The 72089-nt window shown below is 35.3% G+C and overlaps 1 pseudogene; it reads left to right on the top strand.

Annotated features, from left to right (window-relative positions):
- The first annotated feature begins 23440 nt into the window (after nt 1-23440).
- LOC125829134 (glutamate receptor 2.8-like) lies at nt 23441-57178 on the top strand (annotated as a pseudogene).
- Nucleotides 57179-72089: the final 14911 nt, after the last annotated feature.

Here is a 72089-nt window from a genome sequence, read left to right as displayed (position 1 = left end):
TTCTAGGGGTTAACTTCCGCAATAGTTGTGAGTTCTTTGTTGAACTGCGGGAGTTTATGGGGCTCCGTATTTCTTCAGTCATTTAACTCTGCTTCCGTATCTTTGAATGCTTAGTTTTCGTTAAAATTGCTTAGTCGGATTGTAGTAATGGTTCTCCCACCGGAGGGTGAGTGTGGGTATCAATCATGACTGTCCGGATCGTGACAATATATATATGTAAAGTATTTCATTTGTCTCTTTATTACAACACAGTGAAACTAAATGGTTCAAATCTAAATTGATTTTAGGTTGTACACCTAATTTTCCTGGGATTGGTTCAATCGGTCAGAGCACCACCCTGTCAAGGCGGAATGAATACTATTTCTCTTCGTCCCCATTTATATAATATAATCTACTTTCTTTTGATCAGTCAAAAAATAATATATATTTCTACATTTAGTAATAATTTAGCCTTAAAATGTCCATTTTGAAATGAATTATAACCACACAAATATCTATGATTTATTTTCGACATATAAATTGTGACGAAGAAAGTATTAATGAAGATTTTTATAATAGGAGAATTGAATATCATGATAGAGTGGTACCACAAATATTTGTTCTTAGTCCATTTGACTTGTTCAAACTTATAGTAACTTAAACAATAAGGAATTAACAGTAGTGATTAATATAGTTTATTACGTTGATATAACCTTTTATATATTAATATAATCGCAAACTAAAATAATTAATTATAGGTGCATGCTTGGGGAACATATGGCACTGACTCATCTGACTTGTATTCTAATCTTGATTTCTTCTTCAAAGATGTAAAAATATAAGATTAAGTAAGTTAAAAAATTTAAAACAAATTAACACGACTTAATAATTTTAAGTGTTAGGCTAATTGAGCCTATAGAATTATTAAAACAAAAAAAAAAGTATGAGATATGGTTTACAACTTTCTATTGTTATTTGTTAACTAACTTTTTCCTATAATTTACAATTAATAGTTAAAGTAATAGTACCATATTTTGTAACATTTTTTTGCTAGGTATAACTGATTGGTATATAAGTTACGAAAGATTGTATGCATTATTTTATATAGAATATATAGAAAGCAATAACTAATATGCAAATTATTAAATTTTACATAATTTATTCATGCATAAAATAATACATAAATTTTGTAATAACTAATTCATGTATTCTTAGGGGTAGTATGGTAGCAGATTAGAGTTATGTAAGCACTCGTAATCAGGGATTGGTTATATGAGAAAATTTATGTATTAATTATTTTATGCAGATATTAATTATGTAACATTTAATCATTTATGTATTAATTATTCCACCTTTTATCTTGCATAAAATAATTCATATATACCTTCCCTGATAATTTATACATGTACTAGTTATGTGAGTTTTTATATTGCAAATCATATACCATATTATTTTTATACATAAATAACTTTATCTCCTGACCGGCAATCAAACATGATATTACTTATGCAGAATTTACTATTTGCATAATTCACTTCCAAACTAGTTCCCACTACTCTTTAATACATTCATAACTCTAACTAACCAACTACCGTTTACCCCTACTCCACTTGAATCAAAGGATCAATAGTGTTTTGATTCACTCTCTAAGAGACTTAGAACCTCAACCTACCGAGTCCAGAATCATTTTCATCCATACTGGGAATAATTTATCCCGAAATTAATATAACTAAGATTAATATTAATTATCTCTTGTACCAAACCAACCCTAGTTTAAATGTTATCTCATGTATCTATGGTAATTTACTCATGCAGCACTTGACCTATTGAAGAATGTTGAAGTGAAAGCCATAATAGGTCCAATTTCATCAATGCAAGCTGATTTTCTCTTCAATTTAGGCCAAAAGTCACAAGTACCGATCATCTCCTTGTCTGCAACGAGTCCATCAACTTCATCATTCTGCAATTAATATTTTGTTTGTACTACTCATAACGATTCATCTCAAGTAAAACCAATCAGTTCAATTATCCAATCATTGGGATGGGGTCAAGTTGTACCAATTTACATCGACAATCATTTTGGAGAAGGAATAATCCTTTTTTTAGAAGATGCATTGGAAGAAATCAACACTCGTATACCTTATTGAAGTGTAATTTCTGAATTCGCCACTTTAGATCAGATCAAATCTGAGCTATTGAAATTGATGAATATGCAGACTAGGGTTTTTATTGTGCATATTCCGATTTCACTGGGTTCGAATCTTTTTGCAATGGCGAAAGAAATTGGTATTATGAGTGAAGGTTTTGTATGGATTGTTACAGATGCAATGGCGGATCAACTGAATTTGATGGAAGGTGTTATTGGGATGAAACCTTATGTACCAAAGAGTGAAAAAGTTAAGGATTTTATTCAGAGATGGAAGATGAAGTTTCTAGAAGAAAATTTGAGGATTGTTGATGTGGAATTGGATGTCTATGGATTATGGGGTATGATTCTGCTACTGCGTTAGCCATGGCTGTTAAGAAATCGAAAATCAGTGGGGCCTCTTTTCGAAAACCAAATGTTTTAGATAAGAGTGGCAAATAGATGGATTTGATTAAATTTGAATGTTAAAATGGGATCATATGATTCGATTTACGCTAAGTGTGATTTGGTCAGATTGAATTGGGTCAAAATATATCAAACAACCGGTTATAATTTAACATGACTCGTAGCATGTTTGACTATGTTTTTGCAAGACAAAAGTTATTTTCTCAAGAAAACGGTAGAATATATAAACAAGACCCTTAAAATGTGAGGTGTTTGATCAAGTTTATGGAGAAAGTAAGTGTTTATGGAAAATAACCGAAATTATTTTGCAGAAGCTAAATGTAACACCCCAAAAATCTTTTGAACTAAGACTCGAACCCTTCTTCATTGTGAGTAGGATTTTTCCAAGGAATTTAAAATTTCTTAAGTGTTAAGGTCAGGTCACTAGATATAGCACCTTGAGTTCCAAAAAGAATTAAAGAGAATTCATTCAAGTCATTCCTTAGTTATTTTAAGATTTGGGTCAACTTCAAACAACCATAACTTTCGGTACATGATGAGTTAGGAAACCCATAAGATAACAAATTAATGATCTCTGAGTCCTCTTTCTAACGCCACTGAGTTTGCTAATTTTCAAGCTCGTATAAGAGATATATGCTTTTTTAAAGTCAGGCTGTCCATTTAAGGAAAGTTACTCGAAAATATGAGGGTATTTTAGTCTTTTCGTTAATTACACTCAATTAAGGGTCTACACTGATTAGAATCAGTTTCATTCATCCCCAAAGCATTTAGGATTTTAGAGAGAAGATTCAAGAGGAGAAAAAGTTCAAAGTTTCAAGCGTTCATTCAAGAAATTCAAGATTTCGCCAAGAACCTAGTTCTTTGAGGTATGTACGCTTTTAAAGTGTTGGATTCGTTCACCCACACGCCAATTATGAGTTTCTTTTGCGAATCTACCCAGAAATATTGAGTAATTTAAGTTCTTGATGAGTTCTTGATAAGTGTTCTTTAAGTTTCATTCTAAATCTTGTTTTGTTGATGTTTTGAGGAATTCTTGAGATGAAATTAGTCATTTGAGGATTGGTTTGAGTATATTAGTGTATATTTAGGTTGTGTATTCAAACCTAAGTGAGTGGGGGAAGAAACCATCTGAATCTAGGCGAACTAGGGTGAGAAAATGAGCAAAGAAATTCGACGGGGTTTTTTGGGAATGGGTTGGTGCGCCGCCCCACCATTGTGCCATTAGAGAGTGTCTGCAGGTAGAGGGCTAGTGCCCTATACCACTCAGTGCGCCAAGGTCGCCTGTCCCCACCCCTTCTTCGTCGTTTTTCCCATCTGAGTTCTTTAAAAGGGTTCCTTCAATCCATATTGATTCCAAACACTCTAAACTACTTCTAATCATCTGGGAATCATTCATAACATGAATCATAACCTTGAATTAATAATTCAACAATCCATATTGATTCCAAACACTCTAAACTACTTCTAATCATCTAGGAATCATTCATAACATGAATCATAACCTTGAATTAATAATTCAAATTCAAGGTAGAGTTAAGAGTCAATTCTTCAGAGTTCGTTTGAGTCTTTTGAGAAAGTCCCTTTGAGTCTTTTTGAAGAGTCTTCTACAATTACTTATAAATTATTTCAAGACTCAAGAAAGTGATTATGACAATGAGGAGAATGTATTCATTAGTCTAGATTATCATTGAGATCCTTGAATTGACTCTTTCATGCCCATAAATTCCGCATGAACTCCATAAATTGAGTACTTTTGAGAGGAGTAGTATCTTCAAGTTCTAAGTCTTGAGTTCCTAATCCTTTTGAGATTATATTCCTAATCATGGGACTACTACATATTACCCATAAAGGTCGTTGAGTTGAGTAGTTCATGCCCATAATTCCGCATGAACCCTATTAGTCGAGCAGTCTAGAGATGAGAAGTATTATTGAGTCCTTGAGTTGAGTAGTTCATGTCCATAATTCTACATGAACCCTATTTTGAGAAGTCTTCTGCAAACCTTTTTAAAAACTTGTTTTAAGACTTGAGCATATGAGTTTGAGAAAGAGTAGAGCTGAGTTCATTTTCTTTAAAATGATATATGGGAACTAAGTATTCCCAAGAGTAAATATTTTAACATTTAATTGCAAAGAGGAAACACCGATTACCAAAAGAGTTTTCATGAGCAGTTCTGAGTACCATCTCTTTTAAGAGAAAGATTTTTTATTAATAATCTCAAACCACGGAAAGAGTTATGTTTTCTTAAAAACATACGAGCTAGTATATTTTGGGAGTAGTATTGAACACTGATATGAGGGAGAGTTCATACAACCCACAACCCCCATAAACCATGTAGCCAACGTGGGTAGAAAGTGTCATACTTTTTAGATGATTCCTTATTGCTTTTTAGCATAGACTAGTGGATCCACTTAGTAGTAGGTTCTATACCCTGGCAATTATAGGACAGTTCTGGCAGTGTGGGCTAGACGTTGTATCATCACATAGCTCATAGTGATGGTTATTGGTTAGAGAATCTCCCAAACTGAATTATTTTGTATATTTACATACAAATAAGAGTTAATATTGTATTTTCATACGATTGAGTTTTTATAGTATTTTTGCGTACAACTGAGTTATTATCTATTATTTTAAAAGCTTTCCATATATTGCATCTTTTATTGTTGCTTTATCCTTGAGTATCCAGAGTTGAACTGGTTTCACAGAGTTGAGTATCTTATTATTGAGTTGAGCCCTATTTCTCTGAGTTAACTATGCTTCACAGAGTTGAGTATCTTATTGTTGAGTTCAGTCCTATTTCTCTGAGTTGAGTTACCCTATTTCTCTGAGTTGAGTTGCACTATATTTCTCTGAGTTGAGTATCTTACTATTGAGTTGAGCCCTATTTTCTCTGAGTTGAGTTGAACTATGTTTCATTGAGTTGGGTTGAGGGAGATTAGAAGAGGTAAGTATGTTTCTTTTCCATCAGTTCAAGCTTATGTTTATGCTTTAGAATTCCCCTTACATGCTCGTACATTCCATGTACTGAGCCATTTGGCAATGATGCAGAAACAGGTATTTAGGATCATCAACAGACGTTTCGTTGAGGTCATGTGATATTCCAGCTTCAGCTTTGGTGAGCCATCTTGTATTATGGAGGACTTCACCTTTAACTTACAGTTAGTAGTTTTGAGATGTCGTGGGTCTTGTCATGATAACCTTCTGTAATAGTAAAGGCTTCATAGATAGACATAGTTGAGGAGTTTTTGTATTTACTTTTATTTTGATTACTATTGTACAGACTTTTAAAAAGGTTAAGTATTTCAGTTAATTAAATTTATTTCAGTTTTTAGCTTTTGTATGCTTGAGTAGTCTTCCGCTTGTTGCTAGCCAAGATGAGGGTTCTCTTGGGGAACAACAATGGTTCCTGAGTGCCGATCACGTCCAGCGTGTAGGCTTTGGTCGTGACAAACTTTGTATCAGAGCACAGAGTTCAAGTGTCCTAGGGTGTCTATGAAGCCTTGTCAAGTAGGATCTTATTTATTGTTTTGAGGGATCCACTTCTATAAATAAGTGACTACAAACATTTAGGAAAAGTTTGCCTTCTTTCATACTCTTAATCTTGCAATACAGATATGTCATATAGACTTATTCTAACTCGTGCGTTCTCAGATCCATTTGACTACTCTCCATACTAGTGGTGGTTGAAAAGAAAAGTTAGTCCTTTATTGATGAGTTACTCTTAGAAAAAATCTTGAGGAAGTCATTAAACTGCAGATGAGATTGAGAGAATCATGTGATTGAGTTATGTATTGAGTTTTAAAGGAATGCGCTCATGTTCATATGAATAGTGCATTCAAGTAAAAGCGAGTTGTACTCTCTTCTCTAGGCCCCGTTTCAGCTGAGATCCTTATGAGGAAGTATGTTTAGAGCTAGGGTAGTATTTTCATCCCAAAAAGGTAGCATGAGTTACGAAATTATGAGCAGTAGTAGTGAAAGTGCCCAGAGTTAGAGGAAGATATGCAGAGGTTTAGTAATCTAAGGAAAAAAGATAGTAATGGGGCAGATTATGTTATTGCAATCATGCACCCAGTCAGTTATAAGTGATGATTTCCTTTATGAGTGAAATAAGGAATAATAATGTTGTAGAGAGTTCTTGATAGAACGAAGTGGAATAATTACTAGTCCACATGAGATATAGTATACTTTTAACCAGAATAGAGTTGATACTGATATGTCATCGTGTTAGAGGAGGGTAAATAAATGTGTTGAATAGAAGCACAACATATTCATGAAGTGATAGATCTAAAACTAGGCTTATGATTTATTTAGAGAGGGTCATGATGTTCAGAAGGTTATATAACTAATTAACAAATGAGGCCTTAGTACTTGCTTATGGAGAGTTCGGTAGTCATGAGGTAAGATTTTCCCAAGCATTAGAGTAAAGGAGATATAGACCAGTTTAGAGATGAGGGAATAGGTCCATAGCTTTCAAGTGTCAGCTTTAGACCTAATGGGGAGATGATACGATGAGAAATCAAGTCAAGTGTTGAGAATAAGATAGTAATGAGTTCAAAAGAGTATGTGAGGTATATTTTCAGAAGTCCTTTTAGTAGGGGAGTGATGTTAGAAGGAGAATATTAATGTTCTCATCGTGATAATGATGGTGTGATAATTCCACCTAAGGTTATAAATGAGGAGGAAGAGGAGGATGAGGTTTTACTGTTAGAAACAGTTAAATGAGAACCCTTAGTTGGTTCCGAGTAGTCATGCAAGAAATTTTAGTTGGTATGGTAGAGATGATAAGAGAATGAGAACTTCTTAAGGAGTTGGTTAGTAGGAGTCCTTGGAATTTTTAGGTGTACTAAGCTTGAATGTGGTATAGTTAAACACGAGGTAGTTCTTAATATGGGCCCAATGTTGAGTAAATGAGGTGGTAAAAAGTAATGTTCTTGGGATGAGACTCCCTATAGAGAGGTATAGAACCCGAACCTTAGGATTTGGGTTAAGCCTGAATATAGTAAGAGTGTGTCGTTAGACTCGGGCCTGGGTAAGAAAAGTCATGTACCCTTGAGGGAACTATGAGTTGTAGCCAATGAGGTATGGTATAAGGAAAGAAGAGCATAGTTGAGGAGTGTTTCTAAGCTTAGATACTTAGTCGTCATATTACCCCAGGCATGGTATTCCTATTCTTACTGCATGCCCATATTTCTTTTGTTTCAGATAAGGTAACTTCAGAGAGAGTGTGACTATATACATAATAGTATCGTTCTTGACTTAGGTGCTATAGAAAGGTCCCAACTCTTGGTACGAATCAGTCCAGCCTGTGTTAGTAGGCAAGTTCATGAGTCAGAAGAAATAGTGAGAGTAACCCCATTCCATAACCAGTCTAGGCGTCATTCGCGGACGAATGATCCCAAGGGGAGATAATGTAACACCCCAAAAAAAATATTGAACTAAGACTCGAACCCTTCTTCGTTGTGTGTAGGATTTTACCAAGGAATTTAAAATTTCTTAAGTGTTAAGGTCAGGTCACTATATATAGCACCTTGAGTTCCAAAAAGAATTAAAGAGAATTCATTCAAGTCATTCCTTAGTTCTTTTATGTTTTGGGTAAACTTCAAACAACCATAACTTTCAGCACAAAATGAGTTAGGAGACCCATAAGATATCAAATGAAAGATCTTTGAGTCCTCTTTCCAATGCCATAAATTTTTCTAATTTTAAAGCTTGTATGAGGGAGATATGCCCTTTTGAAGTCAGTCTGTCCATTTAATAAAAGTTACCCGAAAATAGAAGGGGTATTTTCTTTTCCTTACCCCCACTTATTCTAAATGGAAATTACACCCAATTAAGGGTCTAAACCGATTAGAATCAAATTCATTCATCCCCAAAGCATTTAGGATTTTAGAGAGAAGATTCAAGAGGAGAAAAAGTTCAAAGTTTCAAGCGTTCGTTCAAAAATTTCAAGATATCATTAAGGACCTAGTTCTTTGAGGTATGTAAGCTTCCATAGTGTTGGGTTTGTTCACCCACATGTCAATCATGAGTTTCTTTTGCAAATCTATCCATAAATATTGAGCAATTTAGGTTCATGATGAGTTCTTGAAGTTTCATTCTAAATCTTGTTTTGTTGAAGTTTTGAGGAATTCTTGTTATGAAAGTAGTGATTTGAGGGTTGTTTTGAGTAGATTAGTGTATACTTAGGTTGGGTATCTGAATCTAAGTGAGTGGGGAAGAAACCATTCGAATCTATGCAAACTAGGGTGAGAAAACAAGCAAAGAAATTCATCGGGGTTTTTTGGGAATAGGATAGCACGTCACCCCACCACTGCGCCAACAGAGAGTGTCGATAGGTAGAGGGCTGGCTCCCTGCGCCACTCAGTGTGCCAGGGTCCCCTGCCCTCACCCCTTCTCCGTCGTTTTACCCATCTAAGTTCTTTAAAAGGGTTCCTTCAATCCCTATTGAATCTAAACACTCTGAACTACTTTTAAACATTTAGAAATCATTCATAACATGAATCATAACCTTGAATTCATAATTCAAATTCAAGGTAGAGCTAAGAGTCAAGTCTTGAGAGTTCCTTCGAGTCTTTTGAGAAAGTCCCTTTGAGTCTTTTTGAATAGTCTTCTACATTTACATATAAATTATTTCAAAACTCAAGTAAGTGAGTATGAGAATAAGGAGAATGTATTCATGAGTCTAAATTATCATTGAGAACCTTGAGTCGAGTCGTTCATGCCCATAAATTCCGCATAAACCCCATAAATTGAGTACTTTTGATAGGAGTAGTATCTTCAAGTACTAAGTCTTGAATATTGAGTTCCTAATGCTTTTTATATTATATTCCTAGTCATGGGACTACTACATGTTACCCATGAAGGTCGTTGAGTTGAGTAGTTCATGCCCATAATTCCGCATGAACCCTATGAGTCGAGCAGTCTTGAGATAAGAAGTATCATTAAGTCCTTGAGTTGAGTAGTTCATGTCCATAATTCTTCATGAACCCTATTTTTAGAAGTCTTCTGCAAACCTTTTTAAAAACTTGTTTTAAGACTTAAGCATATGAGTTTGAGGAAGAGTAGAGGTGAGTTCATTTTCTTTAAAATGATATATGGGAACTAAGTATTCCCAAGAGTAAATGTTTTTACATTTAAGCAGAAAGGAAACACCGATTTCCAAAAGAGTCTTCATGAGCAGTTCTGAGTACCATCTCCTTTTAAGAGAAAGATTTTTTAGTAATAATCTTAAACCATAGAAAGTGTTATGTTTTATTAAAAACATATGAGCTAGTATATTTGGGAGTAGTATTGAGCACCGATATGGGGGAGAGTTCATACAACTCACAGCCCCCATAAACCATATTGTAGCCAACGTGGGTAGAAGGGTCATACTTTTTAGATGATTCCTTATTTCTTTTTAGCATAGACCAGTGGATCCACTTAGTAATAGTTTCTATACCCTGGTAAAGTATAGGAAATTTCTGGCAGTGTGGGCTAGACGATGTATCATCACATAGCTCATAGTGATGGTTGTCTGTTAGGGAATCTCCCAAACATAATTATTTTGTATCTTTACATACAAATAAGAGTTATTATTGTATTTTCATACAATTGAGTTATTATTGTATTTTTGCATAAAACTGAGTTATTATCTATCATCTCATAACTCATAGTGATGGTTGTCGGTTAGAGAATCTCCCAAACAGAATTATTTTGTATCTTTACATAAAAATAAGAGTTATTATTGTATTTTTGCATAAAACTGAGTTATTATCTATTTTTTTAAAAGCTTTCCAGATATTGCATCTTTTATTGTTGCTTTATCCTTGAGTATCTAGAGCTGAACTATGTTTCACAGAGTTGAGTATCTTATTGTTGAGTTGAGCCCTATTTCTCTGAGTTGAGTTGAACTATGTTTAATAGAGTTGAGTATCTTATTGTTGAGTTGAGCCATATTTCTCTGAGTTGAGTTGAATTATATTTCTTTGAGTTGAATATCTTACTATTGAGTTAAGCCCTTTTTTCTCTGAGTTGAGTTGAACTATGCTCTTTTTCCATCGGGTCAAGCTTATGTTTATGCTTTGGAATTCCTCTTACATGCTCGTACACTCCATGTACTGATTCATTTGGCCTACATTGTTTCATGATGCAGATATATGTATTCAGGATCATCAACAGGCGTTTCGTTGAGATCATGTGATATTCCAGTCAGCTTTGGTGAGCCAGCTTATATTCCGGAGGACTTCACCTTTATCTTACAGTTAGTAGCTTTGAGATGTCATGGGTCTTGTCCCGATATCCTTATGTAATAGTAGAGGCTTCATAGATAGACATAGTTGAGGATTTTCTGTATTTATTTTTATTTTGAGTATTGTACAGACTTTTAATAAGGTTGAGTATTTGAGTTTATTGAGTTTCTTTCAGTTTTAAGCTTTTGTATGCTTGAGTTAGTCTTCCACTTGAAGCCAGCCAGGATAAAGGTTCGCTTGGGGACCAACAATGGTTCCCGAGTGCTGACTACGTCCAGGGTGTAGGCTCAGGTCGTGACACTAAAATAAATAACTTCTTCCTTGATATAATTTTTAATAAACTTTTGAAAAAATATACTTAGAAACTTTGTCAAATACTAATTACTATGTTTTAAAAATCTGGGATCTGTTGTTGGTGGGAGATTGTAGATATCTTGTTAATCGAGATGTGATAAATTTGATCCAGACACCACAGTCATGAAAAATAATTGGCCAAAAACTAATTATTGTTCTTTTTAAATTAGTAGATCAAACACAAACTAGTTCAGTACAACATTAGTTGACTTTAAAAGTTTGGCCAAACAAACTATCAACATCACCCTATTTTCTATTTTGCTTTTTTTTTATGAAATATGTTGGAAGTGTATTTCACTTTACTACCTAAATCTTTAAAATTGTTTTATGTATATATGGGTTTGGTTTGTATTTGACTCGTTTAGTTGCACTATTTGACCCGTTTTGACCCAATAGTTTGATAAACTTGATCAAGTCAACAAATAAGTTGGACATAATACATAAATATGACCCTTAACTTGACATCACCTAACAACTATGACCCTACAAGACAATTTTGTGTCCTACATGAAATTCTACGTGTATTATGCCATGTATGACAACATTTTTGGAGACTCTGAGCACCTCAGTAGTGAAATAAGTTTATTTTTGACACCTCTATAATTTTCAGGAAATGCAACAGATCTTGAAGCTTTTGGAGTTTCCAGGGATGGTCCAAAACGTCTTCAAGCTATACTAAACACTACTTTCAAAGGCCTTAGGGGAAACTTTCAATTTATTGATGGACAATTGCAATCTCCACCTTATCCGATCATCAATGTTATTGGTAATGATGCTAAAGAAATTGGATTTTGGACAAATGAAAATGGCATTGTTAGAAAACTGAATTCGAGACGTGGAGAATTTTGGATCTATTATATGGCCTAGTGACACTACTTCTGTTCCTAAAGGTTGGGTGATACCAACAAATGGAAAGAAACTGAGAATTGGAGTTCCGGTGAAGGATAATTTCACCAAGTTTGTGAAAGTTACAAGAGATCTTACAACTAACACAACGATAGCTACTGGATATTGCATCAATGTTTTTGATGCAGTGATGGAAGCATTACCATATTATTTTCCTTATGAATATGTTCCTTTTGCTGCTCCTAATGGAAAGAGTGCCGGTGATTATAATGAATTGATTTATCAGGTATTTCTTGGGGTAAATTTCTCTTACTCCTCTAATATCGACTCTTAAGTTATATATATTGACAATGTGAAGAGATGTTACCTTTAACAATGTCCTTTAAACATGTTGTAAAGGTAACTCACCTTATTTTCAGGTTATTGCTATTTAGGTGACTTGATAATGTAAATGTTTTACTAGAGAGCAACACGCCAATAGAAGGAAAAATGGTTGAGCTCCATATATTGAACTAACACAAATTGGACAAATCTTATAGGGAAATATATATTGCACTTGTATATTTCGATGATTCTTACATGCTACAAAGATTGACCAATGAACAGAACTTTGATGTTGTTGTAGGGGACACTACCATTGTCTTGAATAGGTCACAATTTGTTGACTTTACATTACCATACACGGAATATGGAGTTACGATGCCTTGGGAGCTCTGGTTAACAAGCTTATGTTCTATTGTTTTCATTGACTTCGTCGTTTGGCTACTCGAACATAGAGTAAATGAAGACTTTAGAGGACCTTTTTGGCATCAAGTTGGCATGATCTTTTGGTTCTCCTTCTCAACTATGGTCTTTGCACAGAGTAATTTTCCTTTCCCTCTCTTGAATTAGTATCAATATTATCAAAGGCGCGCTTAAGCCCTGAAGCGAGGCTCAAACTTAAAGCCCTACACACCTTAGAACTTTTTGCTTTTGGTAACACTAATTGATACTTCCCATATTGCCTTTAATGACAATGTTCTCATAGACATAAGAAAGGTCATGGAATGTTTAGAAGAGCATAAGTTATCACTTTTGGTATGTACTAGAAGTCTTTCCTCTTAAACTTTGTATCTAGTCAAGCCTAACCTTTTAAAATGAGACAGAGGGAGTATAAACATAAACTCACACACACATACACACACTCTTCAATTTGAATTACCTTTTGTTATAAATAACATATGTTTTGTTTTGATTCTTGATATCGGCAAAGGAGAGGATAATAGGCAATTTGGTGAGGTTTGTGTTGATCATATGGTTCCTAGTAGTACTCATATTGAATTCAAGCTATACAGCAAGTGTTACATCAATGTTAACAGTTGAAAAACTCCAACCAACTGTTAAAGATATATAGCACTCCACACACACACATATATATATGTCACGCCCCGAGCCTACACCTCGGACGTGGCTGGCACTCGAGAACCATTGTTGGCTCCAAGCGAAGCCTTGGTCTGGCATACTTACTCAGCGGAAGACTTAATTCAACAAAGACAAGTCTATGTAATAAACCGGAATGTTATAAAGGATCATTCAACTGGTCATTAAGGCAAACTCAAGTCTAAACATAAGATAATGACAATGAAAAGACTAAAGAACTAACATATGACTGTCTATGAAGCCTCTTAAACAATTGAGATAGATGTCAGGACAAACCCATCTATAAACCTTCTATAATAGCCAGCCAAACCCAAGAAACTCCTAATATCAGTTGCAGATGTGGGTCTAGGCCAATTCTGCACTGCCTCAATCTTTTGGGTATCAACTCTAATTCCATCATCAGAAATTATGTGGCCCAAGAACGCCACAGACTCAAGACAAAATACACATTTAGAGAACTTAGCATATAACTCCTTATCTTTCAAAGTCTAAAGAACTATTCTGAGATGGCTAGCATAATCTTCTTCATTCCTTGAATAGATTAGTATGTCATAAATGAAAATGATAACAAACATATCTAAATAAGGTTTCAAAACTCTATTCATAAGGTCCATGAACATTGCTGGTGCATTAGTTAAACCGAACGACATGACCAGAAACTCATAATGACCATAACAGGTCCTGGATGTTGTCTTAGGAATATCACATTCCCTTAATTTCAACTGATGGTAGCCAAATCTAAGGTCTATTTTCGAGAAATTCAAAGCACTTTGAAGCTGATCGAAAAGATCATCAATCCTCGGAAGAGGATACTTATTCTTGACGGTAACCTTGTTCAACTAACGGTAATCTATACACATCCTAAGGGAACCATCTTTCTTTCTCACAAATGGGATCGGAGCGCCCCAAGGTGAGATACTTGGTCTAATGAAACCTTTCTCTAAAAGATCTTTCAACTGCTCTTTAAGCTCTTTCAACTCTGCTCGTGCCATTCTATATTAAACGACCCTTAGGCACTGCTGAACTACTTTTCAACTCTAAGACTGGCTCATTTGGAAACTGAAGCTCGACAACTCGAGTTCTACAATCAACTGAGGCATAACAAGTATGAAGCCAGTCCATACCAAGAATGACATCAAAATCTACCATGTCTAACTAAATTAAATCAACCATGATACTCTTGTGATTGATGGAAACGGGACAATCACGATAGATTCTCTCTGCTATAATAGACTCACCAACAGGTGTAGAAACACTGAATGGTTCACTAAGTTGCTTAGGAATTACATAAAAATTCATAGCAACATATGGAATTACAAAAGATAAATTCGCTCGTGGATCTAGCAAAGCATAAACAGCAAAGTCAAAGAATTGGATCATACCAGTGACAACATCTAGCGAATCATCTTGCTCTTGGCGACTATTAATAGCATATAAGCGGTTTGCTCCTCCGCTAATACCGTAAGTAGGCCTTCTAGGTGCAGCTCTGTCTGGTGGAGCAAATGAAGAAGACTGGGCCCTATTGCCCCAATTACCATTACTCTGTTTGTTCTTAGGACACTCTCGCATAAATTGACCATTTTGGCCACACTTGAAGAAACCAGTGGAGCCATCACGACACATCTCTAAGTGGATCCTACCACACTTAGCACATGTAGGAGTCTTAGAATCCCCTTATGCCATACTACCTCGCGAATGTGCAGGTATAGCCCTGATGTTCTGAGAATTCTAACTATTGTACTCACTTTTGTTCTTTGGTGCAGGTGCACTACCATATGATGGAGCAGGTCCCTTCTGTTTCTGTTGGAAGGATGACTGGTTGGCATTACTCTTCTGCTCCCCGGACTCGTTCCTTGTCTTAGCTCTCTTGTTTTTAAACTCTTCTCAACTTGTTGCACATGGATCATCAGCCTTGCTATGTCTATGTCACCTATTAGTATGGTTGTCTTACCTTCCTTACTTGACAGACGAGACAACCCAGCAACAAACAGATTCATCCCACTCCTCATGTCGGCAACCATCTCTTTGTTTCTTTTAGCTCACGAGGAAAGAAACGCCTCATGAAGGCACTCTTGACCATAGGCCAGTTCAAAATAGGTTACGCGCAAGCATGAGTTAGAAAGAAACTTTTTAGAGATAAAACTCTAACGCACGAAATGAGTATGAAAGAAGTGAAGGAATTTCCAAGATGTTCCAGCCTCCTAATTATAGATGTGGCGTGCTTCACACCAATAATTAGGACTCTACATACACGGCTTCATAGACTCCCTAGGACTCTTGAACTCTTTGCTCTGATACCAAGTTTGTCACGCTCCGAACCTACACCCCAGACGTGGCTGGCACTTGAGAACCATTATTGGCCCCAAGCGAACCCTTGGCCTGGCTTACTTACTCAGCAGAAGACTTAATTCAACAAAGACAAGTCTATGTAATAAACTGGAATGTTATAAAGGAACATTCAAGTAGCCATTAAGGCAAACTCAAGTCTCAACATAAGATAATGACACTGAAAAGACTAAAGAACTAACATGTGATTGTCTATGAAGCCTCTAAAACAACTGAGATGGATGTCGAGACAAACCCCACGATTGTCAAGGAGTCCTCCAAAATGCAAGAAGGCTCACCAATTGGCTCTTGAGTGCTCACTGGATCAACGATGCGCTGGATGCCGATCCTAGTTATTTGTGTCTGCATCATAAGAAGATACAGGCCAACTGGCATCAGTACATTGAATGTACGAGTATGCGAGTTGGAATGCTAAACACAACATAGACTTGAAAGGAATCTGAAGAACTTACCTGGCTCAACTCAACTCAATATAACTGAACTCATTTCAATATAAAGTAGTTTAAAACAAGTGCAATATAAAGAAGAGTTGTTTAAAACATTATGTAAACTCTGTGTGTGTGCAAAGATACGTATAACTTTGAGATGTATGTAAAAATACAATAAACTATTTATATAAGAATACAATTACTTGTGTGGGAGTTTCTCTAACCGACAACCATCACGTAAGAGCTATTGTGATGATACAGCATCTTGCCTCACGCTGCCAGGGCCATCCTATACCTTGCTGGGGTTATAGAACATGAACTACTAAGTGGATCCACTAGTCTATGCTAAAAAGAACTAAAGGAATCATCTAAAAAGTATGACCCTTTTCTACCCATGATGGCTACATGGTTTATGGGGGCTGTGAGTTGTCTGAACTCTCCCCCATATCGGTGCTCAATACGACTCCCAAAAATATTATATTAGCTCTTATGTTTAAAAACATACTTCTTTCTGTGATTTGAGATTAGTGCTAAAAAATTTAGCTCAAAGGCTATCTTGGAAATCAAAGTTTTCTCTCTTGCTTTATTTAGAAAGCGATTACTCTTTTCTTAAAACTAGCCCGAAGGCTCTTTGGAAATCGAGGTTTCCTTTCTTGTTTAAATGTGAAAACATTTTAAACCCTTTGGGAATACATAGTCCCCATATACTTTTGAAGAAATGAACTTCAAACTTTACTCTTTAATCTTTACTTAATTTGAACTTTCAGTCTTAAAACAAAGTTAAAACATTTGGAAAAGACTTTTGGAAAACTCTAAGAAATTCTCTTGACTTGACTCTTACTTCTCTTGACTTTGATCTTAACTTTCCTTGAATTGGATTATGGATTCAAGGTTCATGATCTCATGTTTATGGATGATTTCATGATGTTTAGATGTACGTTAGAGTGTTGTAATCAACTAGAAAACATAGGTACATTGCTAAGGAACAAGTACTAAAAGGTGGGAAACGAATGGGGAGAACTGGCATCCCTGGCGCTCTGAGAGGCGCTGGGCGCCAACCCTCAAACTTCAGGGAACATGTTGGGGGGCGCTGGCTTGCGCGTCGCCCCAAGGGGTAAACTTCAGAGACCCTTTTGGGGGGCGCTGGCTGGCGCGACGCCCCACCCCCTTCCCCAAGTGTTTGGCGACTTTTCTTGCTCGTTTTTCACCTCTAAACCGTTTAAACTTCAATGGTTCTTTCCACCAAGCACTTAGAATCATTTATACCCTCAATATATGATAGATTCAACCTAAAATTACACCTGGAAACACGAATCAAATCGTAAGAACCATCAACAACACAACCCACGAGAAATTCAAACGAAACTTCAACAATGTTCATCAAGAACTCAATTTCTAAACTTTCAAAGGCTTAAATCCACTGAATTGAATCATGGTTGGCGCGTGTGTGAACTTACCTAATGCTATGTGATCTCATATACCTTGTAGGGATCACCCCTGACGAAATCCACAAGCTAACCTCGACGAAATCGACGAATCTTGAATGTTCTTCTCCTTTCTCCTCTTTTCTCCTCTTCTCCAAGCCCTAGCGTAAAATTCAATTTTCTAAACTGACTAAAATCTGAATTTACCCCAATTAAACTCCTAAAAACAAATTAGATTAATTAGGTAATGAAAATACTAAATTACCCTTCCAAAATCTGGATTGGACTTTCCTTATTCCAACAGCCCAACTTCCAAAGGGCATAACTCACTCATACGAACTCGGAATTGCGCAAACTCAGCGGCGTTGGAAAGATCATTCCAAGAGATTTCCTATCATATCTGGAAGTTCCTTTAAATCATCCTGAGCTAAGAATTATGGCCGTTTGAACTTGGTCAAAACTCAACTTATAATAACTTAAAAAAAATTCCAGATTTTCATTATTTCCAAAAATGACTATTTCCAATTATTAGCTTCTTCCTAGTTATTTCAAATTGCGAGATGTTACAATATATATATATATGTATGATGTTGATAATGTTAGATTCAGTTGAACGTATTAGCTTTATACTCTATCACCTAACCTTTTTCGATCAAGAAAGTTCCTTCTGCTAACAGTAAAGTTATGAATTATATTCACCGTTCTTGTGATTTTCATCCAGGCCTTCCCGATAGGATCTCCTCTAGTACCTGATGTTTCGAGAGCAGTTTTGAATGTGACAGAAGGTGAAAAGATGGTACAAATAGAGAGAGCATGGTTTGGAGAATCTACTTGTTCCGATTCTAGTACATCACTCTCCTCCAACCGTCTTGGCCTAGATAGCTTCTGGGGATTCTTTGTCATGGCTGTAATTGCTGCAGTTTTGGCTCTCATCATCTTTCTAACGAAATTCGTACATGAGCATTTGCACATCATAAGACGATCTAATCTTTCATTGCGCAAAATAAGCAGAATCTTGGCCAGAAATTTCGACACAAAAGACTATAGTAGCAATACTTTCAAGAAAAGTGAACTAAGAGATGTACTAGCAGATTCAACACATCATTTAGATTGTTTGCGGAGTCCTCATGGTAACTACTGGACCACCAAGTCCAAGCAATTCTAGTCATACAGAGCAGATGTTACATTTTCCATGGGAGGAAGGGGATTCACCTTCGCGTGGCGAGGATGAAGCAGTTAATACTCAAGTAAAAATGGTTTAAGATGTTTTTAAGTATTAGTAGGCCTGTAACTTCACTCTTCCTTGGTATTGAATCATCCCATTACCTATAGGTAGCTCCACTCCTGTATTTATGTATATATGTGCTATCCTTTACTTTGTATAAACGACGTAAGTGTTTTATTTTAAAATGTATAGAATGTATGTATGATTGTTCGTATTACATGAGTGTTTAGAGTATATTTTTACTGTGCGGACGAAGCTAGAAGCCAAGGTACTGGTTTGGCTGAACTCCAGAGTTTTAGTTCAAATTAAGTATTTGCGTTAAGAAGCTTACATAAATTAAATTCACAACCAAGTCACTAACATTTTATATCACTATCCTATAATTAAGAATCTATAAAGTTCAAATTTTGGCTCCTTTCTTGTTGTGAAATGTTCATGAACTTCAATATTATTGTCATTGTCAAGCTAACATTGGATGTTGTTTCGATCATATATAGGTGAAAATAATTAGTACATAATAAACTCACCAAAGATTTTAGTCACGTTGAAATAAATCATTGTGTATAATCAACTCTCTTTATGGTTTTTGCGCGCGCTTACTTTAATGTTCGATGAAAATAGTTTAATTGTTACGTTTTTTAGTTGTTGGAGAGATTATTTCACCTAATTAATGATTTTAATAATTGCAAGAACTTGAATTTTGTTTGAGATGAGGTGTCTAGTTCATAATACACGTTAAAAGGCTAGCATATATAAAATAGCGCATCGATTTATGTATAAAATTTTACTTACCGAGCATAAATAAAAATTGATAATATAATAAAATGAGCGATTCAAAAATAAAGAAAGTTGGTACTCATTTTTTACTTTAGTAAACAGATAGTTTTGAAGATACTTAGCACCTTCGATTAATGGCAATATCTTTACGCATGTGCGACAGATGAATAGATAGGCAAAGATGAATGTAGAGAGGCCGAACTGGTTGCCAAAGAATTGGAACTTCAAAATGAAACTTCGCACCTCTGGTGCCACAATAGGAAATATTGATAAATATTATTATGAACCGTTCTTCGAGGAAAAATTTTCCTTCAAAGAATGAGGTGCTTTATCGATAATTCCGACAGTGGCTCTAGAAGTATGACTTTTCGTTTCAAAGTTTCAATTCTCTAAAAAGCAGCTCAGCCTCTCTACATTCACCCTACCAATCTATTCACCTATCACTTCCTTCATTTGGGTGTACCCTATTTACTTAGAAGGTCCTATTTATAGCTAGCCAAGTATATTCTGAATTAAAGAAATCTAGTCAATGCATTTAATTTTCTTTCATCATTAACTATGTGTGTATATATATATGATCTAGAAAATACAATGAATCTCGTCAATTTCTTACTAAAAATTCTTTTTTTATAATTTTCCTTTTCTTTCTTCTAGAAACAATAGATTATTTTTCTAAAAAAATCTGGTCAATGCAATTTATTTTATTTCTCTTATATATATATTCTACTTAATTTAGTCTTATTTTTTAGAAAATACAATTAATCTGGTCACTTTGAATAGAATTTCTTACTAATTTTATTTTAGTTTATAATTTTTCTTTTCTCTTCTCCAAAAATCATAAATTATTTTTTTAAAAGTAAATAAATGAAAAACAATCTAAAAAAGTCTTTCAGAGATCATTTTGCCCTAGTCAAAGATTTGTAGACGCTTGATGAATTAGCATAACAATATTGCTAAATTATTAAATTATTTTCCTAAAAAGTTAATCTACAAACTGTATTTGAAATTTTAAATTCTAACCAAAAATATAAAACAAGATTTGTAAACAAATTTGAACAGAAATGTCAAGTTGTAAACTATAGCGTAATTATAGATAGATGGAAAGAATATTATTGAATATATAATTTATTTCCTCTTAACAAGGTGAGTAAATAAATTGTATTATCTGCCTCTTATAAGCATGGATTTCGAACTAGCTAGGCACCTCAACCTGGATATATAAAAAGTATTAGGTGAAAACATTATAAATTACGGTTCAAAAATAAAATGAATAAATAACTATTTCAATTAAGGCGTGTATATCTCATTTTCACTAAAGAAATCAAGTCCATTGAATTATAATCTTCACTAATATTTCAGCAAGTAAATACTCCAAGATAAATATTATGTAACTAAACAAACTCTAGAAAAATGTTGAGTCGAAAGTTCCCCCAAAAGAACATTTTCTTTCAACATAAAATTATACCATGTCATTTTATAGTTTCTTATTGGTTTGAAGGAAACTTTTTTGCCAAAGATTAAAATAATTTGTAAGTAACTAATTGAGCTTGAATAAATATTTTTGACCCGTATTTACGCCAAATCATGAAATAGAGATTTCGGAAAGAAATCATCCAGAAATCGTATAACCAAACAAAAATCATTATCTAACACACGAAAAACTGAAAAAATCATTTAATTCCTGCGAAATCACCCCTAAATTTCCCAAATAGACTCTAAAAATGGTTATAATTTACGTACTACTCCCCCAACTCCTTATCGAGGGTTCTATAAAGGTTTCACAAAGAAATCGTGTGGAAGTTGTATCACCACAATATTTATGGGCTAACACACATGAAAAACTTAGAAAATCACCTAATTCTTGTAAATTATCCACAAAATGCCCAAAATAGACTCTGAAAATGATAAGATTGTATATCCTACTCCCCCAACTCCCTACGGAGGGTTCCATAAATGTTTCGCAAAGAAATCATCCGGATGTCGTATAGCCAAAATACTCATGGGCTAACACACACGAAAAAAATAAAAAAAATGCCTAATTAATGTAAATTGGCCGCTAAATGCCCAAAATGGACTATGAAAATGGTGAGGCTAAACTTACTGCTCATCCAACTCCTTACGGAGAGTCCTGTAAAGGTTTCACAAGGAAACCGTCCAGAAGCCGTATCACCAAAATATTCATGTGCCAACACACACAAATAACTAAGAAAATTGCCTAGTTCTTGTAAATTGACCCTTAAATGTCCAAAATGAACTCTGAAACTGGTAAGATTATGCGTATTTCTTCCCCAACTCTCAATGAAGGGTTCTGTAAAGGTTTCACAAAGAATTCATCTAAAGGTCGTATCACCAAAAAATTCATGGGGAACACACTAAAAGAATAAATAAAATAGCTTAATTCCTTTAAATTGGACCATAAATGTCCAAAATGGACTCTAAAGATGGTAAGACTATAGGTACTGCTCCCCCTACCTGGGTGCCAAGCAGTTGCACGGGATTATAGCTCCGATCTTGGTTTCCGGACCTCCAGACGGTGGATTTGACCGAGAATCCTCAAGTTATCGTCACCCTTGTGCAAGAAATCTCTTACTCCTTCTTTCTCAAGCCTAGACCAGTCTTTTGAGGGTTTCTGGGGTGATCCTTGCCTCTTTTTGGTGTTCTGGAAAAAAGTAGAAAATAAGGCTTCACGTCATTTAAGTTCTGTCTCCGAACTTCCCACTCTGGCGCTCCCTAGCCCGTTGGAGACCCACCGCCCTAGCGGCACCTGTCCCGCTCTGGCGAGATGATGGGTCCAGTCGTCCTGACGTTTTTCCTTTCTTAATTAACGACGTTTCAGGTCGTTACACATAAATATAAAATGAGGTGAAGTTAAAGGGCACATTTATGTATTATGCCTAACTTAAACAATAAGTAATTAACAGTTGTGATTAATATAGTTTATTATGTTGATATAACCTTTTATATATTAATATAATCGCAAATTAACATAATTAATTATAGGTGCATGCTTGGGGAACATATGGCACTCACTCATCTTACTTGTATTCTAATCTTGATTTCTTCTTCAAAGATGTAAGAATATAAGATTAGGTAATTTAAAACAAATTAACACGTCTTAAATAATTTTTAGTGTTAGGCTAATTGCGCCTATAGAATTATTAAAACAAAAAAAAAGTATAAGATAAGGGTTTACAACTTTCAATTGTTTTTTCTTAACTAACTTTTTCCTATAATTTACAATTAATAGTTGAAGTAATAGTACCATAATTTGTAGCATTTTTTTTTTGTTAGGTATAACTGATTGGTATATAAGTTACGAAAGAATCTATGCATTATTTTATATAGAATATATAGAAAGTAATAACTAATACGCGAATTATTAAACTTTACATAATTTATTCATGCATAAAATAATTCATAGATTTTGTAATAGCTAATTCATGTATTAATAGGGGTTGTATGGTAGTAGATTAGAGTTACTCATGCACTAGTAATCAGGGATGAGTTATATGAGAAAATCTATGTATTAATTATTTTATGCAGAGATTAATTATGTAACATTTAATCATTCATGTTTTAATTACTCCACCTTCTATCTTGCATAAAATAATTCATATATACCTTCCCTGATAATTTATAGATTTACTAGTTACGTGAGTTTTTAAATTGCAAACCATATACCATGTTATTTTTATATATGAATAAATTTATCTCCTAACCAACTATCAAACATGGTATTACTTATGCAGAATTTACTATCTACATAATTTACTTTCAAACTAGTTCCAACTACTCTTTAATACATTCATAACTCTAAATAACCAACTACCTTTTACCCTACTCCACTTGAATCAAAGGATCAATGCAAGCTGATTTTCTCATCAATTTAAGCCAAAAGTCACAAGTACCGATCATCTCCTTCTCTGCAACGACTCCATCTCTTTCATCATTCTGCAATCAAAATTTTGTTCGTACCACTGATAACGATTCATCTCAAGTAAAACCAATCAGTTCAAATATCCAATCATTCGGATGGCGTCAAATTGTACCAATTTACATCGACAATCAATTCGGAGAAGGAATAATCCCTTTTTTAGTAGACGCATTGGAGAAATCAACACTCGTATACCTTATTGAAGTGTAATTTCTGAATTCACCACTTTAGATCAGATCAAATCTGAGCTATTGAAATTGATGAATATGCAGGCTAGGCTTTTTATTGTTCATATGCCGATTTCACTGGGTTCAAAGCTTTTTGCAACGGCGAAAGAAATTGGTATGATGAGTGAAGGTTTTGTTTGGATTGTTACAGATGCAATGGCGAATCAACTGAATTTGATGGATGTTTAGGTTATTGAATCTATGGAAGGTGTTATTGGGGTGAAACCTTATGTACCAAAGATTAATAAAGTTGAGGATTTTATTCAGAGATGGAAGATGGAGTTTCGAGAAGAAAATCCGAGGATTGTTGATGTGTAATTGGATGTTTATGGATTATGGGCTTATGATTCTGCTACTACGTTAGCCATGGCTGTGGAGTTATCGCGAATCAGAGGCGCCTCTTTTCGAAAATCAAACATTTAAAGTACGAGTGGCAAATAGACGGATTGGATTGAATTTGAACGTTAAAATGGGATCATATGATTCGATTCACGTTAACTGTGATTTGGTCAGATTGAATTGGGTCAAAATATATCAAACAACCGGTTATAATTAAACATGACTCGTAGCGTATTTGACTACGTTTTTGCAAGACAAAAGGTATTTTCTTAAGAAAATGGCATAATATATAAATATGACTCTTAAATTGCCTTCAGACGACAACTATTGGTGTTCACAAGTAGACACTTAAATTTGTATAAAATTGAATAAATAGACAGATTTGGCATACTTGTGCCAAATGTGTTGTCACGCCCCAAGCTAGGGTGAGGCAGACAAGTAGCATATGAACTATATACAAATGACCTACAATGAGCAGATGAATCACTATGAAAAATAGAACTGTTTCTAAGAAACTAGTATACTAAACCTCCAACAGGCCAAACTCATACAAATGAAAAATGAAATTATAAATACATATAACAGTTTTACCAGTTTGACCATGTCTATGAACCCTCTAGTAGAGGATCTATGTCCGTACAACTATCAAGTGGCCGGGACAGGGCCCCGACATACCCAAATTATAGTTGTAAATATAACCAAAAGAGCACTAGACACATGATAGGTCCAGTTAAGAGTGGAGCTCACCAATTCCTTGGTTGGATACACAAAAAGATGTCTGAGATGATCACACATCATGTCCTACATTTATAGAAATGCAACACCCCCATTCATAGGGACGTTAGTACATATACGACATAAATTGGTATGTAAATAAGGCAAAATAATAAATGGCCAATTGATAACAGAAGATAAGGAATTAATAAGGTACTTAACCTATACATATGTATTGAGAAGTAAGTATCTTATAGAACTATAAGTCATGCATTAACACCATATAATTATTTTCCAAGTGTCTTATGATTTTTCATTATCGTGTCGTAAAGTAACACATTATACACTTGAGATTTTGTTATTTACATCATTTACCATGAACAGATGTATAAATAAGGATAAAAGAGCATTTTTGCTTACACTTGTAGAATCCTGTACATTGCATTCTTTTCTTTACTATTCTTTGATTTATAATCGTTTTTAGGCATACAGATGACCAACTGATCAGTGGTAGAAGAGGATGACCCATGCTACACATTTTAACCCCTGGGGTGCTTTCCTCATACATATACAAATTAGGATCGGCCCATGCTAGGTATTATAACCCTTGAGCTACCACCCGCAAATACATCTATTGGGATCGGCCCATGCTAGGTATCTCAACCCCTGAGTTGCCACCCATAAATATACAACTTTGCTTTCGGGATCGACCCATGCTAGGCTTTCAGCCCTTGGGTTGCCACCCATAATTATGGAACTTTACTTTCGGGATCGACCCATGCTAGGCTTTCAGCCCCTAGGCTGCCACCCATAATTATATAGATTCAGTTTATGTCATTCCCTTAATCTTTAAGATTGTTCATAACTCTTTTGAACTTTGGGACTATATGCTAGTGATGTAGACATGTGAATAAAATATTTGAGGCAGCAACAATGACATAAGAAAAAACTATAACCTTAATGTAGTAATATTAACTTTGGAACTTATTTGACACAATGAATCTTATTGTGGGCAAAAACATATTCAGTAAACGATATCAAATAATAGGGGTCATGAGTTCTAATGAGACACGTGGGCAAATTCAAGATAGGGACAAATGCACATTTCAAGTTAGAAGATATAAATTGTATACTAACTAGAACAAGTAAGGATTATGTAGAGTAACATTATACACTAAAATAATGGGAGTGATATCCAATGAAAGGAACATGTGAGCAAATGAAGTATATGATTAAATAAACAAATGAAGCCATTTGGCAGTTTATGAACAGACTGTGTATCCAAGAATTGAACACTTTTAATATTTGTAACCTAGGATCTTATTGACTCATATAAAAGAGACAAGTGACAGAGATCCATACCTTAGAGGAGAAAAAAGGTTCTTTTAGCCATACATACTTTTTGGGCCAATATGACTAGAACAACTCAGCCTTTCCTTGAAGATCTTAATCACAATATAAGTACATAATGAAGCTAATAGTAACAGCTAATCAGAATGTGGTCCTTGTGAAACAATAGTGAAATGCGTAATGGGCAGTAGGCTCGTATAGTTCTTAAATAGATGGTGTATCACCACACCCTACATTTCCACCTAAATACATTGCATACAATCAGCATATAAGGTGACCCATCTGTTCCAAAGTAATATACATATAAAACAACCGTTAAGCTGTCACAAAATCCTTCAACGCAACAAAAAATTATTGAACTTATGCCTTCTTATCCTTGTCCCGTGAATTCTTTACTTTTATACCTAAATAATTCTCTATTCCAACAGATAAAACTAGGGAAATGGGACTTCCAAGCTTAGATAGGGTTGTCCTTCACTTCAAATATAGAGAACATGATTTCCAGAACCTTCCATGGCAGAATCAAGTTAAACACATAAATTGTTTTACTTACCTTGGCTTATTAAAAAGACAACTTTAAGAACCCTAGATTGATATATTGGTGGCTGTTTGAAGGTTAAGAGAGAGCTTGAGAGAGAATTGCTAGAATATTTATTTTGTAAGTTAAAATGAAGAAGAATATCAGTTAATCTTGATCTTATAAGGTTCTTCTTTGGCCGACTATTGCTGATCATTTTGGACCACAATTTGGTCAAGCAGGTGATGCACCTACTTGGCCATTTTAAGATGGTCAGAAAGTCTAAGCATCTTGGTCTTCTAATTTGATCCATAAATTCTAAGTAGGTAATGCACCTGCTTGGTCTTCTAATATGATCCATACATTCTAAGTAGGTGATGCACCTGGTATTATAATAAAGTGAAGCAAGCAGCTCACTTATTTTATTTCATTTCCAACTCTTAATTCCTTTACTTTACACTTATATACACTTGGTCACTTAGATATTTAAGCTAAAATACTACCTTACTAGCTTGAGTGTAAACACTTTATATGAAGTTAACTTAGTGATGAGTCCACAAATTGGACTCATTTAGTGTTTATTTTAATAGAAATAGTGTCCTCAAATGCTTATTTATTCTAAATATCTGATGAAAACACTTAAGTTTCAGGTATTTGAAGTTTTAGTGGAAGCATGGACACTTAGGCGCAAAAAGGAACAAAAAGTCTGAATAGAACGAAAAAGCTAAAGCCTGATCATCGCCAAGTACACTTGGCGATGCACCGAAGGGACGCACTCTACCCTTTGTTCCAGTACGCGAAGCCCTGAAGGAGCAGGATTAAAAAGGCGATGAAAGGAGCAGTCGACGTTTCACCGAATAGTTCAGCGAAGCAGTACTATGTCGTCGAATGACATAGAACACGACGATGCTGAAGGATAGTGCAAGAAGGCGATGAACTACACCAAATGGTGAATCGCCGAGGTAATCGGCGATTCCGACTAACCTCGTCGAACGATCCGCCAACACTATTTTCTGAAGTCTATAAATACTAAAATCTTTATTAATTTTAGAGAGTCTAGCCATTATTATAAATTTACACAACATAATAGTACTTTTTTGGATATTTTTTACTCTAAGCTTGAGAGGGTTATGGAGACTTGAAGGAGAAGAGGGTTTTCATCTTCAAGATTTGGAGTTGGGTCTCTTGGATTCTTCATTCTTGGCCTGTAACAAGACTTAAATATTCATACCCATTTGAATGCAAACTTATTTAGGTATAAATTTCTATCTCTTGTTCATGTCTAGCTAAAACCCCTATTCTTGGGGTGTGATTTAACAAATATGTGTTGAGATTATTGTTGGGTCTTGTTTACTGATAGGTTAGATGTATTTTAATGGTGATTTCACCTAGTTATTGTGGTTTAATTTAATGGGTTTGTAATTGCAAATACAAAACCACCCATGTGTTTTTGGCTTGCTCGAGAGAGAGGTCGCGAAACGAAGACCGCTAGACTGATGGCCTAAGGAGTGGGTCGATATGAGGTTCAGCCCGAGAGGGTGAGCCCTAGTCCCATATCCTAACACTCAGCTCGAGAGAGTGAGTGGGTAAAGGCGTAGGTTGGCCTTCATGCGGCAGATGGGTGTCCGAGAGGAACCCATTTGAAACGGGGTAAGTTGCCCGAGAGGGAACTTATTTCCATCTAAAGCTTAGCCTAGTCACTATTAGCTTGCAAATTTCCTATCGAAAACATGTACTCAACGATTTATATGAATTTATATTGCGGTCACACCCCAAGAACTTCTCCCCATACTTGCTCTCCCCTTTAAGTTTTGTTGTTTTTATTACACTTGTTACAAACCCCCATTTGATATTTGACACTTTTGTGTCACCCCTTTAATTTACTATGTTTTTACTCGTTAATGTCTTTAGCTATGACTAATTAGAACTTAATTTTATTTTTTCTATTAATTCTCAAAACCACTACCTTGGGACACGACCCCAACCCTTGGTTGAGTTACTATATTATCGACGATCGTAGACACTCGTACCGTAGGTTAGTGTCGTTGGTCATGATAAGCATCACTTAGTCATATACGTGTTTGGAAAGTACAGGTTATTACATCATCCCCCCTTTAGGATCATTCGTCCTCGAATGAGAGGTGTAGCTCGAGGCAATGTTGACCGTAGAATTTTTCAAAAGTTTTGCCTATGTTTCCTTTGTAGGCAAGACTATTCCAATTCTATTGACTGACAAGAATATATGCAAGCCTCACAAGGCGGTTCATCAAGTATAACACATGAAACAATAAAATTGTAAGTAAGGCTCCTCTTGGTCACATATAATCAAGTGAAACAATTATGTACAACATGAAATACCTTTTCCCTTTTTTTCCACCAACCTGAAGTGAAATACTTGGAATTTGAGAATCATAAATATTAATTACCCATCAGGGCATATGACACGTAAGAAAAATAACAAGTGAGCCAATAAGAAATAAGCCAATGAACAAGTGAGCAGACAAATATGATAAAAGATGATATTCGGTTCTTGTAACAATTATGGATACCTGGACTTAAAGAGAGTCCTTGATTCTAAGTGACTTTTTCAACCCTATGACTCCTACATATTATTCTGACAGAGCCTACATCTCTCAGTCCTTGACTTCATAACCTAATGGTCTAGAATGGATATGGGTACCCCTTAAGATGATAGATCCTCCTTGACTTCAATATCTCCAAATGGCACGACAAAGGATACATCTCCCACTCATTTTGATAGCATGTACACATGAAATACTAGGTGTACTGAATCTAATTATTGATGTAACCCCACTTCATAAGCAACTTAACCAATTCTGCACCAAAATCATTAATGTGCAACATATCGAGGGCTCCACTATCCTTTTCTTTTCGAATCTAATGATGTCTTTCACATGTGAATTTTGTAAGAACACACAATTAATGTAAACTCTAAATTTTCTATGTTTTTTATCTAAGTAGGGCACTCTGCTTAGCCATCTATCCATGAGTAAATGTTGTGCTAAAATTCATATGCCCAGCCCTTTAAGTTTGATTCCCACCTCACCATAATATAGTGAAACTTTACCCTAACATGTTTAATACTTATGTAGATAAAAAACAAAGAGGCATATACATATGAACAAATGTCACAGAGTCTATGACACATAAGAAAATCAGCACGAAAAGGCGCTACAAGTGAACCTAATAGACATATGACATATGGACAACGAGAACATAGATATGTCCTATGTGGGTTGATGAATTATAAAACATGAGACACGTTTGAGAAAATGGACTAGATGAACACATAAAGCGTGAGTACTAAAGCTATGAGAACATGTAACATATAAACAAGCATACTATAAGGCACATTCATAAAAGAAAGTGCCATGAAACATGAATTAGGCTAACTATATCACATGGACATGTGGTACACGTGAACAAGTATACATATGAAATAGGAGAAGTGAGCATATGACACATGCGCAAATGAACAGTGGGGCCTATTAAGAAAGTAAGCCATGAGGCATGTAACATATAGGCAAATGGTCTATGAAGCATATAACATCCAGACAAGTGATCTATGATACATATAACCCAAGATAAAGTAATTTAAGATGACTATAGCATATGCGAAACTAATGTACTATGCACATAAAATATAGACAAATGATTTGTGACAAGTAATTGGTGAAATATAACATATAGGCCAAGGCACTATTAAACATATAGCAATAAGTGAGGGCTCTATGAAGTGTATAACACCGAAAGGCAATTGGTCTATGACTTATGTAATATGTTAGAAACTAATCCATAAAGGGCTTATGACATATAGATAAATGAGCTATAGGACATGTAGCATTTATGATTATATAAGCAGCTGAAGCCTTTGTAAGCTACAAGACATAGAACCTCTTAGCCATACCTTAAGTGCAAGCATACTGGTGCTGATTCTAAATCGTGGCTGAGATAGTTTTGCTCGTGTTTCTATACTCACATCAAATCTCACACAATTGATTCCTTCATGTTCTCCTTTTTAGATCATGAGAATTCTTCATTTAAGTGTTCCAACCGTTAGAACTTGGTCATCTTCAGTGTCAATCTAAACACTGAGGCCACGATAGAGGAGAAATTCTTTATAATTCGTGTGTAGGAGTAAGAGGTAAAGGTCAACTTTGTCTCGATGTATGGTAACCTTATGAAGGTAATAAGCAAATGAATAGTTGATCTTTAAGGCACTATGGTATATAAACTCTTACCTACGGGCAGGCACACATACATGTCAAGTATATGTAAATTTGTGATTTTATAGATTCTGAGGGTTAGCCACTCTGGGATTAGCTAGACAGGTACAGTCATGCTGATAGATTTTCCATAATGACATAACAAATGAGGGTGCTCTGACCCATTTCCCATTCAAGTGACCAAATAAGAACAAGTGTCACATGATTAATCATCCTCTCTCTTAGTCAAGTTTTGATCAATACTGTGGGCATATATAAAATTGATTTGGTAGTAGCTTTATTAAAATCTTGAGAGTCTATACATATGCATAATGAACAATCGTTCTTTTGTACACATGATACTGGTGCATCCTAGTTTAGCACATTAGGATCAATGTATTTTATATCAAACTGATCCTTCAATTTCCCTCTTGTCTGGAACTCAATTTAATACTAAAATGTTTTCTCTATCTGACAAAAGTTCAAAATGTTCTTGGGGGAATATTTTTGGGTACATCTTTACAACTGGTTAAGGTTGACGATTTCTTTTGTCACATTCTTAGCATATATTTCTTATAGTAAGGGTACAACCTATGTCTCCTTCCGTAACATCTTCTCTTACATATATGTCATCTTTCTTTCTTACTATCACAAAACTTACTCTACTCATCTCTCTGTAGCTAGGACCCCTGGTTTATATAAACACTTGTTCTATGGTATTCAAATGTTGTTCTCCTTTATTCATATGTAACTGATCACTCTCCTGTTACTGATTAACCGATCCTATGATTTCTTCTACTTTGTATATTCTATCCAATCATAAGTTATGTTAGCTATTCAACATTTTCAGCCTTAATCATTGATCACATAGTAAGCCTATATAACCAAAGGATAGATCACAATGAGAAGATATTATGCGTATACTTTTATACAAAACAATTGAAAAACTTACCACAAAGTTTTCTAACCATGAAAGGGATCTACATGTTTTCCTATTCGAGGTGGTCATACTCATATGTACATATCTTGTAAAACCCAACTACTAACATACTCGGAAGGATATATAGAAGAATTAGGCCCTATCGGCTAACTAGAGGTATCTCTAATCAATACTATTGTGGTATATTTTCCTATCATATCATGCTACTGCCACATCTTTTTACTGATAAAAACTAGGTCATTCCTCAACTTCTATCTCTAATCTATGTAACCTTGAAGGTTATAGGTATATTACTGAGGAGGTACTGAATATCATTTATAAGATTAGATCCTATAACCATTGCATGAGTCATATGGAGGACATCTGAAATTCCATAACCAATTGTATCCTTCTAAAATGTTGCACTAGAAATTGTTGCAGCCATATTAGTTGAATTGGGAAACCAATCTTCATGTAAGAATATAAATATCTCCCCTTATATCCAATTTACGCAAACCAGGTGATGATACAGGTGGTGGGAACCCAGCTGTAGATGCAAGTAACACATAAACCTTTACAAGCCCCCTTATTTGTGGCTAACAGCGCACCCAAAGGGTAAGCCTAGACGAGCTCTACTAAGCCCTAATTTGTAACACCTTTTCTTAAAGGTTGCTACCGTTTTCCTCGGGCATTACATATGGTAGACATACTCTGGACGACATAAAATAAAGTATTAGTAGGAATGAACTTCTTATAACGTCATAGCTCTATTGAACGATTTGAATTATGAAAGGTCACATTTCCTAAATGTCCAAGCAGCCCCCTAATTATAAATGTGGTGCGCAACACATTCATAAGTAGAGTTCTACTAGACACGGCTTCATAGACTCCCTGTGACACTTGAACCTAGTGCTCTGATACCACATTTTGTCACACCCCAAGCTAGGGTGAGGAAGACAAGTAGCATATCAACTATCTATACAAATGACCTACAATGAGCAGATGAATCACTATGAAAAATAGAACTGTTTCTAAGAAACTAATATACTAAACCTCCAACTGGCCAAACTCATACAAATGAAAAATGAAATTATAAATACATATAATGGCTTTACCATGTCTATGAACCCTCTAGTAGAGGATCTATGTCCGTACAACTATCAAGTGGCCGGGATAGGGCCCCGACATACCCAAATTATAGTTGTAACTATAACCGAAAGAACACTAGACACATGATAGGTCCAGTTAAGAATGGAGTTCACCAATTCCTCGGTTCGATACACAAAAAGATGCCTGAGATGATCACACATGTCCTACATTTATAGAAATGCAGCGGCCCCATTCATGGGGACGTCAGTACATAAACATATATTGGTATGTAAAGAAAGCAAAATAACAAATGGTCAATTGATAATAGAAGATAAGGAATTAATAAGGTACTTAACCTATACACCTGTATTGAGAATTAAGTATCCTATAGAACTATAAGCCATGCATTAACACCATATAATTATTTTCGAAATGTCTTATGGTTGTTCATTATTGTGTGGTAAAGTAACACATTATACACTTGGGATTTTGTTCTTTACATCATTTACCAGGAACATATGAATAAATAAGGACAAAAGAGCATGTTTGCTAACACTTGTGGAATCCTGTACATTGCATTATTTTCTTTGCTATTCTTTTATTTATAATCTTTTTAAGGCATACAAATGACCAACTGATCAGTGGTAGAAGAGGATGACCCATGCTACACATTTTAACCCCTGTGATGCTTTCCTCATACATATACAAATTAGGATCGGCCCATGCTAGGTATTATAACCCCTGAGCTGCCACCCACAAATACATCTATTGGGATCGACCCATGCTAGGTATTTTATCCCCTGAGCTGCCACCCATAAATATACAACTTTGCTTTCGGGATCAACCCATGCTAAGCTTTCAGCCCCTGGGCTACCACCCATAATTATACAGCTTTGTTTTCGGGATCGACCCATGCTAGGGTTTCAGCCCCTGGGCTGCCACCCATAATTATACAACTTCACTTTCAGGATTGACCCATGCTAGGCTTTCAACCCCTGGGCTGCCACCCATAATTATATAGATTTAGTTTATGTCATTCCCTTAATCTTTGAGATTGTTCATAATTCTTTTGAACTTTGGGACTATATACTAGTGATGTAGACATGTGAATAAAATATTTTAGGCAACAACAATGACATAAGAAACAGTTGTAACCTTAATGTAGTAATATTAACTTTGGAACTTATTTGACACAATGAATCTTATTGTGGGCAAAAACATATTCAGTAAACGATATCAAATAAAAGGGGTCATGAACATGGGAACTAATGAGACACGTGGGAAAATTCAAGATAGGGACAAATGCACATTTCAAGTTAGAACATATAAATTGTATAATAACTAGAACAAGTAAGGATTATGTAGAGTAACATTATACACTAAAACAATGGGAGTGATGTCCAATGAAAGTAACATGTGAGCAAATGAAGTATATGATTAAATAAACAAATGAAACCATTTGGCAGTTTATGAATAGATTGTGTATCCAAGAATGGAACACTTTTAACATTTGTAACCTAGGATCTTGTTGACTCATATAAAAGACACAGTTGACAGAGATCCGTACCTTAGAGGAGAAAAAAGGTTCTTTTAGCCATACATACTTTTTCGGCCAATATGACTAGAACAACTCAGCCTTTCCTTGAAGGTCTTAATCACAATATAAGTACATAATGAAGCTAATAGTAACAGCTAATCAGAATGTGGTCCTTGTGAAACAGTAGTGAAATGTGTAATGGGCAATAAGCTCGTATAGTTCTTAAATAGATGGTGTATCACCACACCCTACATTTCCACCTAAATACATTGCATACAATCATCATATAAGGTGACCCAACTGCTCCAAAGTAATATACATATAAAACAGTCGTTAAATTGTCACAAAATCCTTCAACGCAACAGAAAATTATTGAACTTAAGCAATCTGATCCTTGTCCCGTGAATTCTTTACTTTTATACCTAAATAATTCTCCATCCCAACAGATAAAACTGGGGAAGTTCCCTTACCTTGTTAGTGAAAATTCTTATACTAGGAAAGTGGGACTTCTAAGCTTGGATAGGGCTGTCCTACACTTCAAATATAAAGAACATGATTTCCAGAACCTTCCATGGCAGAATCAAGTTAAACACATAAATTATTTTACTTACCTTGGCTTATTAAAAAGACAACTTTAAGAACCCTAGATTGATATATTGGTGGCTATTTGAAGGTTAAGAGAGAGCTTGAGAGAGAATTGCTAGAATATTTATTTTGTAAGTTAAAATGAAGAAGAATATCAGTTAATCTTGATCTTAAAAGGTTCTTCTTTGGCTGACTCTTGCTGATCATTTTGGACCACAATTTGGTCAAGCAGGTGATGCACCTACTTGGCCATTTTAAGATGGTCAGAAAGTTGAAGCAGCTTGGTCTTCTAATTTGATCCATAAATTCTAAGTAGGTGATGCACCTGCTTGGTCTTCTAATTTGATCCATATATTCTAAGTAGGTGATGCACCTGCTTGGTCTTCTAATTTGATCCATACATTCTAAGTAGGTGATGCACCTGCTTGGTCTTCTAATTTGATCCATACATTCTAAGTAGGTAATGCACCTGGTAGTATAATAAAGTCAAGCAAGTATCTCATTTATTTTATTTCATTTCCAACTCTTAATTCCTTTACTTTACACTTATATACACTTGGTCACTTAGATATTTAAGCTAAAATACTACCTTACTAGCTCGATTGTAAACACTTTATACGAAGTTAACTTAGTCATATACGTGTTTGGAAAGTACATGTTATTACATCTGTGTATTATGCCATGTATGACAAATGTATATACTTGTTCAATTTTATACAAGTTTAAGTGTCTACTTGTGCACACTCAAAGTTGGAGGGCAAAGTTATCCGCTAAAGCCAAGTTAAGGGTCATGTTTATATACAATTAATGTCAATAGGTTGTAATGCAAGCAGTTTAAACTTGGGCAAATTCAGCTCGTGGGCGATGTTGCTCGGACTCTTAAAAAATGTCACAAAATGCGTATCAGCTCCTTCAAAAGTAGTGTATTTTTGAAGGATCCAACATGAGTTCAGCAACATTTTTGGAGACTCTGAGCAACTCAGTAGTGAAATAAGTTTATTTTTGACAACTCTAAAATTTTCAGGAACTGAAACAAATCTTGAAGCTTTTGGAGTTTCCACGGATGGTCCAAACCTTCTTCAAGCTATACTAAACATTACTTTCAAAGGCCTTAGTGGAAACTTTCAAAATGTGGATGGACAATTGCAATCTCCACCTTATCAGATCATCAATGTTATTTCTAATGGTTCTAAAGAAATTGGATTTTGGACAAGACAAAATGGCATTGTTAGAAAACTAAATTCGAGACTTGGATATTCTGTTTCTAAGGAGAATTTTAGATCTATTATATGGCCTGGTTGTAGGAAATATAGAAGGAGAATACTATCTTTAGAGAATTCTCAAGTTTTATAAAGGCTACTTAAGGCCACTTGAGATGATTACAATCATCAACTACATCACTATTTATACTACTCAAAATAGAAAATAAAAAGTCTTGCACAATTAACTAGATACATGTATCACAAATTACTAGATACATGTATTACAAAATCCTAAAAGATTTCTTGAAAAACTAAGAAATAATATTGAAAGACTAAACATCAAGGTGTGAATGCATTAATTCCAACACTCCCCCTTAATGTGTTTACTTGAGAACTCCAATGTCTTCTCGGAGATGGCAAAACTTTTCACTTGGAAGGGTTGTGGTGAAGATGTCAGCAAGTTGTTCTCCTGCTCGACAATAATTACAACTAAATTTCGCCTTTCTCTTGTGCTTTTGAATATCTCCTTATTGATTGAGTTTGGTTTTGTAAATCCACTTTAGACTTACAACTTCTCTTTCTTTGGGTATAGTCACACACTCCCAAGTATTATTTTTCTCAATCTTCCAATTTTTTTCTGCCAAGGCTTTCTTCCGATCATCATGCTTTATTGCCTCCTCATAATTTTATTTCTCAACACCGGCAAAGTTGCATCTTTGATAAATGTCACTCAACATTTTTGTTCCTCTTGGAAGTGGTTCTTCATCATCTGAATCTAAGATTTCTCCCCCTTGAGGGATATCTTCTTCTTTCTCATCCTCTTCTTGATTTGACACATCTAAAGATCTGATAGAAGTATTCTCTACCTTAATCTCAGTATGTATCTCAGGAAGGCCTTGCACCATGTATTTTTGCTTGAGAAGCTTCAAATCATGAAAATTTAAGTAACAAAATCTTTTGTGCCAAAACCATGAATCATCTACAACTTCATTTTTGAATGCAATGTACTGAACTTGTAAAGGAAATTTTCTTTTTGTCATCTCTACTTCAACGATGACTTGATTTGGCTCAATTTTATCATAAATCTTGCAATAATTATCTCTAAACACAAGAGAATAACCATTTTCCATTAATTGACCAATACTAAGCAAAATTTCTTCCAAGTTAGGAACATAAAGCACGTCATGAATTTGTTTACCGCTCCATTTTATGTTGATCGAAATGGTACCTTTACCTTTTGCATCAACTAAGGCTCCATTCCCTATTCTCATTTTAGTAGTGATGCTACTATTAATTGAGAGGAAACTTCTTCATCTCCAGCATGTGATTGCTACAACCACTATCAATATACCATTCATTACTTTTTGCTGAAACATCACATTTAGAAGCAAATCCTATTCTTCACAGAAATTTGTTTGCTCCTGTTGCTTGTGCCAACAATCATTCTCAATGTGGCCAAATATTTTACAAAAGATACATTGGGGCTTGCATTTGTGCCAATATTTTTCTGCATTGTGATTATTCCTTTTGCAAATTTTACAAAAAAGACTAATACTTTTCTCACCTTTTTCTTCAATCTTCTTAGAAGAATCATCATGATCCTGCTTGTTTTTTGGATTGTAATTCTTCTTTTGTTGATTTTTTGAGAATTTTTTAGAATTCTCATTTATTCTGGATTGGAAAGCCGTCTCTTTGGGTTGATCTTCACGAAAAAATATTTGCTTCTCGTGTGCACGAAATGATCCAACTAGCTCTTTGATGGAAAGCTTAGAAAGATCTTTTGTCTCCTCAGTGATAGCAACAATGTACTCATACTTTTCTGTGATACTAATTAGAATCTTTTCCACAACTTCTTGGTCAGAAATTGTATCACCGTGATTTCTCATTTCATTAACAATATTCATGACTCTTGTGCAATATGCATCTATTTTTTCAAATTCTATCATCTTCAAGTTTTGTAACTCTCTTCTAAGAGTTTGAAGATTTATAGTGCGTACCTTTTCGTCACCATACACCTCCATTTCTAGAGACTCCCAAGCTTCCTTTGCAATCTCACAAGTAGCAATTTTCGCAAAATATGCTCTTGAGACTCCCATTTGGATTTTGCTCAAGGCTTTTACATCTTGACGATACTTAGCCTCAAGATTTTTCATCTTTGTTACTGAAAGTTCACCGTCATTTTATGGCTTTTCATAGCCATTTACAACAATAGTCCACAAACCTTTAGCTTTTAGATGTGTTCTCATTCTTATCTTCCAGTATTCAAAATCAGTTCCATCAAAAAATGGAGTAAGAACAACTGAAGAATTAGCACCTTCATTTTTTTTGGATGCCATATTTTGTTTCTTCACCTAACCCCAGATTAAGAACAAAAATCTGCTCTTGATACCAATTCGTAGGAAATATAGAAGGAGGATACTATCTTTAGAGAATGCTCAAGTTTTATATAGGCTACTTAAGGCCACTTGAGATGATTACAATCATCAACTACATCACTATTTACACTACTCAAAATAGAAAATAAAAAGTCTTGCACAATTAACTATATACATGTATCACAAATTACTAGATACATGTATTACAAAATCCTAAAAAACTAAGAGACAATATTGAAAGACTAAACATCAAGGTGTGAATGCATTAATTCCAACACTGGTGACACCACTTCTGTTCTTAAAGGTTGGGTGTTACCAACAAATGGAAAGAAACAGAGAATTGGAGTTCCGGTGAAGGATGGTGTCACCGAGTTTGGGAAAGTTACAAGAGTCTTACAACTAACACAACGATATTGCATCAATGTTTTTGATGCAGTGATGGAAGCTTTACCATATTTTGTTCTTTATGAATATGTTCCTTTTGCTACTCTTGATGGAAAAAGTTTCGGTGATTATAATTAACTAGTTTATCAAGTATTTGTTTGGGTAAATTTCTCTGACTCCTCTAATATCGACTTTTAAGTTATATATACTGACAATGCGAAGAGATGTTACCGTTAACAATGTCTTTTAAACATGTTGTAAAGGTAACTCGCCTTATTTTTTAGGTTATTGCTATTTAGGTGACTTGATAATGTAAATGTTATACTAGATAGCAACACGCCTAGAGAAGGAAAAACGGTTGAGCTCCATATACTGAACTAAAACAAATTGGACGAATCTTATAGGGAAATATCTATTGCACTTGTATACTTCGATGATTCTTGCATGCTACAAAGATTAACCGATGAACATAACTTTGATGTTATTGTAGGGGATACTACCATTGTCTCGAATAGGTCACAATTTATTGACTTTACATTACCATACACAGAGTCTAGAGTTACGATGATGGTGCCAATCAAAGATGATAATAGAGATAATGCATGGGTATTTTAGAAGCCATTGACTTGAGAGCTCTGGTTAACAAGATTTTGTTCTTTTGTATTCATAGGCTTCGTCATTTGTCTACTCGAACATAAAGTAAATAAAGACTTCAAAGGACCTTTTTGGCATGAAGTTGGCATGATCTTTTGGTTCTCCTTCTCAACTATGGTCTTTGCACAGAGTAATTTCCCTTTCCTCCTCTTGAATTAGTATCAATGTTTTCAAAGGCACGCTTCAGCCCTGAAGTGAGTCTCAAGCTTAAATCCCTACGCACCTTAGAGCTTTTTGCTTTTGATAACACTCATTGGTACTTCCCATATTGCCTTTAATGACAATGTTCTCATAGACATAAGAAATGTCATGGTATGTTTAGAAGAGCAAAATTTAACACTTTTGGTATGTACCACAAGACTTTCTTTCTTAAACTTCATGTCTAGTCAAGCATAACCATTTAAAATGAGACAGCGGGAGTGTCACAACCCAAAACGAATCATGAGTGGCACCCGCACTTAACCTCCTAGGTGGCCAAACCAAGGAATTCAACCCCAACTTATATCAATTGTTCAACCATGGATAATAACCATAATGTTGAAGCTCAAAACTTATTAAAGTAACCAATAAAATAAACTTCTAAAGTCTATTACATATTATCCCCAAAACCTGAAAGTCATCCCATCAAGGACATCTAATCTCCAAATACTAAGTCTAAGAGTATCAAAGACACCAAAATAAATGAATAAAATAGTTTGTTTCTGAAAACTAAGGACATCATGCCATGAACGAGATAATCCAACATGAGCTTGAATGAATAGCTTACCCTGGAACCTGATGTGCTGGAGACTGGCTAGAGCTGAGGGCGAGTCGAAGTCATTGGTACACTCGCTGCACTCCACAAAATGAAAACAAAGAAAAACACAAGTAGGGCTCAGTACAGGGCAATATGTACTGAGTAGATATCATCGACCGACTCAAAATAGTAACTAATATGCATAAAATATAGTATAAAATATAATCAACTATAACACTTAGCAGGTGATAAGCAACAAACAACATGAACAAGTGACAACTAAAGCAAGTACGTAATCAATCACAATATCAAGCACACACACGAGGACTCATGCCTTCACACCATGCTCATTTGGGAATTGGGTTCTTTGAGATTGAGTACATCCTGTTAATTCAATATGTTTTCCTCTTTAATGTTACCGTGTTGGAATGTGACACTCGATCCAATAAAACTGTGTCGAAATGTGACACTCGATCCAATAATACCATGTCGGAACGTGACACCCAATCCAATAATATTGTTAATTTATCATTTATTATCACCACTTTTCACTTCATTAACAATATTTCATCAAGGCTTCTTTATTCAAGGCATCACTTCGATAGAGAAGGTTCAAGATTATGGATTCACGGTCTTGGAATTTCAGACCAATCACAACAACATACGAATTATCCAAACTACAATAACCAAATACATAGAAAAAATCGCAATATCACTCCATGACTATCAATCGCTATTAAGAGTCTATCTATCATATAGAATAAACCATAACCTACCTCCACCAAGGAATCAAAGTCGAGCAAACTAATTTTCCAAAGCGTTTCCTTTCCTCAATGCCTCCAAACGTTTACAATCTATTAAACATGCATAATTCATAAGTAAACAAGTCTATAGGCACCCATATTACTATAATCACTTTCTTAAATTTTTTTGTCAACTAATATGTCAACTTCGTATTTCCTAAATTCCAAGTCTAGGGTTAAGTCTTAATTCCTCAAAATAACATAATTCTAGTGCATTTTATTTAATACAACACCCAATATTTAGTTACCTAACCCATCATATTGTATAAATCACGCTACCCATGAGCATCTTTCAAATTGCAATTTATTTTCATACATGGAAAAAAGAAGCATTACATATATTAATTAACACACATATATCAACCCAACACCTGCTCTACCCATCGCTACAACTTCACAAGACTACTAATCTCAACCCCATCCTTGAATTGATTTCCCATCATTAGCAGTATAGATTACAAATAGAATTTAGGAAAAATTCCATTCTCTAATAACAATTTAGTAATATTAGAATTTCCAAGCACTTGGTTACAAAACCAAACCGTGAACACATTTCTATTTAATATAATGAACTCAAATTGATTAACACTTCTACTTTGTTCTCCAAAAACCTCCCCCACTAACCTATGAATAATAATTCACACCTCTATCCCTACTCTTGCACTACATAATTTCCTTACATCACCAATCAGAAAACTAATCACAATTCAATCACCTACATATAATACGTGTAACTAGAAAAAAGTGAAGAGAATTCTCACCTGAAGTCGCCCGTAATTTTCCTTCGTTCAACACCACTTTCCACTTTCCGTTATTCCCCTCTTCTCCTCTTTTCTTTTATTCTACAGATTATTTATTACCCTAATTATTATATGACTAATTATAAAAGTGTGAAAGCGACCCACTATTAATTTTAAATGTTATCTTCTTTAAGCACCAACTAGATTAATTATTAAAACTACCCACTAATTTCATAATTGTCTTTACGAATAGTCCAAAATACCCATTTAAAATCTATGAGAAAGTATTTCATAAAATAAAAAGCTCTAGTACTCAAAACGACCAAATGAGTCATTACATGGAGTATACACATACACTCACACACACATACACACACTCTTCAATTTGAATTACCTATTGTTATATATAATATATGCTTTGTTTTGATTCTTGATATCGGCAGAGGAGGGGATAGTAAGCAATTTGGCGAGGTTTGTGTTGATCGTCTGGTTCCTAGTAGTACTCATATTGACTTCAAGCTATACAAAAAGTCTTATGTTAACAGTTGAAAAACCCCAGCCAACTGTTAAAGATGTAAAAGAACTTCTAAAGAGCAAGGACTATGCGGGCTACCAACCAGGTTCTTTTGTAGTAGGACTATTAAGAAAAATGAACTTTGATGAGGACAGGCTTAAGGCATATAACACTCCAGATGAATGCGTTGATTTACTCGCTAAAGGAAGTTCAAATGGTGGTATTGCTGCTGTTTTCGATGAGATTCCTTATGTGAAGCTTTTCCTTGCAAATTATTGCTTGAAATTTACCACGATTGGACCTACGTATAAGACTGATGGCTTTGGATTTGTAAGTAACTCTTCTTTATTCTCGATATTCTTTCCTTTTTTTAGTACAAGAATCACAAGCAGAGGCAAATTTAAATGTCAATGTATAGTACTCCTCATATATATATATATATACTAGTTTTTCGACACGTGCGTTGCACGTGATTATCAATTTAGAAAATTTAAGCAAAGATTTGAATTATAAGCTTTGCACAAAAGATATTTAGAAACATGTTTCTACATCACAAGAGAAATTGTTAATAAAAACAAATAAATTTAGACTACAATAAAAACTAAACTAATACAAAGTTCAACTGGCGTTATTACAAATTATATAAACCTTTCTTCATCGAAAATAATTAAATATTAAGAAATAGTATATCAATAGAACAAAAGGGTAATGTTTATATACTAATAATTATTTTGAAGCAAACAACCTGACAATCTAAATCACATAAGTAACATTGATAAATAAAGTCATTCTTTTGTCTTGAGCAGCAAAAAACAAATCATTCTCTAACTCTTGAGAAGTTCAATAATTTTTAAAAAAGATATTAAGAAGCATATAGCTACATCACAAAAGAAATTGTTAACAAAAACAAATGATTTTGACTACATCATGTTAACTTCATATATTGGAACATTACATACTATTGTATATACTAAGCAAAAAAATAATTATTATATCATCAGAATTATTTTCCTCTAGTACTCGAGGTTAATGAATATTTGTTCTTACGATAGAACAATTTACTTCATCAGAATAGTGGTACCTCATATTCCGCTAAACTTCAAACTCACTCAACGACAATAAAATCACAACAAAGTGTAGCATGAACAAACATTTTTTGTGTCTTATCCAAAAAGTCATGACCTTTACAAGAAGTCACAACCCTTTGGAAAAGTCACAACCCTTTGGAAAAGTCACAACCATTTGGAAAAGACACAACTTATCTAAAAAGTCACAACCTAAGTTAGGGATATATGAATTTATACTACAATAAAAATTGACCTAGTAAAAACACCAACTGGCGTTATTATAAGTAAGATGGACTTTTATTTCGTTAAAAATACTAAAATATTAAGAAATAGTAAATCGATAAAACAAAAAAAACAATGTTTATATAGTAATAACTATTTTGAAGCAAACTCGTGACAATCTAAATCACATAAGTAGCATTGATAAATAAAGTCATTCTCTTGTCTTGGGCACCAGAAAAACAAATCGTGACAATTCTCTAATTCTTGAGAGGTTGAATAATTTTGAAAAAAGATATTCAGAAGCATATATCTACATCAAAAGAGAAATTGTTAACAAAAGTAAATGAATTTAGACTACAATAAAAATTAAACTAATAAAAACTTCAACTCGCATTATTACAAGTCATATAAAGTTTTCTTCGTCGAAAATACTTAAATATTAAGAAATAGTAATTCAATAATATAAAAAGGGAAATGTTTATATAGTAATAATTATTTTGAAGCAAACAACCTAACAATCTAAATCACATAAGTAGCATTAATAAATAAAGTCATTCTTTTGTCTTGAGCATCAAAAAACAAATCGTGACAATTCTCTAAATCTTGCGAAGTTTAATAATTTTTAATAAAGATTGTTGCTACTCAAAATACACGCAAGTGTACGTGGTCGCACAAGTAGTATAGATTATTCAAGAAACGAGTTATCGTTCCCAAGGGACTTATGATCAACTTATATTCACTCACTTCTACAACTAAAAATAACCAAGTAACCTTTTTAAGAGTTGTTGATTTAGTTAAGTATCTACTAATAATTATGCACTAAATGAAAGTAACTAATTGTGAACAACTTTGATATAATATGGTTCAAGCAAGTTTTAAAAACAATTCCAGGGTTGCAGCATGCATTGAATATCATGCATCATATTTTAAGATTAGACACTAGATTTATTTTATGGTGCGCAAGAATAAAATAGTAATACAAGAATATATAAGTAATTTGGATTGACAACCGAAAATCAATTCTTAAAGACTCAAACATTCAACACATAATTCATAACTACAGCCCCAAAACTAAGGCGTTAGCTACTCATGCTATTAGAAAACAAGAAAATACTATAGTTCATGCAATTTCTGGAAAATAGAAGAGCTAAAGGATCAAAACCTATTACAAGCTTGAATTCTTGCCCTTGCACACTAAATCAAAAGTACAACAACTTTTTATGGAGCCCTAAGGATCTATTTATACTAGTAGGAAAAGTTGGTAACCAATCCCACTCAAATTAGAAATCCTATCTAATGTTAAAAACTTGAAAAATTCGGAGAACAGGTGGCGTGTCGCGCCCCTTATCGCGCCTTAAGGTTTCTTCTCTCATTTAGCTCCTGGCCCGCCGCGCCAAACAGAGCGCCTAGGCAGTGCCTCTGAGGTTTCCCTTCTGCCGCGTCGCGCCTCTCAGTACGCCTCAACAGGCTCTCTGAAGTACCATCAGTGGCGCGCCGCGCCAACCAATGCGCCATCCACTGGTGATTTTTGCATTAGCCATTTTCCTTCATCTCTTTGCTCCTTCTTCCATCTTCCTAATTCATATTCCATCAATATTTCCTGAAACAACTAATCACATGTGTAAGTATGCAATCATCACAAGTTAAACTAGAATTCAAGCTAATAAATCAAGATTGTCATCAAACATCATCACTTCGTAGGCCAATTTCGACTACTCAGGTATATAAATATGCCTAAGATCATCACCCCACACTTAGAGTTTTGTTTGTCCTCAAACAATCTTTAAACTATGGACTCTTTTTCATAATCCTTGGCTTTATCAACCCACCTCAAAACCAACCAAACATATTTAATCATGATCTTGTAGTTCACATTGGATGCAACAATTCACAACATTTATACCAAGTACCCTCATGCTCAAAGAATGACCTTTTTGTCACTTTTCCGGGGTAATGCAAATTCATACCACACATCAATTAGATAATCCTACACAAGCCATGAATGCCCTCACTTGTTTATGCTTAATTAAGCCTTTCAGTCAAGCACTTTCAACATCAATAAGGCCTATCTTTCTAACAAACACTCCCTCTCACAAAAGAAATTCTTACTTTCCTCAACATACCATAAGCTTGCCCATAGTGTATTCTTACTTTCACATTATATTTCTCAAGGAATCAAGAGGACTTTCATTTGGTTGTAATGTCGGCTTAAGGTAAGGGAGGGAATATTTTAGACATCATTTCAGTGACTACACCTCCCTAATGCACATGTCATTATATTGCCAACAATTTTCTTTATAGCTCTTCTTTCCTCCTAGTATATACTTCATGACTATTTACTCTTTTTGTTGCTCCATATATATATATATATATATGTTTTTGCACTAGCCACCCAAACTATAGATTTTTAACAACCGAGTAAGGTACACACTATCCTTGATAGGATCAGGGCCAATGTTCCGAGCATAATTCTAAATTAGCCACCCTCAATTTTAGTCGAGGTGCACATTGTCACTAAGGACCAGGGCCAATACAGAATTTTCTTGTTCCCACAATGTAGCAATTCACCCTTAGCTATATCAACCAACATTTTCCACCCTTCTTTTCAACATAGTGAATTAAGGATAGGATCAAAAAGACTTGGTCTCAAACAACGGGTTTTGGCTTATCATGTGGTTTAGCAATAAACAAGGCTTAAAGGCTCAATGGGGCTTTACTAGGGATGATTTCAATGGTAGGCATACAAGTAGAGGTAAGAATTGGCTATTTCAAAGAAGCGCCTCAATCACATTCCTTAAGTCATACAAACTACTAATTCAACACACACAAGGCAAGTTCTAGATATCAAGTTTTAAGAAAGAACCAATGAATTCTCACCACACATGGCATTATGACACATATAAGGATATATCAACCAACATGCTTCTACAACTTGCATTACGGTATCATTACACAATTAAGCCCATATAGTTTTATTTTGAGTCACAACTAAGAACATATGCTTGTTACAAGGTCAACAATTTATTGCATTCTTCCAAATATGACTACCCATGACCTTTGACTAACCTTTCTGGACATAGTTTCAAAAGGCCACGGTTGTTTTCTTAATCCTACTCTTCTATTTGACTAATTTTCCCTTAAGACGGTCGTCATCCATCCATCATTGGGAACTGTCACTCCTATGACGATTCTGAGACTCGATAAAGCAATAACTAGTCCTATTCGGTTCAAAGGGACAATCCTCAGTAAAAGTACCGAAAACAAACGCTGAGGAACCCAAAATAAAAAAAAATTAACCAAAAAAAACTACTACTAGACTCGATAAAGCAGTAAACAACTATATACAACAGAGACATATTACCCCACCCCACACTTTAAAAATAAGCACTGTCCTCAGTGCACAATGAAAGCAAAGTATAGAGTTAGGAATACTCCCTCGGGCCTCTAGGCCTCGCCGTCATCGTGATCAAACGCCATCAAGGCATTCGCCTCCTCATCCACAACATCAGCCTCCTCATCATCATCCATCTCTTCGTCAGCAGTGGCCTCATCATCATCCAAAGGCTCTAAAAATGCAGGACCAGTCCGGCATAAGAAAGCTGCACTCTCAGTCAATGGGTAGCGCTCCACCATGGTTTCCATCTCTGCATCTGTGACTGGTCGGCCACCTATCCGCAGCTGCAATTTCGCCATCCCAAACATTCTTTCCATGACACTGTCATCACGGGCTTGCCGTTCTGGAGCAGACAAGAAAGGTCCATGGGACGTGTCGAGGGCCTTTGTGCGGGTTACATCACTATTTTACCCATCAGATCCGGGTGATAGGCAACGGTCATGTCTAGTGTTTCCTCTTCAATTCCTTCAGCCCTCAGAAAATGGGTGATTAACCCACCGTAACAGAATCGTCACCTTAAATTGTTCTTAAATTTCATCATATTTTGCCTCAGGATCGCCCTAACATTAATAGGCATTCCATTCATCAGCATATAGACTAATACCACCCTATCCCGTGTCACATCAGTCAAATGTTTAGCAGGCAACAACACACTACAGACTATCTTCAGCCACACCCGAGCAATTTGATTAAAGTTAGCAAAATGTAGGGTATTATGCCTCCCTTTATCCTTACTCCGGTCCCACCTAGCAGTCGAATCAACCCCACACAAGGTATGTCGGATATCCCTATAAGGAGGTTTATCTTTCAAGTTATTAAACTCATCAGGGTCACAATTCGGGGTACCTAACAACTCATTCAGAATTCGGGCAAAAAGCTTGACATCTTTCCCCCTAATAGGCACAGTCTTATATTTTGTTTCAGTTAGCCAATTAGCATAAAATTCTCTTACTAACGTCAAATTGCAATCTCCCGGATTAGCAAATATAAACTGCAAACCCAACTCATGAACAACCCGATATATATCAGGAAATTGTGACTGTAACCTTACCTCATTCACAAATTCGTCACCCATATACTTCGCTTCTTTCTGGCAATCGAACCATTCCCACCCATACCGTTCCACAGCCTTTTTGCCAAATTTTTGTACCGGTTCCTTACTGCTAGAGGATCCGAAAGCTTCCCCTTTTCTACTCTACTTTGAACCCGCCATATTTTGGTTTTTGGAGCCATCTCAACCTGTTAAGACAAGAAAACTAAAGAAACGGAAAAATTTTTTAAAAAAAATCAGGGGGGTTCGGGCATGAACAGTGAGAAAAATGGAGACTGGATGACGGTTTAGAAGGGAAAGGGAAGTGAAGAATGGTGAAAGTAAGTAGTGGAGGAGTGGGGAAGTGGAGAGTTTATAGGTGGTGGAGGGGAAGAAGAAGAGTTTTGGGAAGGAGAAGGGAGAAAGGTTTGAGGGATTTTGGGGGTTGGATAGGTTAGGATTTAGTTGGGGAAGTTGAAAGAATGTGGAAGAAAAGGAGTGGGGGTTAATGGAGGTAGTGGGAAGTGAAGAAGATGAAGAGGGAAGAATGTGGGGGATTGGAATAGGTGTGGGTCGGTGGGGAGAAGATGAAATGGTGGATGAATTTGGGATTTGGGGGTTTTGAAGAGGTGGGTCGGGTGATATTTGGGTCATGACCCAAAAAACAAAATTCTGGGCAGTGGGGCGATGGGAGGGGCGACGCGCCTCTCAGCGCGCTTAAGAGGCGTCTCTGAACTTTGACGCCAGGTGCGACGCGCCAGACAGTGCGCCTCGCTCGAGAAAGATTTTTTTTTTTAAGTTACAAAGAATGAAAAAAAATACAATTTCATCTAAGACTAATAACTAAAAGAACTTCCCAGATTCTACGAATTAAACTATGCTTCAATTCAAAATGTCACACACGAACTCCCTATTTATTCCACATTGGTCATGGGTTGCCTCCCAAGTAGCGCTTGATTTAACGTCGCGGCACGACACAGCTTGGATCATTCATCATTTAACTCAAGAACCTCCCGATCACAATCCGAATCCTCACCGAAATAGTGCTTCACTCTTTGCCCATTAACCAAGAACGTAGGGCCAGTCTCACCTTGAAGTTCAACTGCCCCATGTTGAGTCATTCTAACCACTTTGAATGGACCACTCCACTTTGACCTTAGTTTTCTGGGGAATAACCTTAGTCTAGAGTTGAAGAGTAGTACATATCTCCTGGATTGAAGGTACAAGCTATAATGTGCTTGTCATGCCACCTCTTCGTCTTTTCTTTGTATAGCTTTGGCATTCTCATAAGCATGGAGCCTAAACTCCTCAAGTTCATGCAGCTGATTCACTCTCTTTTTACCGGCTAGCTCAGGGTCTAAGTTCAGCTTCTTAATTGCCCACTATGCTTGATGCTCCAATTCCACCGGAAGGTGACATGCTTTCCCAAATACTATGTGATAGGGAGAGGTCCCTATTGGTGTCTTGTACGCAGTCCTATATGCCCACAACGCATCATCTAGTTTATCAGACCAATCCTTCCTTTGCGCATTCACCATTTTTTGCAAAATTTGCTTCACTTCTCTATTTGAAACCTCCACTTGACCACTTGTTTGAGGATGGTAAGTTGTAGCAACCTTATGACGAATATCATACTTAGCAAGAAGATTCTTAACAAGATGGTTAATGAAACGCTTACCTCCATCACTTATAATTTCCCTTGGAGTGCCTAAGCGAGTGAAGATGTGCTTCTTGATGAATTTTATCACCACCCTTGAATCATTGGAAGGAAGAGCTACAGCCTCCACCCATTTACTAACATAATCCACAGCCACAAGAATGTATTGGTTTCCACTAGATGGTAGGAAGGGACCCATGAAGTCAATACCCCACACATCAAAGATTTCCACCTCCAAAATGTTACTGAGCGGCGTCTCATTTCTTCTTGAAATAGTACCCAGCCATTGGCATTTATCACAACCCTTCACAAAAGCAACAGAATCTTTAAATAGTGAGGGCCAAAAGAAACCAGATTGTAGTACCTTATGAGCAGTGCGCTCTCCTCCATGATGACCTCCATATGGGCTAGCATGACAACTTTCCAGCACTTTGTGAACCTCATACTCCGGGATGCACCTTCTCACTACCCTGTCTACCCCTTGTTTGAACAAGAATGGTTCATCCCAAATGTAGAACTTGGCATCATGTTTAAGTTTATTCTTTTGTTGGGTGGTAGCACCCGGAGGATAGTCACCATTTACTATCAGATTCACTATGTCTGCATACCATGACACTTGAGAGATATCCAATGCCATTAATTGTTCATCCGGAAACTCTTCCCAGATTTGCTCACCTTCATTCACATGTGAAAAATCTTCCAACCTAGATAAGTGGTCTGCTATTTAATTTTCCGTACCCTTCCTATCCTTGATTTTGAGGTCGAATTCTTGGAGAAGCAGTATCCATCGAATCAACCTTGGTTTAGCATCCTTCTTGTTGAATAGGTACCTAATAGCTGCATGGTCAGTAAAAACAATCACTTTAGTACCTACCAAATACGATCTGAACTTGTCGAAGGCAAACACTAGAGCCAGCATCTCCTTCTCAGTCACTGTGTAATTAGCTTGTGTAGAATCAAGGGTCTTGCTTGCATAATAGATTGAGTGGAACACTTTATTTTTTCTTTGTCCCAACACTGCACCCACTGCTACATCGCTTGCATCACACATGAGTTCAAAAGGTAATTCCCAATTAGGGGTAATTAAAATGGGAGCCTCAATTAAGTTCCTCTTCAGCATATCAAAAGCCTTCACGCACATCTTATTAAAAGCAAACTTCACCTCTTTCTCCAGAAGACTACACATGGGTCTTGCTATCTTGGAAAAATCCTTGATAAATCGCCTGTAGAAACCTGCATGACCAAGAAAACTATGCACACCTTTTACAGAAATGGGCGGGGTAGTTTCTGTATAACTTCTACCTTAGCCTTATCAACCTCCAAACCAGATTTAGATACCTTGTGTCCCAACACTATCCCCTCTCTTACCGAAAAATGACACTTTTCCCTGTTTAGAATTAAGTTAGTGTCTTCACATCTAGCAAGCACTTTATCAAGATTTCAGAGACATACCTCAAAAGACTTCCCAAAGACGGAGAAATCATCCATGAACACTTCGACAAAGTCTTCCACCATATCATGAAAAATGGCCATCATACACCTTTGAAAAGTCGTCGGTGCATTGCAAAGTCCGAATGGCATGCGTTTGAAAGCATATGTACCATACAGACAAGTGAATGTGGTCTTCTCCTGATCTTCGGGTGCAATTAGGATCTGGTTGTAACCTGAATAGCCATCTAGGAAACAATAGTACTCCTTCCCTGCTAACCTGTCAAGCATTTGATCAATAAAGGGAACGGGGTAGTGATCTTTCCGAGTAGCCTCATTAAATTTCCGGTAATCCATACAAATTCGCCACCCTATCACTGTTCTAGTAGGAATTAGCTCATTCTTTTCGTTCCTTACCACAGTCATACCTCCCTTCTTGGGAACATATTGCACGGGACTTACCCACTTACTATCAGAGATTGGGTAAACAACGCCAACATCTAACCACTTGATCACTTCCTTTCGTACTACTTCTTTCATCAAAGGATTTAGACGCCGTTGATGTTGTGCACTTGGTTTGTGATCATCTTCCATGTAAATTTTGTGCATACACAATGCTGGATTAATCCCATGAATATCAGCCATTTGCCATCCAATTGCTTTCTTTCTCCGTTTCAAGATTCTTAATGTTGCCTCAACCTGTAAATCAGACAATTCTGCAGAAAGTATAACAGGCAGAGTTTCATTAGTACCCAAATAAGCATACCTTAGGTGGGCTGGCAAAGCTTTTAGCTCCAACTTAGGAGCCTCTTCAATTGATGGTTTTGGAGGGGGTCCTAACTCACGATTTAAAGACTTCACTTGAATCCTATGAGTTTCTACTTCTGCTAGATTTAAGCATGATTCAGTCTCTTGCACTTCAGCATCTCCCTCTAACTGTTGACCCACTAACACTCTTTCTAATGGGTCTTCGGGCAAAACTAACTGTGACTCTATTATACTATCAATCACAGTAATAGCGGACAACTCTTCATAAATAGAAGGTAATTTTAAAGCGCGATAAACATCAAATACCTCTACCTTATCATGTGCCCTCATGGTCAATTGACCAGCTGCAACATCAATCAATGCACTACCTGTAGCCAAAAAAGGTCGTCCCAAGATAAATGGGACTTCAAAATCGGGCTCAAAGTCTAAGACCACAAAATCTACTAGAAAACTCAATGAACCTACTTGCACTAACATATCTTCTACCACCCCTTCTGGCCTAGCAATGGATCTATCTACAAGTTGGAGAATAACAGTGGTTCGCTTTGGACTACCCAACCCAAGCTTTTGGTACAAAGATAGAGGCATTAAATTTATACTTGTCCCCAAATCACACAACCCCCGGGCATGAACACTTTGTCCAATTGTAATCTACACAGTAAAACTACCCGGATCTTTTAACTTTTTGGGAAATCTGTTTTGAATCCTTGAGTTGCACTCCTCAGTAAGTGCTACAGTTTCATATTCAGTGAGTCTCCTCTTGTTAGCCACTATGTCCTACACGTATTTAGCATACTTCGGGATACCCTGCAAAATGTCAACCAAAGGTAGATTAATGTGAACCTGTTTAAGGAGAGAGAGAAACTTACCGAAGCATTCATCTTTATTCAGCTTTTTGAGCCTCTGTGGAAATGGAGGTGGTAATTTCTTTTGAGGAATGGGTACCTCAGCATTGGAGCTTTTTACTACCTCTTCCACATTCTTTTCTTTGTTACTTGCCTCAGTGTCTCTCTTCTTTGGAGCTAGTTCCTCTAATTGCAACCCACTTCTAGTACTTACCGCATGCAATTGCTTTGGATTGGGCTCAGTATCGCCGGGCAGCCCCCCTTGGGGACACAAGTTCAATGAATTAGCCACTTGTGCAACTTGTTTCTCTAAACTCATTTGGGACATCTGGATGTTTCTAATGTTCTCATCCTGCTTATCTATGCTAGCATTTAATTTGGTCCCTATTTCAGTCATGAGCTTTTGGAGTAGCTCTTCATTGGTCATCCCTCTTTTTGGTGCACTAGCATTTGAGCCTTGGTTAGAATTGTAGTATTGTTGCCTAGCCCCTTAAGAATGGTATTGGTTAACCCCTTGCGTCTGATTTTGGTTTTGGTTCCCACCCCATGAGAAGTTAGGATGCTTTTTCCAACTAGGGTTGTAAGTGTTACCATAATTCTGTTGCACTCCACTCCTTTGTGCATTACCCACATAGTTTACTGAATCCGGGTTTGCTTCGCATTGCTCTGTTTCATGAGTTCCACTACCACATACCTCACACCAATTTGCTGCTTATTGTACTACATTTACCGGGGCCTGATTTAGAGCTATTTGTTTGAATTGCAATGTAATGTTATGTTGCATTGCATCTAATTTAGCATTAATGGCAGTAGCTTGGTCTACATCTAAGATCCCTGCAGCCTTTTGGGTTGGAATTCTAGACATTTCACCCTCATGCCCTTGGTTCCCTTCAGAAAGTTTATCGAGTAAGGCGAAAAATTCTTCACTTGTTATGGCTAGTGCTTGTCCACCTGCTGCACTATTAAGAAGAGAACGAGAATTATAGTCTAAACCTTCGAAGAAAGTATGACAAAGTACCTCATTGGTTTGCATGTGGTGTGGGAAAGAATTCAACATTTGTTTGAAACGTGCCCATGCTTGGTATATGTCCTCTCCTTGCTTTTGAGCAAAGTTTATTATCTCACCCCTCAGCTTGGCGGTTTTCTTGGAGGGAAAAAATCGACTCAAGAACTTCTTTGCTAGATCATCCCAAGTAGTGATGGAGTTTGGTGGCTCAGAGTCTAACCAACGCCTTGCAGCTCCTAACAATGAGTATGGGAACAAAGTCAACCTTACATAGTCTGATGATACTCCAATTGGGATGTATGTATTGGTAATGTCTATGAAAGTTCTAAGATGGACTTGAGGATCCATATGGGGAAGACTAGTGAATTGTCCATTAGTATGAAGGATATGCACCATGTTCTGCTTTAGTTCAAATCTACCCCCCGGTGGAGGTTTCCTGATACTGGATGCTAAGTTGGCGGTGAGTGGGACTGCCACATCACGGACTGGTCTTGCAGGAACAACAGGAGGTCCTCCTTGGTTATTTGGGTTCCTTGGGTTATCCACGTTTTCTGGGTTATTCACGTTTTATTGATTATCATCATCAAAGTTTCCCGGAATACCTAATCCCAATTCACCTTGTTGTCCCTGGTTCATTTTTCTGTGTTGGCGTAAAACTCTTTCCGGTTCGTTGTAAGGTTCGACGAGATTTCCTTTCCGAGCCAGACCTGAAAATCAAGTACCTGCAATACACAAGCTAAGATCAAGTAATTAATATCTGAATAGATTGAGTGTAGGCTTAAGAAGATTGAATATAAATCAATTTCTAAGTCCCCGGCAGCGGCGCCAAAAACTTGTTGCTTCCCAAAATACACGCAAGTGTACGTGGTCGCACAAGTAGTATATATTATTCAAGAAACGAGTTATCGTTCCCAAGGGACTTATGATCAACTTATATTCACTCACTTCTACAACTAAAAATAACCAAGTAACCTTTTTAAGAGTTGTTGATTTAGTTAAGTATCTACTAATAATTATGCACTAAATGAAAGTAACTAATTGTGAACAACTGTGATATAATATGGTTCAAGCAAGTTTTAAAAACAATTCTAGGGCTGCAACATACATTGAATATCATGCATCATATCATTGGCTTAGAATTCACTTCAGTTGTCAAATTACTGGTTTATAGGGTTGATAGTATGGTCCGGGTGGTTCGCCTCTTGCCGCCTACCCCAGTTAGCCATCTAACTACATCGTTGAGCGGGGATAAATAAACTAACTGGCAAGCATGTATATTTCATCCTATTTCGTAACCAAGCAAGGTGTTCGTCTGGGCGTCACTCCTGAACACTAATCACCTCAATTTAATGGGTGGACCGAGCTCTCTATATTCTCTGGTCTATCTAATCCCTCCTCGTTCGATTTTAAGATTAGACACTAGATTTATTTTATGGTGCGCAAGCATAAAATAGTAATACAAGAATATAGAAGTAATTTGGATTGACAATCGAAAATCAATTCTTAAAGCCTCAAATATTCAACACATAATTCATAGCTACAGCCCCAGAACTAAGGCGTTTAGCTACTCATGCTATTAGAAAACAAGAAAATACTATAGTTCATTCAATTTCTGGAAAATAGAAGAGTTAAAGGATCAAAATCTATTACAAGCTTGAATTCTTGCCCTTGCACACTAAATCAAAAGTACAACCACTTTTTATGGAGCCCTAAGGATCTATTTATACTAGTAGGAAAAGTTGGTAACCAATCCCACTCAAATTAGAAATCCTATCTAATGTTAAAAACTTGAAAAAGTCGGAGAACAGGTGGCGTGTCGCGCCCCTTATCGCGCCTTAAGGTTTTTTCCCTCATTTATCTCCTGGCGCGCCGCTCCAAGCAGAGCGCCTGGGCAGTGCCTCTGAGGTTTCCCTTCTGCCGCGTCGCGCCTCTCAGTACGCCTCAACAGGCTCTCTGAAGTACCATCAGTGGCGCGCCGCGCCAACCAGTGCGCCAGCCACTAGTGATTTTTGCCGTAGCCATTTTCCTTCATCTCCTTGCTCCTTCTTCCATCTTCCCAATTCATATTCCATCAATATTTCCTGAAACAACCAATCACATGTGTAAGTATGCAATCATCACAAGTTAAACTAGAATTCAAGCTAATAAATCAAGATTGTCATCAAACATCATCACTTCGTAGGCCAATTTTGACTACTTAGGTATATAAATATGCCTAAGATCAAAGATATTCAAAAGCATATATCTACGTCACAAGAGAAATTGTTAACAAAAACAAATGAATTTAGACTACATCATGTTAACTTCATATATTGGAACATTACATACTACTGTTTATACTAAGAAAAAAAAATATCATATCATCAAAATTATTTTCTTCAAGTACCCGAGGTTAAGAAATGTACCCTCTTACGATAGAACAATTTACTTCATCAGAATAGTGGTACCTCATATTCCGTTAAACTTCGAACTCACTCAGCGACAATAAATCACACAATTTTTTTTAAAATGCAAGTAGAAGAAGAAGAGTAGAAGATTAAAAAAAATTGTGGCTGAAAAATGAGAGGAAACCCCTCTATTTATAGTTAACAAAGGGTAATATGAGCAAATATTTTTTGTGTCTTATTGAAAATTCATGACCTTTCCAAGAAGTCACAACCCTTTGGAAATGTCACAACTTATTAAAAAAGTCATAACTATTTGAAAAAGTCACAACTCTTTGGAAAAGTCATAACTCATCGAAAAATCACAACCCTTTGAAAAAAGTCACAACTTATCAGAAAAGTCACAACTCATCGAAAAAGTCACAACCTAAGTTAGGGATATTATAGTAATTTAACATTCCAGTTAGGAGTTCATGCTTTTAAGGTAATATAGAGATATATGTACGATGTTGAAAATGTTAGATTCAGTTGAACGTATTAGCTTTATACTCTATCACTTCACCTTTTTCGATCAAGAAAGTTCTTCTGCTAACAGTAAAGTTATGAATTATATTCACCGTTCTTGTGATTTTCATCTAGGCCTTTCCGATAGGATCTCCTCTAGTACCTTATGTTTCGAGATCAGTTTTGAATGTGACAGAAGGTGTAAAGATGGTACAAATAGAGAGAGCATGGTTTGGAGAATCTACTTGTTCCGATTCTAGTACATCACTCTCCTCCAACAGTCTTGGCCTAGATAGATTCTGGGGACTCTTTGTCATGGCTGTAATTGCTGCAGTTTTGGGTCTCATCATCTTTCTAACGAAATTCGTACATGAGCATTGGTACATCATAAGACGATCTAATCTTTCATTGCGCGAAAGAAGCAGAACCTTGGCCAGGAAGAATCTATAAAGTTCAAATTCTAGCACCTTTTTATTGTGAAATGTTCATGAACATCAATATTATTGTCATTGTCAAGCTAACATTGGATGTTGTTTCGATCATATATAGGTGACAATAATTAGTACATAATAAACTCACCAAAGATTGAAATAAATCATCGTGTATAATCAACTCTCTTTATGGTTATTGCGCGCGCTTACTTTAACGTTCGATGAAAAAAGTTTACTTTGCTACTTTGTTTAGTTGTTGGAGATATTATTTCACCTAATTAATGATTCTAATAATTGCAAGAACATGAATATTGTATATTTCAGACCAACGTCATGACTCATGATGGCATAATCAACATCGAAGACATTTAAAAATTATTTTTGTTTGAGATGAGGTGTTTAGTTCATAATACAAGTTAAAAGGCAAGCATATATAAAATAGCGCATCTATTTATGTATAAAATTTTACTTAACGAGCATAAATAAAAATTGACAATATAATAAAATGAGCAATTCAAAAATAAAGAAAGTTAGTACTCCTTTTTACTTTAGCAAACAGATAGTTTTGAAGATACTTAGCACCTTCTATTAATGTTAATATATTTATGCATATGCGACAGATGAATAAGAAGGCAAAGATATGAATGTAGAGAGGACAAACTGGTTGCCAAAGAATTGGAACTTCAAAATGAAACTTCGCACCTCTAGAGCCACTATAGGAAATATTGATAAATATTATTATGAACCGTTCTTCGAGGAAAAAATTTCCTTCAAAGAATGAGGTGCTTTATCGATAATTCCGACAGTGGCTCTAGAAGTGTGAATTTTCGTTTCAAAGTTTCAATTCTCTGAAAAGCAGCTCAGCCTCTCTACATTCACCCTACCGATCTATTCACCTATCACATCCTTCATTTCGGTGTACCCTATTTACTTAGAAGGTCTTATTTATAGCTAGTCAAGTATCATCTGAATTAAAGAAATCTGGTCAATGCAATTAATATTCTTTCCATTATTAATATATTCTACTTAATTTATTCTTATGGTCTAGAAAATACAATGAATCTGGTCAATTTCTTACTAAAAATTCTTTTTATTTTATAATTTTCCTTTTCTTTCTTCTAGAAAACATAAATTATTTTTCTAAAAAAATCTGGTCAATGCACTTTATTTTATTTATCTTATATATATATTCTACTTAATTTAGTGTTATTGTTTTAAAAAAATACAATTAATCTGGTCACTTTGAATAGAATTTCTAACTAATTTTATTTTATATTATAATTTTTTTTTTCTCTTCTCCAAAAATCACAAATTATTTTTTAAAAAGTAAATACATGAAAAACAATATAAAAAGGCCTTCCAGAGATCATTTTGCCCTATTCAAAGATTTGTATAGCATAACAATATTGCTAAATTATTAAATTATTTTCCTAACAAGTAAATCTACAAAATGTATTTGTAATTTTAAATTCTAATCAAACATATAAAACAAGATGTGTAAATAAATTTGAACAGAAGTGTCAAGTTGTCAACTATAGGGTAATTGTAGATAGATGGAAAGAATATTACTGAATATATAAGTTATTTCCTCTTAACAAGGTGAGTAAATAAATTGTATTAGCTGCCTCTTATAAGCATGGATTTCAAACTAGCTAGGCACCTCAACTTGGATATATAAAAAGTATTCGGTGAAAACATTATAAATTACGGTTGCAAAATAAAATTAATAAATAAATATTTAAATTGAGGTATGTATATCTCATTTTCACTAAAGAAATTCAAGTCCATTGAGTTATAATTAATATTTCAGCAAGTAACTCCTCCAAGATAAATATTATGTAACTAAAGTTCTAGAAAAATGGTGAGTCGAAAGTTCCCCCAAAAGAACATTTTCATTCAACAAAAAATTATACTATGTCATTTAATAGTTTCTTATTGATTTGAAGGAAACTTTTTTGCCAAAGATTAAAATAATTTGTAAGTAATTAATTAAACTTGAATAAATATTTTTTACCCGTATTTACACCAAATCATGAAATATAGATTTTGGAAAGAAATCATCCGGAAGTCGCATAACCAACAAAATTCATTATCTAACACACAAAAAACTGAAAAGATCTCTTAATTCATGTGAAATCACCCCTAAATTCCCAAAAGAGACTCTAAAAATGGTTATAATGTACGTACTCCCCCAACTCCCTATCGAGGGTTCTATAAAGGTTTCACAAAGTAATCGAGTGGAAGTTGTATCACCACAGTATTTATGGGCTAACACATATGAAAAACTTAGAAAATCACCTGATTCATGTAAATTGACCCCTAAATGCCCAAAATAGACTCTAAAAATGGTAAGATTGTATATCCTACTCCCCCAACTCCCTACGGAGGGTTCCATAAATTTTTCGCAAAGAAATCATCCAGATGTCGTATAGCTAAAACACTCATGGGCTAACACACACGGAAAAAAATATGAGAAAATCACCTAATTCATGTAAATTGGCCCCTAAATTCCCAAAATGGACTATGAAAATGGTGAGGCTATACTTACTGCTTGTCCAACTCCTTACGGAGGGTCCCGTAAAGGTTTCACAAGGAAACCATCCAGAAGCCGTATCACCAAAATATTCATAGACCAACACACACAAAAAAATTAAGAAAATTGCCTAGTTATTGTAAATTGACCCCTAAATGCCCAAAATGAACTCTGAAAATGGTAAGACTGTGTACTTCTTCCCCAACTCCCTATGGAAGGTTCTGTAAAAGTTTCGCAAAGAATTCATCCGGAGGTCGTATCACCAAAAAATTCATGGGATAACACAAAAAAAAATGGAAAAAATATCTTAATTCCTTTAAATTGGACCATATATGCCCAAAATGGACTCTAAAGATGGTAAGACTATGGATACTGTTCGCCCTACCTAGGTGTCAAGCAGCTGCATGGGATTATATCTCCAATCCTGGTTTCCGTACGTACCTCGAGATGGTGGATTCGGCCGAGAATCCGCAAGTTATCGTCACCCTTGCACTAGAAATCTCTTCCTCCTTCTATCCCAAGCCTAGAGCAGCCTTTGAGGGTTTATGGGGAGATCCTCATCTCTTTTTGGTGTTTTGGGAAAAAGGAGAAAATAAGGCTTCGCGTCATTTAAGTTATGTCTCTGACCTTCCCGCTCTGGCGCTCCCTAGCTCGCTGGAGCCCCGCCGCCGTAGCGGAACCTGTCCTGCTCTGGTGCTCCCTAGCTCGCTGGACCCCCGCCGCCCTAGCGGAACCTGTCCCGCTCTAGCGAGATGATGGGTCCAGTCCTCCCGACATTTTTCCTTTCCTAATTAACGACGGTTCGGATCGTTACACATAAATATAAAATGAGGTCAATGCAATTAATTTTCTTTCCATTATTAATATATTCTACTTAATTTATTCTTATGGTCTAGAAAATACAATGAATCTGGTCAATTACTTACTAAAAATTCTTTTTATTTTATAATTTTCCTTTTCTTTCTTCTAGAAAACATAGATTATTTTTCTAAAAAAATCTGGTCAATGCAATTTATTTTATTTCTCTTATATATATATATATATATATATATATATATATATATATATTCTACTTAATTTAGTCTTATTGTTTATAAAACATAATTAATCTGGTCACTTTGAATCTATAGAATTTCTTACTAATTTTATTCTAGTTTATAATTTTTCTTTTCTCTCCTCCAAAAATCATAAATTATTCTTTAAAAAGTAAATAAATGAAAACCAATCTAAAAAGGCCTTTCAGAGATCATTTTGTCCTAGTCAAAGATTTGTAGACGCTTGATGAATTAGCATAACAATATTGCTAAATTATTAAATTATTTTCCTAAAAAGTAAATCTACAAAATGTATTTGAAATTTTAAATTCTACTCAAATATATAAAACAAGATGTGTAAATAAATTTGAACAGAAGTGTCAAGTTGTCAATTATAGAGTAATATATATATATAAAGCAGGATCTCCAGCTCGCTGATGTGGCATGCCTCAATGATTCAGGAAATCTATTTTTCTATTTTTTCAGATTCCCTTCCCCCCCCCCCCCCCCCTAATTTCCATGTAAATGGATTATAATTAAGGCTACAATAATTAATACATTCTAATTAATTATTAAACAACGTTTAGTAAAGAGCAAGATCGTTCAAATTAATATACATTCAAGTAAATTGAAGAAGATGAAAAGGCCATAAACCTTTCATCTTCCAAAACTGTTTATTTTAGTATATAAAATAAAAGGACTAGAGAATATGTAACCAAGTACTCTTTCAATTTGCTTCTTTTCCTTGTGAGATGTGCAGATTTCTTAAAGAAGAGAAAGAGAGTCGTCCTTCTGAAATGGGCAATTTCAAGGGTTTAAATATGTGTCTACAACTATTTGAATGATCCTTTTATCATTTCTTGGTAAGATTTTAATCAATAATTTCTCCGATAGGAGATGCATACGAGGAGAAAAAAAATCCACTCCGATGGAGGAATCATTTGTGGTCAAGCCAACAAAAAGAGATATCACCAGCAAAAACAGAGAGTTTTGGAACCAGATTCACATGAAATCCATTGTGCACAGAAGATAAAATAAAACGAAGCAACAAGGGAACAGGTGGCCTCCATCCTGGCTTCAGCTACAAGAAAGAAAGAGTTGAAACATACTTACATGAATATACAGAGGCTCTTTTTATTACTTTATTAAAATAATGAATTTTTCAATGGTGACGTTATTAACTTCTTTCCACTTTTTTGTTTTACTAATTCCTTTAGTCCTTTATTTTCCTGTTTTATTTTCCTTCTGCATTTTTAATTAGTTAATGTTCTCAACTATAATAAAATATATAATCCCCTTAATATGAATCAAATATAATTTCGTAATTCAAGTGTCAATATTGATACTATTTGATACTCTTGTGATCCTGTTAGATCATCAACACATTCACTTACCATTTCAAGACGTAAAAACACCAACAATATGGACATGAAATTACTAGACATTTGTTGAATGTTACACTTATATCATGGGTAGGAATGTTGACCGGATTTTTTTTCCTATTGTGATGACAATCGGAATAGTGAATTGTAGTAGAGCGTGATTAAGTGATCAATGGATTCTCACGAGAATCGAAACACTTATAAATATTATATTTTGAAATCACAAATAATTTGATATATTTTGTAACTTTTTCTATCTTCAACTTTTTTCATTGTAACATAAAATGATGAGGTATTTTAAAGAGAAAATTGATTATGGAAGATTTCTTATAAAATTAGAAGGAGATAAATAAAAATAAATGATAGTTAGAAGTAATGAATATATAAAGACTATAGTGATGGTAGAAAATGGAAAATGAAAAAAACATAAAGAGGAATAAGGAAATGAAAAAGGAAAGAAAAGATTTCATGTAATATAAAATTTAAGTTTAATTTACAATTAATAGTGCATTTAGTTTGTTCCATATATATTCGAGAATCATTGCCGCTGATCTCTTCTTCCGTCGTCCTACCTTTTTTTTGCCAATTTTTTTAAACTTTTTTAATTTCATCTTATCTGTGAAATCTGGAAAAAAAATTAATATATATTATTTATTTCTCTTCATCATTACTATACTTTATTGTTTTTTTTTAAATCTTTCCTTATCATTACTACAATTTATTACTTTTTATTAAATTCTTTTTCCCACGTTCTATTTTTTTTTTTAATTTTCTAAAAAGAAAAAAATGTAATCAACTTTGCTCCTTATTAACATAATTTAATATTATACCTTCTATATATATATATATATATATATATATATATATATATCTCCTTCTTTTTATAATCATAACTATGTTCTTCCAATTGATTTTTCTCTTAATCAATCTCATTTAACTTGCTATTAAAATTTGCAGAAAATTTAAAATATATAAAATAATTATAAAAGTACTCAAATTATGCTCTAACAAAAAAGAGTTAGAATACTATATACACATAATATTTACACACTTCAATATAATGAAGTCAATTTTCGAAAGAAAAAATAATATATTTATGATAATAAGGAGAAAGATAAATAAAATATTTTTATTTTTAGAAAATAATAGAAATCAATATATATATATATATATATATATATTATAAAATTATGATGATAAAAAGCAGAGATAAGTAAAATTTATTTTTAGAAAACCACAAAAATAAAAGGTAGAAAAAGGAACATAAGGAAAAGAAATATTTAAAAAATATATGTTTATAATGAGGCAAAAAAAATTATGATAATAAAAAGGAGAGATAAGTAAAATTTAATTTTAGAAAACTACAAAATAAAAGGTAGAAAAAGGAATATAAGGAAAAGAAATATTTAAAAATATATATTTTTATCTGAAGGCGAAAAGGTAGCATTTTGAAATTCCTTATTTTTTGAAGGTATAACTGATCATTAATTAATAATTTATAATTTATAAATTATAATCAATAATTAATAATATTTTTTTAAATAGAAAAATACTTAAATTCTAAAAAAATAGATAAAGAAAAATTTATCTTAGAGGCATGCCACATCAACAAGTCTAACAATCTCATATATATATATATATATATTGATAAATTGATGATTGATTTTTTGTAGTTTCACATATATTGACAATGCAAGAACCAAAATTAAAGAAAACACACAACTTAATGTTAATCTAAACCATTTGTAGTTGAAGAACCAAAACGTATTTTAATTTTTTAAATCATAGAATAATAAATTAATACTATGAATAGAAAAAGTGATATGACACCTCTCTTTGGTCAAAACTACAACAATCTTTTTTCTTTTTTTCCTTTTTTTGGATTTTTGTTTATTTTTTAATCATTTATGTGTTATAGATAATATTAAAAACTTTAAAAATCCGTTTCTTTAACTCTATTAATTATATTAATTATGCAATGATAAGAAACTAAAATATCATATCTTTAATGTAAGCTTTAGTAATCTTTATTTTCATTTTGTTATTCTAATTTCTAAAATAATTAATAGTCATATTACATTATTTGATATTTTATATTATAGTCATATAAATAGAGATATTGTCAGAGTTATAGAATTCATTACTTTAATAAAAAAAATTATATTTCAAGAGATATTGCCAGATTTATAGAAATCGTCACATTCTTTTTGTTATTATTTTTTTTATGCTTATTATATGCATATTTTAGTTTGACTCAAAAAGTAAGATGCAGATCTCGCCGCCCTAAAGCATCGTACCATTAAAGCCGGTCTTACCTTCTATTATATTAGTAAAGGGCCTTTAGGCTTGACTAATAAGATATTTAGGGCTTTTCCCTTTACTACTATTGAATTATGATCAACTTATGAGTGTGGATGTGGACAAAAACTCCAAAGATTAGTTATGCATTGAATTTGTATTTTATTCTTCGTTTTTAACAATTTATGGTCTAAGAATTATATTGCAAATACATCTTCATTTATATAATACTTAATAAAATTATTCGTGACTTATCATCTTTTACAACTGCGCGAAGCGCTGACAAGTTCACTAGTTGTTTGAGAAAGCGCTTACTCTTTCTGAAAACTAGCCAAAAGGCTCTTTGGAAATCAAGGTTTCCTTTTCTTGTTTAAATGTGAATTTTTTAAAACTCTTTGGGAATACATTGTCCCCATATACTCTTTGAAGAAATGAAATTCAACCTTTATTACTCTTAACTCAACTTGAACTTTAAGTCTTAAAACAAAGTTAAAACATTTGGAAAACTCTAAGAACTTCTCTTGACTTGACTCTTACTTCTCCTGACTTTGATCTTAACTTTCCTTGAATTGGAATATGGATTCAAGGTTCATGATGATTTCATGATGTTTAACAGTACCTTAGAGTATTGAAATCGATTGGAAAATATAGGTACGTTACTAAGGAACTAGTATGGAAAAAAAGGGGGAAAATGGGGTGTAATGGTGTCCCTGGTGCTCTGAGAGGCGCGGGGTGCCAGAGCAAAAAGTTCAGAGAACCCTACTTGGGGCTCTGAGGGGGGTGAAGCCCCAGAGGACAATGTTCGGAGAGCCCTGCTTGGGGTTCTGAGAGGGGCGACGCCCCAGGTGCCTCCGACTTTTCTTCCTCATTTTTCAACTCTAAAACCCCTATTTCGACTTGGTTCTTTCCCCAAAAACTTAGAATCAACTATACCATCAATATATGAAAGATTCTAATTGAATTCACACCTAAATTCATGGATTTGGATCAAACAATTCCTCAACAATTTCAACGAATCAACAATTCAAAGGAACTTCAACAAACCCATCAAGAACTCAATTTCTAAGCCTTCAAGAACATAAATTCACTGAAAGAAATCATGATTGGCGCGTGGGTGAACTAACCCAATGCTATGTGATCTCACATACCTCGTCGGGATCACCCCTTGACGAAATCCACAAGTGATTCTCGAAGATCTTGACGATTCTTGCTTTTTCTCCTCTTCTTTTCTCTTCTCTCAAAACCCTAACTCTTTTTCCAAAAGCGTAAACTGACTAAGATCAGTTTAGACCCCAACTAATTACCAAAAATTGAAATAAAATAATTTGGTAAGGAAAAGACCACAATGCCCTTCTAAAATCCGGATTAGACTTTCCTTAATTGAACAACCCAACTTCAAATGGGCATATGTCACTCACACAAACTCGGAATCACGCAAACTCGGCGGCGTTGTAAAGATAATTTATAGATATTTCCTATGGTATCTGTAAGCACACCTAACTCATCCTGAGCTAGGAGTTATAGTCGTTTGAAGTTGACCAAAAACTCAAACTTAACTTAATTAACCAATTTTCCAGATTTTATTATTTACAAAAATCACTCTTTCTAATTCTAGCTCTTTCTAGTTACGGGGTCTTACAATATCTCCCCCTTGGGAACATTCGTCCTTGAATGAGATTACTCTTACTAGGCTAACAACGTAACATCAAACATGCAGTTCAAACACCTAACAAGCATAATGCAATTACAACATGCCAACTTATAATTGAAATGCCGAGAAAAGGATTAGTACCTTAATTTGAAACTTCTCCAAATTCGAAGAGGTGTGGATAACTCTTTTTTATATCCTCCTCAGCTTCCCAAGTAGCTTCCTCAGCAAATTGGTTCCTCCAAAGGACTTTGACTGATGCTACTTCCTTAGTCCTCAACTTGCGAACTTGGCAATCTAGAATATGGACCGAAATCTCTTGATAAGATAAGTTATTCTTGATCCCAATATCTTCAGTTGGTATAATCAATAAAGGATCGCCCATGCACTTCTTCAACAAGGAGATGTGAAATACCGGATGAACCGCGGCTAATTCTTGTGGTAGCTCCAACTCATAAGCTACATTACCTACCCTTTCGATATTCTGTAAGGGCCAATATACCGAGGACTAAGTTTCCCCTTACCAAATCTCATAACACCTTTCATGGGTGAAACTTTCAAGTACACCAAATTATCTACTTCAAACTCTAATTCCCTTATCCTAACATTAGTGTAGGATTTCTGACAACTCTGCACCGTTTTCAACCTCTCTTGAATCACTTTCACTTTCTCCATAGCTTGATGAACTAACTATGGTCCTATCAACCCTGCTTCACCAGCTTCAAACTATCCAATATGAGATCTGCATCTTCTCCCATAAAGAGCTTCATAAGGAGCCATTTGGATGCTAGAGTTTTAACTATTGTTGTAAGAAAATTCAATAGGAGGTAGGTGATCATCCCAATTACCTTTGAAATAAATCACACAAGCCCTCAACATATCCTCTAAAGTCTGAATAGTACACTCTGCTTGCCCATCTGTCTGAGGATGAAAAGTAGTACTTAAGTTCACATTTGAACCCAAGCCTTTTTGGAATGACTTCTAAACTTGTGCAGTAAATTGAGCACCTCTATCTGAAATAATGGAGATCGGAATCCCATGAAGTCTTACAACCTCTTGAATATACAACTTAGCATAATCTTCTGCTGAATGGGCAGTCTTTACCGGCAAAACGTGGGCTAACTTTGTCATTCTATCAACAATCACCCAAATAGAATCATGCTGCCTGCGAGACCTTGGAAAACCTTTGATGAAGTCCATGTTTATCATCTCCCACTTCCATTCAGGAAGTTCTATATTTTGAGCCAAACCACCGGGCCTTTGATTCTCTATTTTAACTTGTTAGCAATTTGGACACTTAGCAACAAATTCTGCAATGCCCTTCTTCATACTACTCCACCAATAGACTTCTCTCAAGTCACGATACATCTTTGTAGAACCCAGATGAATGGAATATCTGGAGCTATGAGCTTCCTCCATGATCCTTTCTTGTAGTTCATCAAACCTTGGTACACATAATCTACCTTGATACCTCAATACACCACCCCCTCTTGTTCAAAAGCCATTATTTTTTGCTTATGAACATTTGCCTTCAATTCAAGCAAAATTGGGTCTTGGTCTTGCTTCTCTTTTACTTCTGATAGTAATGATGATTCAGCCCCATTCATCACCACTACTCCTCCTTCTGTGGAGTCCATTAGTCGGACTCCCAAGCGTGCAAGTCTGTGCACATCTTTCGTTAGCTCTTTCTTATCTTCCTCAAAATGGGCGGTACTACCCATAGACAACTTGCTCAAGGCATCATCAACAACATCAACCTTACCTAGGTGATACAATATACTTATATCATAATCCTTGAGTAATTCTAACCACCTCTTTCTGAGTAAACACATACTAAAGACTCTTGTGATCGGTGAACACATCTATATGAACACCATAAAGATAATGGCGCCATATTTTCAAAGCAAAATCTACGACATCTAACTCTAGATCATAGGTTGGGTAGTTCCTCTCATGAACTTTCAACTATCTGGTGGCATAAGCTATAACTTTGCCATTCTGCATTAATACACAATCCAAACCAACTCTAGACGCATTACAATAGACAACAAAGCCTTGGATACCTTTTTGCAAGGTCAAAACTAGGGCAATAATCAACCTCTTTTTCAGTTCCTGAAAGCTTTTCTCACAAGCTTCAGACCATTGAAACTTCACTGTCTTCTGAGTCAACTTGGTCAAAGAAGACGAAATAGATGAGAACCCCTCTACGAACCTTCTATAATAGCCAGCAAACCCAGGAAACTCCTAATATCAGTTGGAGATATGGGTCTAGGCCAATTATGCACTGCCTCAATTTTCTGAGTATCAACTTTAATTCCCTCTCTAGACATAGTGTGTCCTAAGAATGCCACAGACTCAAGCCAAAAGTCACACTTAGAGAACTTGGCATACAACTCTCTATCTTTTAGAGTCTGGAGAACTATTCTGAGATGACTATCATGATCTTCTTCATTCCTTGAATATATTATTATGTCATCAATGAAGACGATAATAAACATATCTAAATAAGGTTTGAAAACTCTATTCATAAGGTCCATGAATGTTGTAGGTGCAATGGTTAAACCAAAGGACATAACTAGAACTCATAATGACCATAACGCTCCTGAAAGCTGTCTTTAGAGTATCACATTCCCTTACTCTTAACTGATGGTAGCCACATCTGAGGTCTATCTTAGAGAAACAGGTTGCACACTGAAGTTGGTCGAAAAGATCATCAATCCTTGGGAGAGGATACTTATTCTTAAGGGTAACCTTGTTCAATTGATGGTAATCTATACACATCCTAAGGTAACTATCTTTCTTCCTCATAAACAAGACCGGAGCGCCCCAAGGTGAGATACTTGGTCTAATAAAGCCCTTATCAAGGAAGTCTTTCAACTATTCTTTAAGATCTTTTAACTCTGGTGCCATTCTATATGGTGGAATAGATAGAGGATGAGTATTTGGGAGAACATCTATACCGAAGTCTATCTCTCTCTCAAGAGGGACTCTGGGAAGATCATCTGGGAGGACTTCTGGAAACTCTTTTACTACTGAAACTGACGGAATAAAAGGTATCTCAACACTAGAATCATTAACTCAGACTAAATGATAGACACACCCCTTAGAAATTAACTTCCTTGCCTTAAGGTACAAAATGAAACGACCCTTAGGCACTGTTGATATACTTTTCCACTCTAAGACTGGCTCATTTGGAAACTGAAACTTGACAACTCAAGTTCTACAATCAACTGAGGCATAATAGGCATGAAGCCAGTCCATACCAAGAATGACATCAAAATCTACCATGTCTAACTCAACTAAATCAGCCATGGTACTCTTGTGATTGACAGAAATGGGACAATCACGATAAACTCTCTCTGCTAGAATAGCCTCACCGACAGGTGTAGAAACATTGAAAGGTTCACTATGTTTCTTAGGAATAACATCAAAATTCATCGCAACATATAGAGCTATAAAGGATAAACTCACTCCTGGGTCTAACAAAGCATAAACATTAGAGTTAAAGACTTGGATCATACCAGTAACAACATCTGGTGAATCCTCTTGCTCTTGGTGACTTGTGATAGCGTATAGGCAGTTTGTTCCTCTGCCAGTACTTGAAGTAGCCCCTCTAGGTGCAGCTCTGTCTAGTGGAGCAACTGAAGAAGATTTGTCTCTATTGCCCCATTACCACTACCCTGCTTGTTCTTTGGACACTCTCGTATAAAGTGACAATTCTGGCCACACATAAAGCAACCAGTGGAGCCATCATGACACGTACCTGAGTGGTTCCTACCACACTTAGCACATACAAGAGGTTTACTACCCCCTTGTGCCATACTCCCCTGAGAATAGGTAGCTTTGTCTCTGAAATTCTGACTATTGGACTCACTTTTGTTCTTAGGTGCAGGTGCATTGGCAGATGATGGAGAAGGCCCCTTCTGTTTCTGTTGGAAGGATGACCGGTTGGCATTATTCTTCTGCTGCCCGGACTCATTCCTTGTCTTAGCTCTCTTATTCTTAAACTCTTCTCTATCTCTCAGCTTCTCTTCCTCAACCTACTACACATAGACCATCAACCTTGCTATATCCATGTCACCTATTAGCATTGCAGCCTTACCTTCCTTATGCGACAGACGAGATAGCCCAGAAAAAAATAAACTCATTCTGCTCCTCATGTCAACAACCATCTCCGGAGCATACCAGGAAAGTTATGTGAACCTCAGACTATACTCATGAACACTCATATAGTCCTTCTTAAGAGTGAGGAATTCTCTAACCTTTGCTTCTCTTAGCTCACGGGGAAAGAAATGCCTCATGAACTCACTCTCAAAAATAGTCCAACTCACAATCAGTTACGTGCAAGCACGAGTTAGAAAGAAACTGTATAGAGATCAAACTCTAATGCACGAAATGAGTATGAAACAAGTGAGAACATTCCTAAGTGTCGTAGCCTCCTAATTATAGATGTGGCACGCTTCATACTGATAACTAGGATTCTACAGACACGTCTTCATGGACTCCTAAGGACTCTTGAACTCTGTGCTCTGATATCAAGTTTGTCACACCCCGAGCTCCACTCTGAGGGGACTGGCACTCGAGAACCACTGTTGGCCCCAAGCGTACCCTTGGCAAGGCTTACTTACTCAGCGGAAGACTTAACTCATAAAGAAAAATACTTTTAAAAGTAAACTGAAATGCTCAATAAACACTTAGAATGTATCAAGATAACATTCACTGCCACAAGTGACAACTCAAGTCTCAACCATTAAAACAAGAAATAGGAAACTCAAGAACTAACATCTGTCTGTCTATCTATGAAGCCTCTAAACAACTGAGATGGATGTCGGTACAAGACACACGACATCCTAATGAACTTAAATGATAAAGTAATGAAAAAGGGGATGTTCCGGAAGCAAGGAGGCTCACCCAACAACTCTGAAGCTCAACTGGATCAATGATACACCGCATGCTGATCATGGTTAGATGTGTTTGCATTAAGAAGATGCAGGCCAAATGACATCAGTACATTGAACGTACAAGTATGTGAGGGGAATTCTAAATCAAGACATAAGCTTCGAAGGAACTGAAAGAACTTACCTGGCTCAATTCAACTCAACTTAACTGAACTCATTTCAGTATAAAGTAGTATAAAACAAGTGCAATATAAATAAAAGATTTTTAAAACATGGATGTCAACTCTGTGTATTTGGAAATACAATAATACTCTGTGTGTATACAAAGATACAATATAACTCTGAAATAAGTGCAAAAATACAATTAAACTATGTATATAAGATTACAAATACTTCTGTGGGAGTTTCTCTAACCGACAACCATCACATAAGAGCTATTCTGATGATACAACGTTTTGCCTTATGCTGCTAGGGCCATCCTATACCTTGCCAAGGGTATAGAACCTGAACTACTAAGTGGATCCACTAGTCTATGCTAAAAATCACTAAAGGAATCATCTAAAAAGTATGACCATTTTCTACCGACCATGATGGCTACATGGTTTATGGGGCTGTGAGTTGTCTGAACTCTCCCCCATATTAGTGCTCAATACAACTCCCAAAATATGATACTACCTCTTATGTTTAAAAACATATTTCTTTCTGTGATTTGAGATAATTTCTCAAAACTTAGCTCAAAGGCTATCTTGGAAATCAAAGTTTCCTCTCTTGCTCAATTGAGAAAACGTTTACTCTTTTATGAAAACTAGCCAAAAGGCTCTTTGGAAATCAAGGTTTCCTTTTCTTGTTTAAATGTGAAAACATTTTAAAATCTTTGGGAATACATAGACCCCATATACTCTTTGAAGAAATGATCTTCAACCTTTACTGTTTACTTAACTTGAACTTTAAGTCTTAAAACAAAGTTAAAACATTTGGAAAACTCTATGAACTTCTCTTGACTTGACTCTTGCTTCTCTTGACTTTGATCTTACCTTTCCTTGAATTTGATTATGGATTCAAGGTTCATGATCTCATGTTTATGATGATTTCATGATGTTTAGACATACCTTAGAGTATAGAAATCGATTCAAAAAC

The sequence above is a fragment of the Solanum verrucosum genome, unplaced genomic scaffold (assembly GCF_900185275.1).
Source record: "Solanum verrucosum unplaced genomic scaffold, falcon-dt-bn FXZP01000007.1, whole genome shotgun sequence".
Taxonomy (NCBI): Eukaryota; Viridiplantae; Streptophyta; class Magnoliopsida; order Solanales; family Solanaceae; genus Solanum; species Solanum verrucosum.
The sequence above is the reverse complement of the archived record's forward strand: the minus strand, read 5'-3'. Positions and strand labels throughout refer to the sequence as shown.